This window comes from Homalodisca vitripennis, unplaced genomic scaffold (genome assembly GCF_021130785.1).
Source record: "Homalodisca vitripennis isolate AUS2020 unplaced genomic scaffold, UT_GWSS_2.1 ScUCBcl_890;HRSCAF=3802, whole genome shotgun sequence".
NCBI classification, from domain to species: domain Eukaryota; kingdom Metazoa; phylum Arthropoda; class Insecta; order Hemiptera; family Cicadellidae; genus Homalodisca; species Homalodisca vitripennis.
Window position 1 is genome coordinate 94751 of NW_025777014.1, and position 72089 is coordinate 166839.

Below are 72089 nucleotides of genomic sequence, written 5' to 3' on the forward strand. Positions count from 1 at the left end.
GACAATTTATTAATTTAATTAAGTGTAAAACATTACATAACCAAACCTTAAGAAGTTAGAAACCTTAGTAAAAAGGCAAGTGTAAAATATTTGTATGACCTAGCTGTTGTTAATGGTTGTTATGGGAACCAAATGCATTAGGGGTCGGACGTAAGTCAATTGTTGGAATAATATTTTACGTCCGACACCTGTCTATAAAATTATGTATGCAAGATAATTATTTTCTCAATGCATGTTGTTAAAGCACATAACAAGCTAGTTTAAAAACCAAAGTTTCATGTATTTAAAAAAATTTTGTAACTCAGCAGAAAACTAAACGTAGGGGAAAGGGGGGTACCTTTGAACACTTTTTTGAAAAAATATTTTTTGTATTTTTTTTAAATTAATTATTTTGATAAACAAGCATGGGGACATTGATCTTTAGACTATTATGCAAACAAATTACTTAAATTAATGTTAATAATCTTCAAAATATCTAGGCTAAAAAAAAAAAAATTAAAGTTCACTGCATGTTGTTCAAATGTACCCCACTAAGGGGTAAATTTGAACAAGCCTGGAGTAGGTTTGAACAATGACGGGGTGGATTTGAACATTGGATAATTAGTAAAGAAAAACTAAGGAAATACACAAAAACATTTTTATTCATAGTGTGCACTAATCAAAGGTACATTACAGATTGTGTAAAACAAAATTTAGGTTCAACTTCTACTTTTTTAACATTGAGTATTTTGATCGAATTCTCCTTTTACAACTTGTCGTCGATGAGGAAAGGGTCCATTTCCAATCAAAGGTACTGGCCCGTAAAAAAGATATTTATTTTCTATTCACTTGAACATCATCCATGTTTTGGCCACTCATATGAATCTCCAAGTCCTTCTTTCAAAAACTTAATTTTAGAAAATCCTTCATCCGGGAAATCAACCACCCTTCCTAAAATACCAACTTATATCATAAAATACAGCATAGTATTTTTCAAGCATCGGACATATTTTTACTTGTTTAGACAGGTTAGGCCTATCGAAGTTGTCATCTTCTTCAGAGCTCTCCACCCAGTCTGATTCTCCACTTTCCATATAAATTGGGTCAGGATCGTCACAGTCAGACTCGTATTGAAATAGATTTATGCTTATTTGTTTTTCTTCTTTTGTTATGTCCTGATTTTTTTGTTTTTTTTCTGGTAAATCTAATTTTCTTTTTGCCTTTATGTCACGCTGCTTCCTTAGTTTCTTCTTTTTTCTGTTTTTCTAAAAGCTTTCTTTTGATTTCTTCTTCCAACCGAATTTTTTCTGGAGTGGCCGTAATTATTTTCAATTTTCCTGGTTCTCTTCCTTTTTTTACATTCTACTGAAGATTTTGCCTGCAGCTGGGGATAAGGCCTAACAACCTCTGGACTAGGAGACACTGCTACGGTTTTGTTTAAAATCCCATCATTTAGGCTTTCATTTTCAATTGATGTTGAACCTGTAGGTCTAGCATTAGATGTACCTTGGCTGTAATTTTCATTTTCGCGTCCTAGATTAGAAGATTTCGTAGTGTCAGTGTAGGCGTACTAGAGGTTATCATCGCTTCAGAAAATGGGAAATCTTCATCAGTAAACACAGTTGTAGAATATGGCCATATTCCACACTCCTCAAATCCTTTTAAGATATTCTTCCTTGTAAATGCTAAATTAAAAGCTTTTGATGCCAACCCAGCTAAATCATGAATTGAGAGTTTAGATCCGGGGTTGTTTGTTAGCCCAGTTATTTTGAACTGTGGCTAAGTTTTGTTTAAATGGTCCTAAAATTGAAACATCTAGAGGTTGGACACGATGGCTACAATGAGGAGGTATTGTCACAATACAAATACCATTATCTCTTGCGTGTAATATTGCATCCAGAGTGCAATGGGATTTCGTGGTTGTCGAGAATCAACAAAACTGGTGATTCTTTTGAGCAGTGGGCTGTACTTCACAAAGTGCTCCAGCACTTTGAGGAACAAAGCATTAGTGATCCACCCACTAGTAGGGGAGTTAACAAGTTCCTAAGCTTCCACTGATAGCACCTACCATTAAACTGTCATGTAGTCTAGCTCGGGAAATATGAAAACTGGAGGAATGGTATTGCCTGCCGCATTAACAGTAGCAACCATTGTAATAAGGCTGCCTCTTTCTCCAGACACAACTTGGCCTACTTGTTTAGTGCCTTTTTTAGCTACAACATTTGGGGCTTGCACGACAGTTTTAATCCCAGTTTTTCATCAAGATTGGTAAATGTCACTCGGAGGAAAATTTGTGTTTTTTGTAAACATCATCTAAGTTTTTTTGAAATTCTTCAATGTTTTTCCGATTGAAACCTAATGTTCTAGCTAAGCTTGTGTTTTCAGGTTTTCTCAGTGATAAATCTTTATGTCTTTTCATAAAACCTTTCAACCAATCTAAACCAGCTGTTTTATTATCTTCCCATTTTTTTTGGACATCGGCCCAATTTTTCTGCATACTGAAATGCAAGAGCTCTAATGATTTTGTAACGTGAGACCATAGTTCATCGCAGAACATGTAATAATATATTCTTCTAGCATTTTTTCTTCTTGAGCTGAAAAATACTTGGTTAGAAGTGTACTTGCTATTAAATGTTAAAAGGGGTGCGGGTGCTGAAGGGACTCTGATATCAGTGTGCTCAGATGGTAAATTTGTCTTTAGAAGAGCCTTTGCTTTTTTTATTCGATAGAATAACATGGTATGAACCAAGCCAACGATTCTGCTGCTTGACGTATTGGGACGTTTTTTTTTCCAAAACAAGCTTAACAGCTTCCTCCACATCTCGCTCATTTATCTCTGGGCCCACTTTTTTTCTTGATGTAGTTTCTAACCATTGTAACCTGAAACAATACAAAGTGAGTTATTACCTAAACATAATGTAAGTTAGTAATTTATTGTTTTAGTAGGCCAAGGCCTACAATGTAAGATCAAATTAGGTTTGTTTCAATATTAGGCTGCTGATATCAAATTTTTTTTTAATGAAGAGATTTAAGACGTAAGACAACTTGTGTGTTTTAATGTAAGAAAAGTACTAGATTTAAAAATATAAACATGGAACTAATACAAAAAATAGGCTTCATGCTTATTCTATCTTGATGATAGCCTACCATTATATGTTCTAGGTTTAAAACAATTCTCTTAATATTTATAATTTTCCAGTAAAAAATAAAATAAATAAATTGTTTTAACTTGTACAAAAATGCTAATAAATAACCTAAAAAAATTCGGCTTTCTTATATTTTATCTTTTTTTTACAAAACCAGTAACTTTTATGAATAATTTTAGAATGTTCAAATGTACCCCCCAATGTTTGTTCAAATGTACCCCACATGTCACAGTAGAAGAAACTGATTTTTTTTCTTAGTTAGTTGAACAGATTATCTTATGTTATTATATTCAAAAAATTCCTCAATAAATGTACTTACCTCAGAATATAAGGTTGGTCAATTCTTCAATTCTTTCTTCCGCTGACAGTCTTACAACTCAAAAACTCAAAAGTTTACAAAATGTGGCTAAAACCTAACCTATCTGGCACTGAATACAAAGTTAAAAGAAATGGAGGGAAACAGGTGTACTAGGTCATACAGAATGAGAAGAAGAAGTAGAAAAAAAATCAGGCAGTTAGCTCATCAAATGGCGGGAAATTTAAACTTGTTCAAATGTGCCCCCCAGTTCAAAGGTACCCCCCTCTCCCCTACTTTTTTGGTGTCGGAGTGTAAAATTAAAAGTGAGCCATATTCCAACACATCCAAATTCTTTTTTACTTTTGGATTTTTTTTTTATGTCAGTATACCAAAAGTTAGCTTACTTTATAAGGTTTTGAACTATAAGTGTTTCAATTTTAAAATCTCTATAATAAGTATATTTATTTCATTGTTTGTTTAGGACCGTATTTCTAATTGTTGAAAAAAATTGAAATAAACTTTTGTTTAAAGCTATCATACTTAACAGCCAAACTTCATTTTGAAATGTAGTACCAGTTTCTTATAAAGGTGTATTTGAGCTTTAAAAAAATATATAGTTGTATAGGATTTTATGAAAAAAACTTTTTTTGGTAGAGGTTGACGTTTCTGTGGAAATGCCCAGGAATCAAAAAACACAAATTGCAGATAAAAACACGAATGTCCAAAATCTCCCCACCTCTCCTGTTTGTGTTTAAGCCCAAGGATGAAAATCAACACTTGTCAAAGGTGAGCTCCTAGCGGAATGGGCGGCTCTCAGTCTTCTGTTAGGAAACTTCATAATGGAAGCATTCTGGTAGACGCTGTGAACGCTCTACATGATCACATTTCTCTCCATGATAATCCTTTTGACAAATGAGAAATTGTTAACGTCCTCACGAGGCATCAACACGTTCATGACGTAGTGCTCCACCGGTGGTACATGCAGACTTTTCTAAAGTGCGTAGTGTACCACCGGTGGCACACTCAATAATGCTATTTCTAATTATTCTGTAAAAGAAAGTATTATAGTTAGACCATTCAAATTGTTGTTATGGCATCTAGGAAGGCTCTTCTTACAAAAAACTGTCATTATAGCTAAATCGTCCCATTTTTAAGGTAGAAACAAAATCAATATAATGCAATGAGTTTTATTGAATAATTAAGTTTTTCATAAAAACATATTTGGTGTTATTTTTTAATAGTTTTGTTATAGCTATTCCTTATGCTTATTAAAACACTGAAGACACATCGTTGGGTTATTTGGACAGTCCAGACAAAAAGTTGCCACCCGTTTTGTTTTCACCCTCGCCACTTTTGCACCATGAAGTAAAGGGTCATTCCATGTCAAGTCAACCAGGTCATGACACCCACCTCCTTAGATTTTGATGAAACTTGGCACAATTGATGCATTTGATATCCTATTGGTAAATACAAAATTTTATTTCTCTATCTCTTTTAGTTTTTTCTACAAATTTTTTAATTTTTCTTAATTTAACGCGATTTTAGGCCTCTGATTTCGCGTCTTGCAATGTAACTTGTAGCATAAAAAATTAATATCATGAAAACTATTTGAGATATCACCATGAAACTTTGCATAATATTTAATTAATATTTTTAAAATAAAGAAAAAATACATTCACTAACCTATCTCAACTCCAAAAAATAATAAAAATATTATAATCAGAATTTGTTTTATTTGAAAACCGTTGTCGGGATTTACTAAAATTGCAATATCTCAGGTTTCAGACCTGGCTTTTTTCACATGTTTGACTGATATTCAACATTATTTATGAGTAACAAAATTACAGACCAACTAAAAGAATACACAATTTGAAACATTTGGTTTGAAAGTAAATTAAAGTTTAATTTTAACTTTTCTTGTATTAAGTTGTTATCAGAACAAAAATACTCAATTAAACTTAGTACTCAAGTCACTTTCAATTTAAAAGTATTTACAAAACCTTTATGAAGATAAATTGTAAATTATTTACCGTACTACTGATCATGTTTGTATCAACTATGAAATGTTTAAAATTTTATATATCCACTTATTTTTTGTAATTATTTCTAAAATCAATTAATTATTGATAGAGCAAGGGGTCAGAACTAAGACATGACAAAGATTTATAAAAGAGACATTATAAGCACTAATATTTACACAGCCTGTATGACTCATCTATTTTGTCTCAACAGAATCCTTTCATGTTGGTTCATGCTCCTAGCTCTACAGCTAACCACTGAACACTGCCTCAGTTTAGACCTTGCTTTGAGTGAGTGAAGACCTATAGTGCAAACTTCTTGTGCAGTGATTGTGATTTTTAATTTTAGTAAGTGAAAGTGAAACATAACAGTTACAGTATATAACTATGTGATTTACATTAAATGTTTTTTAATAAAACTATTTAGTTTTGAAGTAAAGATGCACCTTTTAATTTTGGAAATCAACAAGAGTCAATTTTATCTGACTCAGTGATTATGTAAAACTAAGTGAATAGGCTAGTTACAGGTTGTACCTATTTTTCTTCTTGGACTTTAAAATGGGGTAAGCGGAAATCAAAATGACAAATCCTCAAGCTTGTAGCATTGGACTATTTAAACAATCAGACTGTTTTCAGACAACTTATACACCTCCCAAAAAATTACAATCTATCAGAATTAACTGAGGAAGAAAAATAATTAATTCAACTTAGATCTGGAATCAATTTAATTGAATTTAAAAATGTTTGTTCCCATCACAGCTACTACTTTCTCAATGTGTTTGAAAAATATCAAACAGTATGCATAGATCCATTACAAAAACACAAAAAAGCCAATAAAAAAGTCACTAAGAAGTGTAAGTTTTTCAAAACAATTGTGTGAAAAAAATATTTTTATTAATCCTGGACAAAAGATATGCCCTTCATGTCGAAACTTCTGTAAAGAAAAAACTAAAATCACTGAAAATGAATCTGATGACGAACTAATGATTGAATTGGATTCATTTGAATCTAGAAATGTCTCCCTTTCACAAACAAATGCAGCCTTAGATGATTTGGGTTTAACTCCAATTAAACTTCATAATTTGTCATCACATAGTAAGGGATCGTATTACAAAAGAAAAGTTGAAAAAGTAACAAAAGAAGTAAAGAAAAAAATCTCCAAAGCTCTAGATTATGACACTGAAATGTCAGAAGACGAAAAAGAAGATGAAAGAAATGTTATCAAAAAAAGCAGATTTTGATAAGATCGTGGGCCTTTTAAAAGAAAAACTTATGTCTGTTGGGAGATCCCAAAAAGTCCAGATTCTGACTTTGGAACCAGAAAAAAGTTGCTCCAGAATTTCAGGTGACCGAATATATGGTAAAACAAGCAAGACAACTTAAACGAGAGAAAGGTATCCTAGCTATCCATGACCCTAAAAAAGGTAACACACTCTCCGAAAACACAGTTAAACTTGTGACAGACTTTTACCAAAGTGATGAGAATTCAAGAGTTTTACCCGGAGCAAAAGATAAAGTGAGCATTAAAAAAATATTTATATGCAAAAATGACTTATTCTCAGTAATTTGAGAGCTTTACTCTTGTTTTAAATGGGAATGTCCCGACTTGAAAATAGGATTCTCGAAATTTTGCAGTTTAAGACCAATGTGGTGTGTCCTTGCTGGGTCAGCAGGTACCCATACAGTATGTGTATGCAGCATACACCAGAATGTGAAATTGTTACTAGATGCTGTAAATATTGAAGAAAGTTCAAAGATTTGATCAAGATGTTGGTTTGTATTGTTGGAAACAGTGAGTGTATGCTACGCCATTGTGACAACTGTCCGACTGATGATGCCCTGATTGAATACTTAACTGCAAAATTGAGCGAAGGTTATGATTTAGAAGAATAAATAATTATAAGCCAATGGGTTAATACTGACAGGACAGAAATGGTTAAGCAATCAATCAGCGTTGAAGACTTTATTTCTTTACTGAGCAAATCTGTAGAAAACCTAATCCCACATTAATATATTACAAAATTACAGTCTAAAACTTTCAGAAAGAAGATCCGCCTTTGAATACAGCAATTGTAGTAATGGATTTCAGTGAAAATTATTCTGACACCATTCAAAATGACATCCAAAGTTATCACTGGAACGGAGGTGGATGCATAATTCATCCAGTTGGTCTCTACTTGAAAAAGGATGATAAAGTTGTAATTTCCAACCATTGTTTCATAAGTGATGATTTACAACATGACACTTGTTTTGTGAATTACGTACAAAAAGAAATTTCGAAATGGCTGAAAGAAAATCATCCCGAAATAAACTAAGTTCATTATTTCACTGACAGCTGTGCTGGTCAATACAAAAATAAATAGAAATAGTTTCAAAAACCTAACAAACCATCATGAAGACTTTGGAACGAAAGCCGAACATTCATTCTTTGCAACAAGCCACGGGAAATCAATATGTGATGGCATGGGAGGAACTGTTAAGAGAATTTTGAGAAAAGTCAGCCTTCAACTTTCAGATGAAAATCAAATCAAGACAGCAACTGCAGTTTATGACATCTGTAAAGTCAACATTGAAAAAATAAACTTTCACTTTATTGACACAAAAAATGCTGAAGCTTTCAGATTGGAGTTAGTGTCACGATTTTTAACCACCAAGACTATTCCCGGTACTAGAAGTTTCCATTATTTCAAACTATTAAATACAAATGAAATTGAAATAAGGAGGACTACTGATAGTCCTAATCTTACTCCAATGTTTTCTTTTGCTTCTGCTACGGATTGGGTCTGCATTCAACCATCTTTAAACGATTATGTGGCTGCAAACTACGATGGAAAGTGGTACTTTGGACTCGTTAAAAATGTGTTTCATGAAGAAGAAGATGCTGAAATTCTTTTTCTTCGCCCTCCAGGACTTGCTGCCAGCTTTTATCGGTCTTAAGGGGAGTCGGAACGCCCATCTTCCCCATGTTAGCAAAGTTGCATTATTCTCAGAAAGTACTTAGGCTACAGTCATAATTTTTTCAACATTTGTTTATTACCTTATTTTGTGTAATCAGACCCAACTTGGATAATTTTCAAAATGTTTTTCCTAGTGAAAAATTTTTTTTCCAAATCAATTTCAAAAATCACGTAAGCGTTTGGTAAAATTTTTATAGCAGCAAATCTAAGATTGCAAATTGCATGAAATTGGGTCTGATTGTTGGCAATAGCCTATAGATTATGTGGGAAAAATTTCAGTACTGTATCTTGAATACTTCCTGAGAAAAATGTACCTTTATGAGAAAAAGGCTAACTTTCCGGAAATCGCATTTATTGTGAAAACGACAAAATGAGGCTCTAGGCCTACCTTAGGAAAGTCCTGGGCCATACTGGGGTCCATCTGCTTCATCATCCTTTTCATTTTGAACCATTCTTCTTTTTCTTCTTTCTTGTATGGCTTCTTTCGTTATTCCTTCCTCAGCTTTCTCACTTTTCCTCTGTCGCAATTCATCAATTCCGCGCAAATTACTCACTGACCTATCACATAAACTTAGTCCAAGCTTCTGGAAAACATCAAGTTTGCCACTATTTCCATCATTGAACGAAATGACAGCATCATATACACCAAGTTTCAACGTATCCAGCCTTACGAAGACCCGTTTTGGAATTTTGGCCCATACAACATTGTTGAAGCTCTCGTTTGGATTCTGCGTATGTCCGTTTAAACATTTTTTTAACAACTCAGAATTTGTTAGTGCCCTGTAGATGTATTTTATTTCTAACATTATCTCTTAAGGTAGGCTACCTTTGTGGTCATAAACTGTACCTTGAGCCTTAGCCTTCTCATAACCGCACCACGAGTCTGCGCCTTTCGGACACAAACCGTGTTGAGGATTTTCATTAGTGGAGAGTTTATGAAAGTAGGTGGCCCAAATATTTTTCTTCATTTCTTCTACATTCTTTACACCTCTTCTTATTGCAAGGCCATAATATGTTTGTAATTTGTCTATTTGGGCGTCTGTTAGTCTTTTCTTTCCCCCAAGCACCTTACCGTCACCTAATTTTTTCCCTTTTGTCTTTCTCTTCAACTCTCGCAGCCTTGATCCCATCCTCTTCTGTATATGGCCCATACATTCAAGCTTTTCTATTGTGACATCTTCCCCATATGGCTTAGCCTCATTCACTATTTGACATCCCTTACTGTCACCGACCCCGATGTTTTTAGTGTACCGTACATTTTGAGCAACGGAGTTCCTAAAAATTTCAAGCGCACCGGCACCTTCCATGCCTACTGAGCTTCCGTCATAGTTTTTTGAACACTTATGTTCCTTCTTTGTTTTCAAACTACACTCATGGCAGAACTTGACACATTGACAACTTTACCCGTATCAAAACTAGTGACACTTGGGCACACCTGACCCGGTGGGGTAACACTCCTAGTGACGGGTGTGTGTCGACAACTGGGACGGACAAAGTCCGTTCAATGATTGGAACCCCCTCCTTTGCCACGACCCAACTACAGCAACCGCAATATCCCTACATCCATTATTTTCTTGAATTGCTTCTTCAGTCGCCTTCATCATACTGTCTTCTGCAACTGATTTGACAGCTGTCTGTAATGCATTAGTATACTTCTCAAACTTTTGGGGAGGCTTAGGCAAGTCTAACAATATACAAAGTTCATTACCTGCTGTAGGCCCTTTTCCGATGGTTCGCAGTGCACAGACAAACTTCATATTTATATCATAAAGTCGTCCATCAGCTAAGATTTTGGAGTTCAGGAACTTTTCTCCCTTCAGACAGAATGTACATTTCAACATTGATTTCACAACAAGTCCATTGTTCTCTTTATCATTACTACACAACACAAGTTCGATTGAGTCAGTTTGGTTACAAAACTTACATTTTACAAATTTTCTAATTGCTTCGGATAATAATGATATGTCAAAAATCAAAGTGCCAGATCCAGATGAAACAAATTGGTCAAACATGTCAAAAGACAGCCTTTTACTAGAAACGTCTGGCTCAGTATGTGATTTGTTGGTGGCGTCCCATTAGGTGAAACATCTACTGACGTCTTAGGCCTAGGCCTAGTGAATTGGTTTCCTAAATTATGTCTTCTTAGTTTTGTAGCTAACCTTTTGCCTAGACATTGCTAAAACAACTCAAACAACACTAATATAATATAATAAATACGATAATTATAAACTATTAAACGTTACTGAAAAACTAAAACACAATTATAACACTAACACTTCTCTAAAACACTGAAAGCAAAATGTAAACAAGTTGGATTTATTTCACAACAAACATAGGCTAATAGGAAAATCACATGTCAAGTAACATCAGAGGTAACACAGAGTAAGAATCAAGTCATAGAGGTTAAAACTTCTCTGTGTATAGAGAAGTGTGCACTATACAATGTGCTGAAAGAAGTGGTCAGCTTTCTCAACGCGTTTTCCGACCAAAAACAGCTGACATACCTCTAGTTTTTATTTAATTTTGAAACTTAGGAATAAGATACAACTGTGAGAGTTATATTTTTTTAAAGGGAATAAACTAACAAATCAAAATAAAAAATAAAAAAAATTGTATAAATTTTTTTTTTGCGTTCCGATTCCCCTTAAAGAGAAGACTTGCGCATAATACCTTTAGAGCACATTATCAGTACAGTTGATGCACTGCAATCAAATATCACTGGCAGAATGAACTACTTCAAAAAAGAGTGTATCAGAAAAAAAAGAAGAGTGTTGGATGAAGTGCAAAAAATATAACAAGCAGAACTAATAATTGCTATAAAACATATTGATTCTTAGACTTCAGTTTTTATTTTATTTCACATTTATTAAATGTAAGTAAACAGCAAATTTATAATTTCTTAACACATTGACTGCTGAAAAAAAATATTAATACTTTTAGCGGTACTGAAAATTTATTGTAGTGTGATTACTTACCATAGACGTATAGAAGCCTCAATATGAAGTTTTCAGCCTCTCAAGTGATTTTGGCTTGGTGGTTGTGACGTCACAAGTGAGCGGTCGGATCCGGCCGCGCAGCACCCGCGCGGGACATGGCGCGCACGACTTTGGCAGTTTTTTGCATACACTGTTTGAAAACGTGTTTTATTTACACTTTTACTATAACTATCACTAAATATTTTTTATACACTATTTACAAGGCCTTCGGACACATTCTTCTTTATTATGGTGCATGGTATTTTTCGTAGCACCCAACTGGGCACAAGGCTGGTTCGCCAGGGCACTGAGCACAAAAATATATTGACTTGGAATTTTTTTCTTCCTTCCTCGAGGCATAGTCTACAACGGACCCTGATATGACTCCCTTTAGCATCTCTTTTGTTGGTCTTTGATAGCACATGCGTCGGATTTCTCGGGGGGCGGACCGGAACTGCTTGCTGTTTTTCAGGAAGGAGGGCCCCTACTACTTCAAGTCGAAAGTCATACAAACTAAGATTTGAGTCCTCATTGGCAAAATTATGAAGTTTATATGCATTGACCATTACCATCTGGATAAAGTGTATGAACACTTTCTTGTACCACCTCAATGACTTGTGTTCCATTGGGTAATAAGACATGAGTTGGTCATTTCTGTCTACCCCTTTCATATTTGCATTGTACTGCAATATTGGCAAGGGCTTTTCTCTCTGTATTTGCCTTCTGTTGGTCGATACTGCCATTGTATTTTCAAACTCTGTTGAGAGGTATGCAACAACTCTTCGGTCCTTCCATTTTGCTACCATTACCCCTTCCGCATATGCTGCGATTGTCTCTCTTTTCTTCAGTTTTGCATTCTTCACCTCGTGTGGTAAATATTTTCTATCAAGCCGCAATGTACCAGTGCAGTACGTTTTCTGAGACAGAAGTTCTGATGCCAGAGGAAAACTGTTATAGTAGTTATCCATAAAGAGAGCATGGCCATTGTTTAGTTTTCCCCTCATTAGATGAAGTACTACTTTTGTCGCATGTCCATGGCCTGATAGCTCACCATCGGAGCCTGTGTAGATTGTCAATCTTACTGCTAATCCATGGGGCTCACATAGAGAATATACCTTGATCCCGTACTTATGACGTTTTCCTTTGATATACTGTCGGAAAACGAGTCTTCCTCTCCAGAGGATCATGCCTTCGTCAAGGGAAAGCTCTCGGCAAGGATAATACAAGGCATCCATCTTGGAATTAAAATAGTCTATCAGTAGTCTAACTTTATATAGTCTGTCGTCAGTACTCTTGGCATTGTCTGCGAAATGGAGGCACCTTAGAATAAGCAGAAATCGGTCGGGGCTCATCTGCTCTCTTACCACACCAAAATTAAAAAATCGGCTTGTTTTCCAGTAGTCGTTTGTCCTATTTACACGTACAGTGCCCATGTGAAAAAGAATTCCGATAAATATCTTTAGTTCTTGCACAGTGAGATCTTTGCGCCAGTTGTTGATGCGGGATTTGGGCTGCAGATTTGGTCTAAAAAATACTTCTCTGGCATATCTATTTGTTTCTTTCACGATGTTCTCCAAAAGAATTGTATCAAACATAAAAAAAACCAATCGATAGGTTTGTTGTTACCTGGTACAGGAACTTTTAGCCGATTTTTCTCCGTAAAGGGAAACTCACGCAGACCTGCAGTGTTAGGAGACCAAACTGGGTTATAGACTCTGGTTTCGTCCTCAGCGTCTGAGTTATCGCTATTTTCACCTGCACTTGTTTCGTCAGTATCATTTTCAAAGTCACTGTTATCAGAATTATTATCAGTGTCAATATTTCTGGAAGTGGATGCCATTCTAACAAAATACCAACACTCAGTCAGGGCACAAAATACGAGAAAAATAGTTTATACAATATTGCACAACCTGGCCCGGCTCACGCTTCCCCTCCCTACAGCGCACTGAAAGTCCCGCTAAAACTCCATACAGACCTAACCTAATTGAAGTTTGTTCATTCACACTGTATCTATTTTTATTCACTAATAACTGTACAATAATCACAACACACAGTCAAAACATACACTAGGATTACACACACATTGATTGAATTTAAAAATGTCCAACGCGAAAACTGAAACTTGTTTGCAGTACTATAATGGCTACGCACCACGCTGACAAAAATTCACCGTCTCTGAGCAAAAGCTGAGCTCGCACTGGCTACAACGAACAGAGTAGTAGAGGAGGTCGGATCTGGCCGCTCCCCATTGAGTGTGTTAATAATATTATACTTTTTGGAATATTAACTAAACATGTGAAAAGCCATACATCTTTTTTGTTTATCTGTTAGTCTATGTATCTAGGAGTTTATAAATAAAATATGAACACTACCAGGTCTGAGACCTGAGATATTGCAATTTTAGTAAATCCCAACAACGCTTTTCAAATAAAAAAAGTTTTTGATTATAATATTTTTATCATTTTTTTGGAGTTTAGATAGGTTAGTGTATGTATTTTTTCTTTATTTTAAATATATTAATTAAATATTATGCAGTTTCATGGTGATATCTCAAATAGTTTTCAAGATACAAATTAATTTTTTAAGCTACAAGTTACATTGCAAGACGCGAAATCCGAGGCCTAAAATCGTGTTAAATTAAGAAAATTAAAAAATTGTAGAAAAAAAAACTATAAGAGATAGAGAAATAAAATTTGGTATTTATCAATAGGATAGCAAATGCAACAATTGTGCAAAGTTTCATCAAAATCTAAAGAGGTGGGTGTCATGACCTGGTTGACTTGACATGGAATGAATGACCCTTTACTTCATTGTGCAAAAGTGGCGAGGGTGAAAAAGTCAATATTTTGGGGTCAAGTAACCCCGGTTTACGGTAAATAATTTACAATTTATCTTCATAAAGGTGTTGTTAATACTTTTAAATTGAAAGTGACTTGAGTACTAAGTTTAATTGAGTATTTTTATTCTGATAACAACTTAATACAAGAAAAGTTAAAATTAAACTTTAATTTACTTTCAAACCAAATGTTTCAAATTGCGTATTCTTTTAGTTGGTCTGTAATTTTGTTACTCATAAATAATGCTGAAACGTCCTGGGTATGACGTTAAACTGCCTTTCCCATCCTTTCCCGTATCCTTAATCCTATCCGTCCCTACTCACTCCTTTCCGACTGTTCCGCTTCGTCACCCGCTGGGAGTGCCCCAGCCCTAATTAGGGAGTGCCTTCTTGTTAGTGTGCTGGGGCTGATGTGCATTTGCGCTGCCGACGCGTCAGTGAAGATACGGATCTGAAACCAGCCACGTCAGTCCTTGGTCAGGAAGTGTGAAGTGAGCAGAGATGTCGGAGTCTCTGCTGCTACGTGCGAGCCCGAGTCGTGCGCGAATTCCCGTCTCGGTTAAACGAGCTAACACCAGGCCCCGGGGAACTGGGGTAGGGTCTGTTTGTTCAAGGACCCGAGGGCACGCCCGTTCCTGGTGTTTCGGCCCGCACCTCTTCACACAAAGCGCTGGTTAACTTTCTATGGATACCTCCCCAACTCCAAGGCACAGTGTAGTAAACAGAGATTGCGAAAGTAATCTGAAAAGACCATCACCTGACTCCATGCAAGAAGAGGACAGCAAACAAAGAAGAATAGATCAAAATGACGAGGCCTATGCAACAAACACTCCACTGTTCCTAGTCTTCAAGTCGAGAGATGAAAAGAACCCTCTATCCAAAGCTAGTCCCTTCCTTATTAACAAGACAATTGTAGGAGCAGGAGGCCAGCCAAACTCCATTAAGAAACTTCGAGATGGAACTGTTCTGGTGGAAGCGGTTGATAGTAAGCAATCGAAACAACTACTGAAGATGACCTCATTCTTTGATCAATTTCAAGTAGTAGTTCAACCCCATGGTACCCTGAACTCTTCAAAGGGTATCGTTTTCAGTAGGGAGCTGCTAGAATGCAATCTAGATGAGGTAAAAGAACAACTTAAACCTAGTTTCGTAACTGATGTCGTCAGAATAACCCGGATGGAAGGAACGAATCAAATCGCAACTACCGGGCATATCCTAACCTTCAACTTACCCCACCCTCCGGAGACGATTAAGGCAGGATATCTTGTTCTGTCTGTACGTCCGTACTTTCGAAACCCACAGCGATGTTTTCGATGTCAGAAGTTCGGACATTCTAGTAAAGTATGCCAAAACAAAGAACTGTGCGTACAATGCGGTAAGGAAGACCACAACAAAAAGACATGCAACATAGAACCCTTCTGCGTTAACTGCAAAGGAAAACACTCCGCAGCCTCAAGAAATTGCAAGATATACCTAGAAGAAAAGGAGGTAATAAACATTGCCACAGTTAACAAGCTGTCATTCGTGGATGCTCGCAAAGAATATAGAAGACAAACAGCTCAACTGCCGAAGAAAGATGTGTCCTACGCAAAAGCTGCTGCCTCGACAACCCGAGATACTCCTTCCTGTTCTCATTGTTCTTCCTTGGAGGCGATGGTTGAAGCCCTGACACAACAAATGGCAAATGTCATTAGTTTACTCTCGGCTAACTTCAATCCAATCCCCCAAGTACAACAGAAGCTACTTCCAGCGAAGACATCTGACGATCCTCGTCTACAGAGCACTAGAGAAAAATTTATAAAAAACACCAAACGAAAAAACTAATGTATCCGGGAAACTAAAGCCTCAACAGCTAACGCCAGCTGAAAGAAAAGCGCTCAACGACAAACTAAAACAAAGTATTAAAAGTAAGATTGTCAATCGCTCCCAAGGATCACGAAACACTTCCACACATTCCCGTTTTTCATCCCAATCAAGTGTTATGGAGGAGGACGAGATTGTGGATGAACAAACCTTATAAGCCCCACACACTACCGTGATGAGAACACCTGTACGTCATGGCACCAGTGATGTCTAGGAACCAGAAAATAGGTTTAGCTCTTAAGCCCCGTTTACACTAGCATGTAGCGCTTGCGTAAGTAGGACGTGCAAGTTAATGCAAGCTGTACTTGCATGCAAGTCAAGGTTTACACCTACTGCAAGTGGAACTAGCCTCAATTCCAGTCAGTGCAGTGCTACATGTGATGCGGAATGTCGGATGTTATAGAGGACGTTAGGGCTGTAATGAGAGATGCAGTTAGTGTGTTACGTGATGAGCTTTTTGTAGAAGCAAATGAATTACTATTAAATATAAAGAGAAGAAAAAAAAGGTCATGCTGGGAAAGAAGATGGGTTTCAAGAAGGCTGCAACTAGGAGGATCAAAACTATTAGATGAATTGGCGAGAGAAGACCAAGATAGCTTTAGGAACATCCTCCGTCTCTCAAAAAATAAATTTGACGAATTGCTAGACCATGTGAAAGAGTGCATACAGAAAAAGGATACAAAGATGAGGGTAGCCCTACCAGCAAAAATTAAGTTACAAATTACGTTAAGATTTTTGGCTACTGGAGATTCCTTTGCTTCCCTACAGTATTTTTTATCGAGTACCAAAATGCACTATTTCAAAATTCATTCCTGATGTTTGTGCTGCTATATATGAAGCATTGCAGGAATTTGTGCAGGTAAGAGATTTTCCTAGCTATTAATAAAATGGTTTTTGAGGATATGTGTACTTCATTTAAACACAAGTTCAATGATAATAAATTTATTATACAATAGTCAAAGGAAATATTGATTAGCAGTAGATTGGAAATTGGTAAAAAATGTTAGTGTCATAGAGACCAAAAATTAGGTATTGAAAATGTCTTTGAACTTTTTTTAGATGTCGTCGGTTTCTTCCCCTTCGCCTTCATTTAAAATACTGTTTTATAGCCATTGACAAATAAGTTGTTATCCTGCACTATTTGAGCCGACGTGTCCATATTATGATACACGGGAGAGGCTGCACTATCCTCACTTGGGCCAACACGTGAATACTCAATATCGAGACTGTTATTGCAAAAAGTCGTACGTCAAAAGGGGCACTTTTCAAGAGAGCAAAAAAACTTAATATTTTGTTACTTGTTAATATTATAGATCTGGAAATGAGTTAATAGGTTATTATTATGATTTAATAATATATTAAAAGGTGCTTATTGATGTAAGTTAATAATTATGGGTTTTTAACGCACATACGACTTTTTGCAATTAAAATTACAATTATATCTCAACATACGACATTTTTACACAGACATAAGACTTTTTGTACACAAATTAGGGTGTTTTATTAACATACGACTTTTTATGAAACACACTTTATTAAAGATATTATTTTACATTTGAATAAAGACATAACCTAAACTAGTTTTTTAATCAGTTTTCATGACACAAATGGTCATAAAACAAACGGTAATCTTCTTCTAGGAGGTTTTTCAACTCTTGCAGGTCCTTGAATTTTCTAGCTGTGATGGGCACTGGCTTGTTGTACAGTGGTTTGAGCTGAGAGTAAACCTCTGTTATTGATTTGGGACGCCTAGGCAGAAGGGCCCAGTTATCAGAGAACTGTAGTTTATACCATATTTGACCATCGGAATTGTACTTAAGGCATCTGAGGTCTGTTACATAAGGATCGCCTTTTTTATTTCCGGGTCTTATACTTTTGTAGTAACCATCAGCATAGCTAGAAAAGTCTTTGTATGTTAGGGTTTCTACAGAGTAGGGGCCTGGAAATCTTCGAGCTTCCTTGATGTCTCTAACAAAGTCTGCAGGAACAAAGTGTTCATGTTTTTTTAATTTCCTTTCAATTGTGCTATGCACACTATCTACTTCCATCTGGGTGTGGCCCACCTCGAGGTATTTTTGGTACACTGTTACCTTTTTATTTATGGCAACGTACAAAAGAGCGTTCGACACTGTTTCGCATCTGTTTTGGTTGGTGCAACCATCACTCCAAATAACAACATCAGTAATGTCTGGGCAACTTTCTATTTGTTTTGTAAGAAACCTCACAAGCATGGAGGCAAAGATATCACCATTTAACTCACCATTTCCCTCATGCCAGATGTAGCATGTTACATCATGGTTTGCAAGATTGTAAATGGAATAGTTATGTACTTTTAACTTAGTTTTGTAGTAAGATGAAGATGCCTTAATATTTGGGCATGTCAACACTTTTTGTACATCAACGGCCACTACCAATGTATTATTTGACTCTGCTGCTTTCTTCTTATCGATTTCCTTCTCATTCCTAGCTCCTTCTTTTCTACTTTGATGCTGCTGATACTCCTCTTCTGTGATCTTTCTCAACTTAAACTTGATGCACGTTTCACATTGATCATTTTTTGGTATGAAAAATCCTATGTTCATTAGAACAAAAACTTTGTGAAAAAGAGCTCTTGAGGCTGTTTCAAGATTCCTCTCCTCACACCAACGGCTATATTCCCTATGTAGCTGGGATTTGGTTTCCCAATTAGGTTCCAAATACTGTTTTGTTGTCTTGGCCCGACAATAATGGGATTCCATTTTTGGAAGAGAATTCAAAAACTGCCGAACAGTATCTCTCTTTTCAGAATCTTTTTTTGGCTCCTGGTCATTATTATTTGGAAAAATCTCATTAACTTGCTGAATATCATCTGGATTATTTTCTTGTGGCAGTGGTTGGTCCATAGGTCCTTTCAATACCCAAGATCTGACTGATTTTTCACCAAGACAGAATGTGTTTAAAAACATCTTCTTGCAGACTCTAACTTTACCGTCCCCCACTTTTAGGTAGTATTTGAAAGACACATTTTTGCGAGAATTCTCAACATCAGTTGTACTTCGCCGATAGTTAGGGTGTGATTTTTCTACCAGTGATACAATTACAGCTCGCTTTGCTTCCCAACTATCTACGTTCTTCCAGAAATTTGTGAAAAGTTGGTTTCTGTCCAGATCTGTTACGTTGTCACAGCTATAGTTCCTACCATTTTTGCATCTGCATCGATCTTTCACCTCTTTCCCTTTCCTTTCATTATTGAACTTGTATTTTCTGCCATTTTCACTTTCTTGTTTCTTCAACCCTAAATAAGGCTCTCCTCTTTTTCTTTTAGCAGAGTTAACATTCCTTTCCCAGTCCCTTGGATCTGCATTTTCTCCTTTCCTCCGTTTTCCTTTTTTCTTGTATGCCTCCTATAGGCTGTTCCACCTGACCACGGTTCTCTACTATATAATCTTCTTCCTCTTCAACCATTGGAGAAGGACTATTCTCATGAAACACACCAACTTCTTCAACAGTTTGTTGATTGTTATCAGTGTTATCTGACCTGTTAACCAAACTTTGGGGTTTTACGGCAATGATAGGAGGAGAAATGTTTTGTTTTTCACGTACTTTTTTCAATACTTTAATTCTTTTTGAAAAGCAGGATTCTTCATCACTAGAGCTTGAACTAGGCTCATAAACATCTGAATCAGAAGAAAATAAGGGATCATTTATACTATCATCAGTTTGTTGTAAAATTTTCTGAACTTTTTCTCTCCCTATTGATTTTTTATTTCGGCTAGGTCTAGCAGATTCTTGGTTGGTTCCTCTGAGTTTCTCTTTCTTGTACGAAAGAGGTATTTCAACTGCTTGTTCGTCGACTTCCTCTAAATCAATAAGAGGAGAACTGCCAACTTCAACCGGCACTGGTATTCCCTCTTTAGCAGCAGCCACGTCTGGTTCACCTGCAACATTAACAACAATATAATTAGCATTAAAATTCTACCAGCTTGAAAGATTATTTAAACACATTTTTGGATTGAGAAATCGGATTGGCCAAAGTGTTGCTGAAAGAAAGTCCTTAGGCTGTTTAAAAATCTGGTTGTTGTTAATTATACACAAATTGAAGCGATGAAAACAGTTGGCCCAATGTTTTTACTTTTCCTTGGTTTAATACAATGTTTGCCATCAATACATACTTAGTATAATAAAGTAAAGGTTAGTGATTAACTTACCATGCTCTATATTATCAGCCAAGCCAAACCGATGTCTTGTTTCTTTCATAGTCGGAAGGTTCACAGTCGCAACAGTAGGGACAGATATACTTGCAGTGAGAGGCACATCTGTAACATTTTAAGTAATATAAATTTAGCATACAAACTAAGTAGCCTCTAGTCTAGAGTAACAATGTTAAAAATATATCTCAGTTGATGTACTTAAAAAAAGGTTTAATGAATTGCATTTCAAAATCAGGCTTAAAGTCAAAATCAAGGTGCTTTTTTTGAAAGAAGTATGTAGCCTAAACTATATTGGTGGTCTAGAAATTACAGATTGTTTTGTATTTTATCACACCCTAGCATAGGCTATATGTTTAAAGGTAATTTAAAACCTTACAAGATATAAATAGCATAATATTAATCCTAATGAAGATGAAAGATGTGGTTGTAACAATCTATAGGTTACCTTCCTCTAAGTTTTCAGCAACGCTCACTTCATTTGCAGCTGGTAGGGTCACATTTATAACAGACAGTCTTTTTTCTGCTAGTTCGACCATCAATTTTCCCCTTTGCATCATTTTCTGAAACAATGCAAGATTGCATTTAATATAAGTTCCAAAAAGTCGTATGTTTGAAAATGCAAATAGGCTAAATACCAAACACAAGACTTATACCAAACATAAGACATTTTAGTACCGAAATAAATATTAAGATTATGCATGATATAATCATATTAAACCATAACTTGTGTCCTAAAACTCTATTATGAAGTCTATTCATATAGTAGAAATACTTAAAATGTTGAAAATCATTTTTCTAAAGCTTGAGTTGGAGTTACAAACATAACCTAAAAACACGTCAACAGAATTTAACAGTGTAAATAACTCTTTTGTAAGATTTAAAGACTGTAAACACTATGAAGTAATGTGTAGGTTACAAATTAAACCTTTCTGAAACATTTATGAACAGAAATAGAACAGAATAATTGTATATATTTAGTAGAGAAGAAGGAAAACAAAAACAACTTACCTTCTCTTCCAGTCTTCTCAGACATAAGACATTTTGCAGTAGCACAAATCAGTAGAGAATACATACAACTTTTAAACAATAGCTTATATTTCACATTCGACCAGCTGTTGACATAAGAGATTTTGCTGCTTGAAGCGAAACATAATTTGCCACATTTTAAGGCAATAAAAAAAAAACCGAATTTTTGACATACGACTTTTTGAAATAACAGTCTCGATATTGGAATGAGATGAGTAGTTTGGAGATGGAGATAATAAATTTTGGGACGGACTTTGTACGTTATTATGTTGGGCAGGTTGTATGTTTCTTTTCATTCTTAATTCAAACAAATGGGTTTGAATGTGTTGCATGGCAAGTAAAGCGGATGACTCAGGCAATTTTTTCAACTGGGAAGCAACAAATTGGCCGAATAAATCGAACTCATTGATTTCTGTCATCTGTACATTCCGTGGTTCAAATGCCTTATCTGATATCTCTTTTAGTGTTATAATGGAAGATTCAATTTTCTGTACTCTCTCATCTGTTTTTGTTTTAAATGCAGTTCTAATCTTGGGAGGAATAACAGTTTGGTGGTCAGTTGTAATCTTTCTCTTGATACGGGGTGTTTGATGTTCGTCACTCTCAGCATCAATATCTTGGGATTCTTCGTTTCGTTGGTCCTGTGGGGAAAAAAGGTGTAACTTAATGAAAATTGTTTCTGTTAAAAGTAAAACATGTTCTGATATTTTATATGTGTTACGACATGACAATATTTATTTTTTGTAGATGCCAATGACGGAAGCCGGATGGGAAGACATAATGAGCGGTTTTTCAACACGATGGAACTTTCCTAGATGTTGTGGTAGCATCGATGGAAAACATATTCAAATACGTTGTCCAAATGAATCCGGGTCAGATTACTACAATTATAAAGGAAATTTCAGTACTATACTTCTTGGTGTGGTCGATGATGCCTATTGTTTTACGTACGTTGACATAGGGAGCAATGGCCGAGCATCCGATGGCGGAGTGTTGGCAAATAGTAAGTTGCAACAGGCTATAGATAATAACACATTAAACCTGCCTGAAAACGCTTTGTTCGTTGCAGATGATGCATTTCCTTTAAGGGAATATTTACTTAAACCTTACACTAAAAGGGCAGGGCCCTTAACTTTAAAGCAAAAAGTGTTCAACTACAGACTGTCTAGAGCTCGTCGAATTGTAGAGAATGCTTTTGGATTACTGGCATCAAGATTTCGTATATTTGAAAAGCCTATTCCCTTATCACCTGAAAAGGTTGACAGCATTGTTAAAGCAACGATTGCATTGCATAATTGGCTACGTATTACAAGCCCAGGGGTTTATTTTTACAGAGGTTGTGTTGACGTTGAAGATATTGAAACTGGTGAAATAATTGAAGGTGACTGGCACAAAAACGTGAGAGCAGAAGGTTTACTGAAAGTTAGAAATTTTGGACACTTACGTAATCCTACAAAAAGGGCGAAGATGGTGAGGGATGAGTTAGCAGATTGGTTCATGGGAGAAGGTAGTGTACCATGGCAATTTCAGTTCGTCCAAAATCAGGAACATTTAAGTGTTTGACAATCAATTTGGGCTAATTCAGCCAAATTGGCATTTAATGGTACCATCAATACATGTATAATGTAACTGTAACTGTATGTATAATGTGTTTCATTTTGAACATTGATTAAATAAACGTTAATGGAAAAAACCGTTTTACATTATGTTGTTATTTAGGCTTAAGTTACCTTACATTACAAAACTTAATGCCTACCTTATTACCATCTTCATTTGGAATTCCAATTACTTGGCTCTCTCTTGTCTTCACAACTGCTCCTAATATGCGGTCCATTGTTGGAAACCACCTCAGTGTCGGTGTGTATACGTCATCTAAACCACTTCCTGAAGACTTGCTTTTTGTTATTTTTACTAGCTCGTTTGAATATGTATTCCTCAGGCTTCGCATCTTTTCTTTAGCATCTTTAACAGTAAAGTTTGGCATATTCATTCCTTTTACAATCTGTAACCAGCCGTCTTCTTTAAGATTTCTATCTTTATATTCCGCCAATTTATAATCCCATAAACAAGGGTATCCCTCATACAGTTCCAAAAAAGTTTCAATGTTGTTTATGTTCCATTTATCATACTTTTTTACCTTTTTTCCTTCCTTCTTGACAGTCTCCTTTCCTATCACGGGTTTATCACTTTCATTGTTCTCGTTGGTATCAGCCATGACAACTCAGTAACCACTACAACTATAACAAATATACAAATTAACCTTAAACTCAAATGTACAGAGCACACCGGAACACGTCTAAACACTCACTTTACTTGCTTACAAGTCGGAGTGGTCTGCAAGTCACGTGTTTACACAGGCAAGTGGAGCCGGCGTGCAAGTAGAACTGACGCGCAAGTTGTTACTTGCGCCGGTAATATTTGTCAGAACAAATATTACCGGCGCAAGTAAACAATGCATGCAAGTCAGCCCTGCAAGTTTAACTTTTGTGCATGTTAGTGTTTACATTTGCAAGTTTTCTTGCAAGTAGGATGCAAGTAAAACTTGCGCAAGCGCTACATGCTAGTGTAAACGGGGCTTTAGTTGTATGTTGATAACTGAGGAAAAACGCCGGAAGAAACGGAAAATATGGGCTAAGCAGTGGCTTCATGATCGAAAAAGGTTTACACACTTAAATCTGTTAAAAGAACTGGACGAGAGTGATTTTAGAATTTTTTGCGAATGGACGAGCAGTGTTTTACCGATTTACTCTATATGGTTAAGCCTTTCATTGAGAAAAAGAACACCTTATTTAGAAGTTCTGTGAGTGCTGAGGAGAGGCTGATTGTAACTCTCCGATATCTGGCAACTGGGAGGAGTTACGAAGACTTAAAATTCAGTGCTGCTATTTCGCCTCAGCTCCTGTCATCAATCATACCTGAAACCTGTGCTGCAATTTACCACTGTCTGAAGAAGTACATAAAGGTAAATAAACCACACAATATTCAATAACAATTAGTTTATTGGTAGTTTTAAACAACTCATATGAATCTCATATACTGTCCATACACATTGAAACAGTGTGTGTGATTCTACAGTTCTCCAAAACTCGAGTTTTTACCAGAGACTTATAAATGATGAATTGAGATTACCAGCGCCAACAGCTTTACCAGGTACGAATAAGTGCGTCCCATATGTTTTCCTTGGAGACTCTGGGTTTAGTCTTAGCCCTTACATAATGAAGCCTTACCCGTTAAAAAATATTACTCATGGGCAAAGAATTTTCAACTACAGACTATCACGAGCAAGAAGGGTTGTTGAAAACGCGTTTGGCATATTAGCATCACGGTTTCGCGTTTTCCTACAAGCCATTGCAATCAATGTGGAAAATGTAGTAGTTGTTCTTGCATGTTGCGCCTTACACAACTACTTGTCTCAGATAAATGCAATGTACATAACCCCTTCATCTGTTGACACTGAAGATGTTAATACAATGCAGTTACGACCTGGGGATTGGCGTGAGTTGCGGTCCTTGGCACCAATGCAGCAATCGAGTGTAAGAACTGTTTCTAAACAAGGAAAGAACATTCGAAAATGTTTTCTTGACTACTACAACGACAAAGGAGCCCTTACGTTTCAAGAGAATATGTTAAGAGCGCAATAACGTGATTTTGCTAATTGCTTACCACAGCATCCATTTGTGACTCGTCTTCTTCCAGAGTATCCAATCCTTCTCTGATCATCTCCTTCTCTTCCAAGAATGACATGAGTTCATAGAACCAGAGACGTGGTGTATATATCTGGCTGCTGCCAGCTCCAGTTGTTTCACTGGCTCTTACCTGCAATGAATGTTTAATTTCAATTATTTTGTTATTGTTAGCTTACTATTAGGGGAAATGTATGTTCCCCTTTGTAATCATTATATCCTTATTAAAATACTAATCGTGTGCAAAATAATTTATTTGCAATCCCCATCAGGTATTGTACATAATAAACTGATTTTAAAATACTACTTGGAAGTAATAAAACTGAGGCGGATTTCGTATATGAGAAAGATCGGCCAAACAGTTTCAAAATGGCAGGTATTTTAAAATTAATTTTTCTTTTCCAGACGATAACAGCCACGAGGTTAGTTTTAGACTTATTAGTTTTAGTTCCAGAAATGAAAAGAAGTTTATAAATACTGAGAAATACTCGAATAAAATACCGTTAGGACTGTTTTCGAGTGTATTTTTTACTGACTATCTACATTATAGTAACTTAGAACATGCTTCTATTATGTCTGTACTCATCTCATTACTAACAATAAGATCCCCGTACGAAGGACGGGTACTCAGCTAGTATTAAATAAATAAATAAAAATTATATAAAATCAAGAAGTTAATAAATTATTGGATAATTTATACAAACATCAATGTTGTGAAGCTTACCTTCCTCAATTCCCGTCTGAAACTGCACTTGAGATTTTCTATCTTCTTCTTGAGCAAGTCAATTGTTGCATTCGGTTGGAATTTTTTGTATATCTCCAACAGCGAACCATGTGCTGCCCTCCGTAGATCCCAATTCGCATAGGCATCGCACTTAGTGTCCCACAAACATCGGTTCTCTTTTAGTGACTCAATAAGCTCCACTAAAACCTCTTTCAGTTTCATTGTTCGGTTGGGATTGCTGTGAAGACATCACGATGTTGCGCTAGAACAGCAACACTCACTGCAACAGATGGATGAAGACTGTCGCGACGGTCGGCCGTCCGACAGACAGCGCTACACACTCACAGACCGGACAAAAAATAGTGGTGGGGGAACCTCAGACCGTCGGTGGTCGGAGGGTTCAACCATCAGACACGCAGACAGTCTGGTCCGAGAAAATCGGTCCGCAGACAGCCCCACACACGATACGACAAGTGCCTGACACCTGAAGGTCTGGTCCGGTAGTGTGTGGGGCTTTTTAGAAACAGAATTCAAGACAGTCACAGGTAAATTTAAAAATCCACAATTCTCAAAAACCAGAAATTAAATAACTTTTTTTAAATAACTAATAAATGTTTTCAATACTCCAATGGAACATAAACGGATTAAAATCACGTGTTGAAGAATTAAAACATCTTCAGGAGTCAAAGCCAAGTGTTGTCTGCATCCAGGAAACTAAAATTCACTGGGCAAATCATTTTTCCTTGAAGGGTTTCGATATTTATCGTTACGATAACCTCCACAACCTTAATGCCTGTGGGGGTACAGCTATTTTCGTGGATGCAACAGTTGGCGCAAAAGAAGTGAACTTAAACACTTCCCTGCAAGCGTCATGTATCTCCATTTCAGTTCCTTTTAAAATAAATATATGTTCTGTATATTTTCCACCTCCACCATTCGTTCTCGACAGACAAGAGCTGTCAGACCTGATTAATTAGTTGCCCCGTCCATATTTCTCATGATTGGTGATTTCAACGCTCATCAACCATTTCTGGGGATCTAATACCTGTTCCTCAAGAGGCAACTTGGTTGTCAGAATCTGCGACGAAGCCAACTTGGTTGTATTAAATAACGGCTCCCCTACATATTTATGCCCTCGAACTGGATCTTGTTCTGTCATCGATTTATCGACTTGCAGCCCGGGTCTTGCACATAGAATAGACAGGCAGCTAATCACGGATTTACATGGAAGCGACCATGTTCCAATCCTGATTAGCTTTCCGGATACGGTGATACAAAGAAACAGGAGACCGTAATGGATTATTACAAAAGCCGATTGGAATAAATTTAACGAAACCATAATAACCCCAGAAATAAATATTCCATTGGATATTGAAACCGCAATCACTAACATAAATAATTCTATATTGCATGCAGCTCAGGACAGTATACCTATATCTTCTAGATTTACACCGAAGCGGAACTTTGTTTCTTGGTGGACAGAAGAATGTAGTAAAGCTCTTCGAGACAGAAGAAAAGCTCTAAGAAAATTTAAAATCAGGCCAATTCAAGAAAACCTAGAGTTATACCGACAAAAGAGAGCTAAAGCCCGCCAGATTTTTAGGATTTCGCAGAGACAGTCGTGGCAAGCGTTCACCAATTCCATAACAAGGACTACGGCTTCTTCAGTAGTATGGAGGAAGCTTCGCTCGGTTTGTGGAAAACCCCTCTCCCAACCTATCTTAGAACTTAAGGTTGGGAATAATATCATTTCCAATCCTCAAGAGGTCGCAAACCAATTGTCTCATACCATATCTGAAGTATCAAAGACTACATCATACTGTCCTGAGTTTTCAAAGATTTAAATATACCATTGAAACGGTACAAATAAATTATAATTTAAATACAAATAGCCCCCTCAACGTGTTATTTTCTTTAGAAGAGCTGAACTCCGCGATTACTTGTTCTAAAAACTCCTCCCCAGGACCAGACGATATCCATTGTGCCATGCTGAAAAATCTTCCAATCTCTTGCAAAAAAGCTCTTTTTAACTCTGTACAATCGGATTTTTCAGGAGCGTTCCTTTCCCTCGGCATGGCGTAGATCTCATATTATTCCCCTTTTAAAACCTGGAAAGAATAGGAAAGATCCCACCAGTTATCGGCCGGTGTCGCTCACCAGTTGTCTATGCAAAATTCTGGAACGCATGGTGAACCGTAGGCTGGTATGGTTTTTTGGAACAAAACCGCCTTCTCGCAAACCAGCAGTGCGGGTTTCGCCGAGGACGGTCAACGACGGATCTGTTGGTCTCATTGGAGACTACTATCTTAGATTCCTTTCTTGAGCGAAAACAGGTATTGGCAGTCTTCTTTGATCTTCGAAAAGCCTACGACACCGCGTGGCGAAGGGGAATTGTAAACACCTTGATGTCATGGGGAGTCGGTGGAAACATCTTATGCTTCATAAATAACTTTATGAGCGACAGAACTTTTCAGGTAAGGTTGGGCACAACTTTGTCCAACCCAATAATGCTGGAGAATGGGGTGCCTCAGGGTAGTGTGCTCAGCTGTACACTTTTTGCCATTTCTATAAATAGCATCGTGAGCTCGATCTTTTTGTTGACGACTTTGCTGTGTACGTCGCCGCAAGGAAACATGCTACTGTGGAACGAATCTTACAGATTGCGATACGTCGGCTTGAAGACTGGAGTCGACAAACAGGATTTTCCTTTTCATCTGATAAGACCCAGTGCATATTGTTTTCTAGGCAGAGGAATGCTACCGAGTCTTTCCTTACAATTAACGGTACCCGTATATCAGTAACTCGTACCATAACGTTTTTGGGCATTACTTTGGACAGCAGACTTACCTGGGTTCCTCATTTGAAAGAATTGAAAGCTAAATGTCTACGGCGACTGGACTTGCTCAGAGTGCTTACAGGGACAAGGTGGGGCGCGGACAGAACATGTATGCTTCGCTTTTATAAAGCTTTTGTTCGTTCGTGCCTCGATTACGGGTGTCAGGTGTACTCCTCGGCACGTCCCAACACTATTAAAGTGCTGGACACAATCCATCACTCTGCTATCAGACTGACTACCGGTGCATTCCGCTCCAGTCCGGTGATAAGTTTGCTGGCTGAGTGCGGAGAGCCGCCGTTGTCGCATAGACGCGATCTGTTGTTAGCCAACTTTTGGTATACTCTGAAATCTAGACCTTTCAGCCCAGCTTACGACTTAGTATTTGAAAATGCGTTAACGCATAGGTACAAGTTGAAACCTAACGCTTCAGCCCCTTTCGGTATAAGAGTAGGAAACATAATAGTACGTCTCGGCATCGACGTTTTCGAGGTGCGACAAAGCCACGATTGCGACGTACCCCCGTGGTCTTTGAATACACCACCTATTATAAACTCGCCAGTACACAATAAGAAACAAGATACATCCGCAAACATAATAAACCAATTATTTCGAGAAGAGCTAAACAAGTTGACACCATGTGACGTAGTATATACGGATTGATCTAAAAACTGGGCCTGGCACTAGTTGCGCCTTTGTGACTGCCAGATCTGAGTTCAAATTTTGCCTCCCCCCTGCGTCCTCTGTCTATACTGCCGAGCTGACGGCCATTGAGAAGGCACTCAACATCGTGTGCCCTAGGACAGGGAGGCTGGTGGTATGTACCGACTCACTGAGCAGCATAGAAGCACTAAAGGACTTGTATCCGAAACACGTTCTTCTGTGCAATATAAAAAACTCCCTACATGAGTTAATAAGAAGAAATGTTCAAGTGATTTTTATGTGGTACCAAGTCATGTTGGAATACCTGGCAATGAAATGGCCGACAGAGCTGCAAGGGAAGCGATAGAATTGGCGCCTTACACCCAACAACTAATATTGCCAGATGTGAAACCACACATCAAAGGACTCTTAAGAAATGAGTGGCAAAGGTCGTGGACAGAAATCAACGATAACAAACTACGGGACATAAAGGGGTCAGTTCTACCTTGGACGTCCTCAAACCGTACCAACCGCAGGGAGGAGGTAGTGTTATGCCGTCTTCGGATCGGACACACCCTTCTATCCCACGGCTTTCTTATGAACCGCGGGGATCCTCCTTTGTGCCCCGTGTATAATGTTAATCTAACTGTGAACCATGTCCTGATCGAGTGTAATCACTATTCTCGACAGAGGCGCGATTATCGTCTCCCTTCTACTCTCGCCGAATTGCTAGGGGACAATAATGAAGTTCTAGTTAAGCTCTTCGGATTCCTGGAGAGTACCTCATTGCTGGCCAGGGTTTGAAGGGCTGTGAAGTACCTGAAAAAAAGAGCTTCCATTAGAGTAACCGGACTGGGTGGGCCCTTTTACAGCTCACTCAGATCTATTGTTAACTAGTTTTAAGTGTTATAATATCATAGATGTTTATATGTGTATATATGCTATGTTCTTAATAGTTTTAAGAAACTGTTCCCTATTATTTATCGTACGCCCAGTTAAGGGGGCCATTTACCCAAAAATAAAAATATGTTAATACTTGGTTTTTATACATGATTGGACTTTTAAAAGTTAGTCTATAACTAATTTATACAAGAAAAGTCATATAACCCCCCCACACCACCCCCCACCCCTAAGGGGGGTTGCGGAATAAAAAACACTATAATTTTAGTTTGCAGGATAACTGTTCTTCTAGTAGAGATATTTTAAAAATTATTTTTTTTAATGAAAGCTTAATATGATCCCTATAAACTGTAGTATCAGTAATAGGATTAAATCATAGTAACATATTTTAAAATAAATAGTTTTATTTTCGATTTTATTTTTCTGTAACAAAAAGTAAATATATCATAAATGACACATATATTAACAAAATTTATTTCACATACTACAGTTTGTGCATATTGTATCTAAGAACAATTGTGCAAAGTTTGAACTCTGTAAGTTAAAAAATAAAAAAGTTATGCTGTAAACTATTTGATAAAACAGGTAAAATATTATATCCGGAAAACAGCAAAAACATAGTATGTAGCTTTTTGTCTATAAATACTGTAAACAATAACAAGAAACAGGTAATTTTATACCTTTTGATGCTTTGTACTCCTAAAACAGTCCAGCTCCATAAGTTACACCTTCTTTTTCCTTTAGGGTTTCTTCATTTTTCAATTTTCTCACCTTTAGCTGTCGGCGGTGTTTTATGTACTTTGCACTCAGTCTCTTCTTCGCCTGCAATACTCTTCTTTTGTCTCTTGCCCTTATTATTTTCATTGAAAGTCTTCCTGGAGACACACCAGCAGCTCCCATCAAGGTACTTTGTATTGTGTTTCCATAATTGTATTCAGATACAGCTTCAGCAACTGCACAGTCCACGATTCGCTTCGAAACGTTCCTTGTCTTAGGACACTTTTTCCAAATACAACTATGGAGACTCTCATTCGCATTTTGAGTTCGTCCCTTCTGGCATCTTTCTAACAGTTCTCTTGATATGAGTCTTTGGTATACAGGAAATATGTGTTTCAGTACCAATGGTGATATTGCAGTACCCAGATTTCTTGCATGGGGCCCTGGAGTTTCGCCTTTTGCGAGAGCACGATTGTAGAAACACCAGCTATTGTCACCTTGAGGACATTTAGTGTGCCTGTTTTCACTGTCAGAAGACACACAGTGGTGTAAAGTTGCTAATATGTCTTGCCTCATGTTTTCAACACTATCTTGATTCCGAAGAATTGAGTTCTGGTAATATTTTGTCAACTTTACTATTGTCGATTGTTTTAGGCTACCGAACCGCCTTCCACCTGTGATACCTTGTGCTTTACATGTTTTTACAACATTTCGTAAGCCAGTCCCAAGTCGCTTGGCAATATGGTTGACACATTCTTCTTTTACGATGGGTACATCTTCACCGTACACTTTCAGATTTTGTAGGTGGGAAAAAACTGCGGCATCCCCATCAGAAACGATAGTGCGATATCTCAGTTTATAGTCTAATGATCGTTTCCATAATATTTCTGCGGCCTTGGTTTCCATCGCAGGGGAAGAGCCACTGTAATTTTTGTAACAATCTTCTTTATGGCCCTCATACCAAATATCGAATTCAGGTGACTCTGCGCCGAGTTCAGTGGCTGTATTCACACACACTTGGCAATACTTCGATAGGACACAGTAGTCGATGACGAGACCAGTTTGAAGTTCTATTACAACACCAACACCATAGTTGGATGTGTGGCCTCTTTTGTGCCATGAACCGTCGAAGCTGACACCAATGTCAACAACTGTGTCATCCGTGATTGTGGCATCCATATCCTTATACGATTCACGCACTCGAGCCCTAGCTTTTTTCAGATTATCCCCGCCCATAAATACAGATGACTTTGAAACTTCCGCAGAATGAGATGAATATGTTTTGCTGCTCATACTGTCTAGGTTCATAACCAAGCTAAACTTTTCTAAGGACCCATAACCTTCACCAATAGTCATGAATGATTTCACGATCCTGCGGTTTACGTCGAATGACTTCGAACCATCAATTTTTTTGGAAGTGTAACTAAATATTTCTAGATCAGGGCAGTTCTCACACTCAACATTCAATTTGCACGCAAAGCCATTACGTTCTGTTTCAGTAATACTCAAGCTGTTTGGATGCAAACATATAGGGCACACTAGGTTTCGTACTAACTCTTTCACGCAAACCATATCGACTAATTTATACTCAGACCCAGTAAAAATTTCCTCATTATCAACCACCACATTTAGGCGTTGATCAAGATCGCTTATTCTTGGTGATATTGTCTTCAAACCAATAGAGGGACACTGATTTGCATTTATATTTAGTTCACTAGATAACACTATAGGCCTAGTGTCGTTTTGGCTTCCACTTAGAGGCCTAGGCTCATTTACATTTGCAGTACTTGTACTAGGCATAACCTCAAAGTGATCCATAATTGCATGTCTAACATGTACTTTAGCAGAACTGTTAGGATTGTCACTAGTATTAGATACAGAATCATTTGAATCAGCCTGCAGGGACTCAATAAGTTTGACATTTTGCCACCGTTTGTTTATTGCCAAAGATGCTTTGAGTCTTTTACTTACTTTAGTTCTAAGATGTTGCTTTTTAGTCGACTGCTTCATATTTATTGAACAACACTGTTTATTTGTATATAAGTACACTAAAAGTAATATAGAATAACTAATAGAACACAGTAGGCTACTATATTACACGGATCTAAAGATGTTGATATCAAATTAGATACTTTTCTGCTTTACAAACGTAAACATAAACAAAATTATAGTCTGCTGTTTCTTGACAGGGCTGCCAACAGATAACAAAATAAATTACCACATATAAAGCAATAATTCACCTCAAATGCCTTGTCTGTGTTTATAATACATAAGTAACAGTGGGAAACCAAAACCTCGGAAATTTGGCGTTTTGTACGCTCTGTACCTAATGAAGTAAATAATAAAAATTTTATATTTCTAATGTGTTTATGAAAAAATAAATGATTGTACAGTATTCTAGGGTAACCAAGCAACAAATTAAAGCAAAAAAATAAAAATTGATTATTTTTAAATTTTTTGGGTAAATGGCCCCCTTACCCAAAACCAAAAGTTTTTTAATTATAATTTTTTTTTAATTTGATTATTTTATTATAACGTGGTTAGTTTTGTAAAAAAAATGTCAATGAAAAAACTTTCTTTCCCCCCACCCATTGCCTTAGGGGGGGGGAGAGCAGTTTTTTTTGTTTTCACGGGAAACACTCTAGTTTTATTAGTATTATAGATAATTAAGTATTTCTTTTTTTTAATTGTAGGGTAAGCAAATACCTACACACTGTAGCATGGGTTTTAATAAATTCAGTTATTTATTACCATAAAAAATTTTTTTCCTCAAAAAGTCAGGTTTTAAAAAAAAAATTTTTCAAAAAGATTTTTTTTGTGGGGTTATTTGTAGTATTTTTGTAATTTCCATGCTACAGTGTGTAGATAAAGTATCTAGGAGAGTACATAAAAAATTTCAAGTTGATATATTAACAAATAAAAAAGTTACAGTGTTTCCTGCGACGCAAAACACAGAAATTTAAAACTTTCGGAAAAGTCCAAAAAACAAAAGCTTGACACAATTCTTACATTTTATTTAGTTTAAACACTTACTTATAAGGATATAAGTTCCTAGAAGTTCCCTGCTCCATAAGTAGGCCCTTCTTCTTCTTGTCTTCTAGTCTCTGCTTCTTCAGCTTCAAATTCCTTCGATATCTCTTGTAATGCAGATTGTTCTTGCGCACAGTGCTAGTAACTCTCTTTTTGTCTCTGATATTTATTATTCTACCACTGAACCTTCCAGGAGAGACTCCAGCAGCACTCATGCTCAATGAAAATACAGAGTTTCCAAAATTAAACTGTGAAACAGCCTCAGCTACTGCGCCCTCAAGAGTCTTTTTCGAAACGTTTCTTGTTTTAGGACACTTTTTCCATATGGTACCATGCAAACTCTCATTTGCATTTTGGGTCCTTCCTTTTACACATCTTTCCAACAAATCCTTTGCCACTAACCTTTGGTAAACAGGAAAGATGTGTCTGAGAACCTGTGGCGTGATGGCAGTACCCAAGTTGTCCTTATGCGGACCAGGTGTAACGTTTGTAGCTTGCGCCCTTTTGTAAAAACACCAGCTCTTTTCTCCATCAGGACATTTTGAGTGGCGAGGCGCTTCATCTGTGGATGTACAATGATGTAAAGTGGCAAGTATGTCACTTTTCATTTTAGAAATGTCATCTTTATTCCTAAGGATGCTATTCTTGTAATATTTTGTCAGTTTTATAATTGTTGTTTCCTTGAGCATTCCGTAGCCTTTGCCACCAAGGGTTATACCTTTAGCACGACATGTCTTAATAATATTGCGAAGCCCAGTCCCAAGGCGTTTGGCAACGTGGTTAACACATTCTTCTTTTGTTAGGACTAACTCATTTCCATAAATATGAAGGCTCTGGAGGTGACCAAATACAGAAGAATCACCGTCCGACAAAATAGTGACATAACGAAAGTTATAGGTCAAAGATCTCTGCCAAAGGATTTCCGCAGCTTTTGTTTCCATTGCTGGGGATGACCCATCATAGTTTTTGTAGCACAAGTCTTTATGTCCACTAAACCAAATATTATATTCTGGAGAATCTTCACCTAACTCTGTCTTAGTAATTTCACACACCTGACAATACTTTGACAGTACGCAATAGTCTACGACTAGGCCAGTTTGTAGCTCTATCACACATCCAATGCCATAATTGGATGTATGGCCTCTCTTGTGCCACGATCCATCGTAGCTTACACCGAGATCAATGACAGAATCGTCAGTTACAGTACAATCCATTTCTTTGTATACTTCACGCACTCTTTTTCGAGCCATTTCAAGATTACTTTGACTGACATCAATGGCAGTATTTGCTACAACTGAAGCATGCTTGTGAAATGTTTTGCTACTCAAAATAGGCATGTTCATAATCATACAAAACTGCTCTACAGCAGCATAACCTTTTCCTAATGCTGTAAAACTTTTCACAACTCTACGGTTTACATCAAAGTTGTTAGATTCATCAATTGTATCAGAAGTAAAAGAAGAAGCTTTTAATTCTTCGCAAGTACTACATGAAATCGTAAGTTTTATTGCAAACCCACGTTGGTCTGATGTCTTCAAAACTAAATTTTGTTGAAAGCATAGAGGGCAAGCTAGGCTAGTAACAAGAGGCTTCAAACACCTAATGTCAACCACTGCGTACTCCGGTGTGTTATGCGTACTGCCGTGAAGGCTTGTGTTATCCTCGCAGCTAACTTCCGAGTTACGCCTAGTAAAAGCTGTGTTTATATCATTTACTCTAATAGTAGGTAGGCCTAATGATTTTGTAGACCTAATTAAATCACTCTTATTCTCAGATGTTTTAGAAGTACTGGGAACAGGGTTAGAATCATCACAGGATGTGGTAGGCCTATAAGTTTTTTCCACTTGCCCCCATCTTTTACTGGCTGCTAAAGCAGCTTTTAGTTTTTTGTTACTCTTAGTTTTTTGTTACTCTTAGTTCTAGCACTTTTCTGAATAGTAGAATGTTTTATCGGTGCCATTTTCACTAACAATACAAAAAATTCATAAGCTCACCACCAAAATTCTTCAAAACAAATCTGTCTACCTTCAAAACAAATCAAAGAAGACAGCACCGTCCTTCAAACACTTCCACTAACATATAAAACTAATATCAATTCACTATTTATAGTTTGTGCTTTTCTACTGAAAATAAAAGCAAACTTAAAAAATTAACACACTGTGTTTACTGACCACAACAAAACAAGGCTAGAGAAGTAAACAAAACACAAACAGCTGGCTTTCTGCTTGCCAGTACAAAAAATCAGATTGTTTCTGGCTGGTATTGCCAACCTAACAAATCAAAAACTCTGAGAAACAACCACTGTTATATTGTATAATTATATAATAATTATATAATAATTGTATAATAATAATAATTTTGTTGGATAGTTGTATTTGGGTGTAGCATAATGAAGGTTTCTGCATGCAGGCGAAAAAATGGGAGTCAGGCAGTGGTATGCATGTACAAAACCACACAAAAAACCATGATTTAGTCAATAAAAACTTATTTAAATGTCAAAACATGTCTTCCAAAATGTTTAAGAAATAAAAACAGAAAAAAAAATTTTTTTGAAAAAAAATCATTTTTATGGGTAAATGGCCCCCTTAAGTTATATAATCATAACTATAGGCGTAGTGATCCACCGGTGGTACACTTGTTTTTTCACAGTCTGCCGGCAGAAGGCTAAGCACCAGCTGTTTGTTTACTTCCGTTGCAAGCACGTAGCATTGTTTGAGGTTATGTTTATTGTATTCTGCTACTCGCAAGGTCTGCTCTTTGTTTTTATGTGATATTTAGTGTTATCCGTTATGTAGTGGTGTTGTGGTTCAGATATATTTTTTGTGATAAGCTGTGCTTATAACTGTTTTAGTATGGAGACATCGGACATTGTAAATGCTTTGAATGAATCCCTAACTGATTTTTCAGTCTCCGGTAGTGAATATGTCCCCTCGTCATCTGATAAAGAAGACGATTCCGAAACATCTTCTATTACCTCTTCTGAGGTAGAAACACCTAATGAGGTAGGACTGGACTCGCTTGTTATACCTACTCCCGATAATAATAACTATCATGTCAATGATGACAACGAATGGGGGGATTGTAAATACACTGTAAGGCAATTTCCTTTCACCGATTCTGAGGGAATCCAGTATGACTTTGACCTTTCAAGTCCTATAAGTGTATATGAACAGTTTCTGACAGAGGAAGTACTAAACCTAATTGTAACTGAGACTAACAGGTATGCTTATAGTCATCTCCATAGCAACCCATTGAAGAAAAGGTCTTTTATGAGGCAATGGCTAGATACAAATGCAGAAGAAATAAAAAAAACTCTTTGGAATATTTATAGTGATGGGAATGAATCCCTTACCTCAACTTAGACTGTATTGGTCAAATGATGATATGTTCAAGAATGATTTCATTAAAAAATCCATGAAACGTGACAGATTTGAGATGTAACTTAAATGTCTGCACTTCCATAACAATGAGGTAACAGACATTGATGAACCTAGGATGGCTAAAGTCAAAGAATTTGTGAACATGATGAACGGCATTTTTTAGAGTCTTCACTCCAGGTGAAACTGTCGTCATTGACGAAACCATGATCCCTTCGAGGGGGCGGTTTATTTTTAGACAATACCTTCCAGATAAAGCGAACAAGTATGGGGTAAAATTATATAAGCTTTGTTCAACTAGTGGTTGCACTGTAAAATTGAAAATCTTTGCAGGAAAAGAAGACATTACTGGAGGTGTGGGCCACAAACAAAAAAATAATGTTGCACTTGATGAGCAATTTTTTGGACAAAGGACGATTGTTGTATGCCGACAATTTTTACAAACAGTGTGGCCATAGCTGAAGCTTTGCTGGACAAAAAAAAACCTACATATGTGGGACTTTGCGGAAAGACCTCAAGGACAACCCAAAAACTTTTATAAAAAAAAATCATTAAAAAAAGGACAAGTATATTGTCAGGAGAATCATAAGGGTGTGAAAGTGCTCAAATGGGTCGACAAATGGCCTGTGCATATGATCACTACCCGTGCTGAAGATACAGACACTCTTGTAACCTTCTAGAAAAACAAAAAGAAAAAATGAGGCTCTTATGAAACCTACTTCAGTGTTAGCCTATAATTCTGCCAAAAAGGGGGTTGACATCTCTGATCAGCTTAGCTCCTATTACAGTCCGCTCAGAAAAACCTCCAAGTGGTACAAAAAAGTTGCTACAGAAATTCTCCTTGGGACCAGTGTAGTAAATGCTTTTGTCCTATTCAACCATGCTAGGGACAAAAAATACCAGTGGGACATGTTGAGATTCAGAACAGAATTGGCAAAAAGTCTGATCGGAATTGCAACAAATGAATCTACTCCAGGATCAACTCCTACATGTACTACACCCACAGCATCGCTGTTAACAGGTAACTTTATAATACAATTAATTGCGTTTCATTTTAGAACCTACATCATCCCAAAGTTATTTTAACTTTTTTCTAAATTCGTGTTTTTTTCTATTATTGAGCCTTATAACCATAAAAAATTAAATATTCTAAAGGTAAGAATATATAAATTTTCAGGCAGAAAAAAAACCAAAGAAAACCCACAATCTGGAGAAGAGAGAAGGACCATTGCGTATTTCAAGAAAGCTATGTTTGCCATGCTATGACAGTTTGACTTTAGGGTCATTCCATGTCAAATCACCCAGTAAATAATTAATTTGACACCCACTTCTTTAGATTTTGATGAAACTTGGCACAATTGATGCATTTGCTATCCTATTGGTAAATACCAAATTTTATTTCTCTATCTCTTATAGTTTTTTTCTACAAATTTTTTAATTTTCTTAATTTAACGCGATTTTAGGCCTCTGATTTCGCGTCTTGCAATGTAACTTGTAGCTTAAAAAATTAATATCATGAAATCTATTTGAGATATCACCATGAAACTTTGCATAATATTTAATTAATATATTTAAAATAAAGAAAAAATACAATCACTAACCTATCTCAACTCCAAAAAATAATAAAAATATTATAATCAGAATTTTTTTTTATTTGAAAACCGTAGTCGGGATTTACTAAAATTGCAATATCTCAGGTCTCAGACCTGGTAGAGTGTTCATATTTTTTTTTACATACTCCTAGATACATAGGCTAACAGATAAACAAAAAAGATGTATGGCTTTTTCACATGTTTGACTGATATTGAACATTTTTTTTTATTTATTTTTTTTAGGGCAAAAAACACTTGGGTTATCATTGCCCGATAACAAGATATGACACCTACTCATAGTTTGGTAGTGTCAAAACAAGTAAATAGCACTAAAAACAAAAGAGATATTAATAATAATTAAGGGGGTTCGGTAGGCCCTATCCTTACAATGCTATATTCCTATATTTTATGTACCTTCTTCTCAGGAACAACTGGTTCGATTACAGTAAAATTTTTATGTGTTATTTTTTAGGTCCTTATCATGAAATAGAGCGCAAAACATTTTGGTTTTTAAGAAAATTTCATTAAAAAAGAATTTTTTTAAAAATACATGTTTTTTTTAAATTTTATGTTATTTATTTTTTTGCGTAATTATTAAAGATTTTTTTTTACAATGTTACGCGCTTAAAATGTGTATATTGGTGGCATGTACAAGTGGTTTTTTTTTCATAATGATCCATCTAATACTTCCTGAGATAAAGGTACATAAGTAAGAAAAAAATTAAATTCCGGGAAATCAATGTTAAAGTTAAAATATACATTTGGTCTTACTTGGTAATATGTAACTGAAGTTAATGGCATCCTGCTCCATAACTGGGATCATCAGGATCCTCCAAATCTTCCCATTCATCTTCCAACTTCCTTTTAGCACTTTCACAGGATTGTCTGCTTCTTTTTGCAACTTCCGAGATCATGCGCTGAGCCTTTTTTAGCCGGGATATATTTTTATTTTTCATAGCATCACAAAAATTCTGCCCAACAATCAATCCCAGTTTCTTAAATACCATACACCTTGCTATGTTTCCTTTATTAAAAGTATTGATGGCATCATATACACCTAAGTGAAGTGTGTGAATGCTTACAAACACGGTTTTCGGTAGGCGAGTCCAAATTATTTGGTTCACAGACTCATTGAGATTCTGTCATTTACCATGTAAGCACTTTTTTAGAAGGTCAGGAGCACTAAGATCTTTGAAAATAGGTTTTAGCCTCTCCATTGTGGCAAGTGGTAGGTGAAAATGTTTTTCATGATCATATTTTTCATTTTGGACCAATGATTTTTGATATTTACACCAACTATCACTTCCTTTCGGGCAAAGTCCATGTTGAGGATTAGAGTTACTTGATAGTAAATGGTAGTATTCTGCCCATATAGCTTGCTTCATGTCATTCAAATTACCTATATTTCTGCGTATGGCTAATCCGTAGTATTTCTGAATTGATAATATAGCAGCATCTGTTAGTCGGTTGCGACCGCCTAAGGTTTTTCCATCAATTTGTTTTGCCTTACCTTCTTTTAGTTTTAATGTCCTTAGGCGTGTGCCCATACGCTTTTGGACATGTCCAATGCACTCTAATTTTGTAACTGGACAGTCATTACCATAAGGAATGCTTTCTAATACACTAGCAAACCCTTTAGAGTCGCCGTCTCCAAGATATTCAATATAGCGAACATCATAAGTTGGAACGGACCGTTGAAATATTTTACAGGCTCCTACCACTTCCATACCCCCACTTATTCCTTGGTAAAATTAGCACTGCAATTATCATCATGATGGCCAGTAAACTTGCCTCTACAACGACAGTACTTAGACAGTATGACGGCATCTACAACTTTACCAGTATCAACACTTGTAGCAGTTACAGTACAACGCCATTTTGAGATGTATGTCCACGCTTTTGCCAAGTGCCGTCGATGGCAACACACAAATCCCTATTTCCATCATTTATTTTCACTGCTTCTTCTACAGCCTCTTTCATAAATGAAAAACATATATCCTCAGCTGTAGACCCTAGAACTCTAATGTATTCACTAAACTTTGTAGGAGGTTTAGGCAAGTTTAGCACGCCGCAAAGAGTTTCACAAGCGACCTGGCCCCTTCCAATAGTACGCATACCGTACACTAACCTAACATTTAGGTCATACATTTTATTGTGTGATGGGTTATCAGGTAAAGTACAGCAATTTTCATATGAAGCTAATGTCTTTGTACTACAACCTGAACATGTAAAATCACCTGAAAAGAAAAGTCCAACACGCATACCGACTTTGAAATCAATTGCTTCATGGCAATGTTTACAAACTGCTATATTAGAAATTATTTTCAACAAACTATTCGGTACTTTGGGATTATACCGACCACACCCGCATGAAGAACACAACAATATAAATTGATAGAAACAAACGTGATAGAACGAAAAAACAACTCTTTAATTACAAAATTACAAACTTAAAACGATTATCAATTTATTAATGGCCTTCCTGTGACGCCCGGAATGCAGCAATATCACGGAGGAGTGAGCGTAGTGGATTTCCGCCTTCAGCCGCAACTGCCGACCGCCACATGTATTCAGCTAGGTATGAGTCAAGATGGTGTCGTGCTGTTCCTCGTTGTTTTTTATTGCGCCATTTAGCTGAACCCCACATTCGCTCAACCTGTTGAGTATTAGCACCAGTTTCTGGGTCGACAAAATTGTAGCGATGGTTAACAGTGAAATGTTCAAAACCTGCTGCTTCTAATTCTGCCGTTTTGTAACCTCTCCAACAGTCCGAAACAATTGTACTTCCTGGTTCAACGTGGAGTTGAATTTGTTCCATCAAGGTTTTAGCTCCACGATTCGGAACTTGAACCAAAAATCTGCCTCCGGTTTCCCGGCATAAACCCCCAAATATCCACTGTTGCGGCAAGACACGTCCCACATTATTTTTCCGTTTGGTAAACAAACTTTCGTCTATTTCGACAATACGGCTAACTCCTCCAATCCTACCACTGTTTTTTCGTTCCACAGAGAACGCACACACCTCACGTAGATAGTTATTCCAATCAACAATTGTTTTACCGGTAATCTCCAACTCTCGTTCACACCACGCCACAGATGTCAGTTCGTAAACCCAGCAGTAGAGGAAACGAACCTCAGTAACAAATGGTATTCTACTGTTAGAAAACCATGTGTCAACGCGCAAACCAACTTTTTTAAGGCAAGGTCGAGTCGTACATTTCCAAAACGGAGCCTTATCAAACGAATAAATTGTCATGTCATGTCCATTCAGGCATATTTTAGATTTAGGCAACAAGTAATGATCTTGTAAAAAACGAATGGCCCCCTCTTCGCTCCCTGGTAAAATCCCAAATTCTCATAGTGTCACCCATCACTAATCTATTAGACTCATAGTAAAAGACGGAAGTGCAACAAAGCGAAGTACTCGACAGACACTGCGGTACGAAAGTACAACAATGCGGCGCACCAGCTGATTCTATTACAATTCAATTTATATTTCTGATCAGCCCTTCTAGAATTTGATATTTTACTGATAGGTACTATCTCGAGGGATGTTTTTCTGTCGTTGACATCAGCGCGGGGCAGCACCGAAGGTGCTGCCGAAGCCCGCGCTGATGGCCGGAGGCACTCGCATTTTGGGTGGCAGAGTGTGATAAGAATAGAGTGTGATAAGAATAAAAACAAGTTTTGTGGTTGGAGAAATGTAGAGGTAAAACACCGAAGTACACACAAAGCGAGGACGGCGAGACTGCAATCACGTTATCTACTAGACCGCTCGACTTTGACCTCCCGCTCGACTTTGACCTCTGTCTGAGGATGGGGAGGGGTTTGCGATAAGACAATTCCGGTTTTATATTGACGAAATATTGTTTTACGCTAATCTAGTAATCAATAGAAGCAAAACGTTAAATAACGATTCATTTCTGGGTGTGGTCGGTATAATCCCAAAGTACCAACTATTCAAATCAACTATTTCATAGGCTAGACGAGGCTCACCATCAACAATAGATTGGTAGTTATTGGAAATATTTCCTAGTTTTGCTTTTGAAGCACTAACTGGTTCATCTAGACTAGTCATATCTTCCAAAACATCAGCATTAGGACTATGCCTAATTTCAGTTTCTACTGTCTTCTTACAAAATACTCGTTTTCCTTTTCTTGAAAACACTAGTACTCCTAGGCATTTTGAATAATATATTCTTCTAAAACACTAGACACAACACTTTAGAAAAATAATTGTAATGTGTATTTACTTTTGAGTTTTCACAATAAAGAATAAACTCATGAATGTAAACAAACAATGTTTTCTTACTTCTCTTGTCTGCTGTTTATTGGCACAATACTTCAGGTTAGCCAACCATTGAAAGAAAAACAACTGTTTCTGGATGCTAGTTATTATAACAAATAAATAATAGTATTGTCGTTACCATAGATACAATTCTGGTAAAAATTGCAGCTGTGCAGACAATATTTTGTATATATTTTTTTAAATACTTCCCATTGTCAGAATTAAATAATGTTTATGTCAAAATGTTCAGAAAACAACACAGAAAAATAAATTGAAATAAAAAAATGTATAATTTTTTAATTTTTAACCTACCGAACCCCCTTGCGCGTAGTGAGCCACCGGTGGTACATTTGTAAATATGCAGAAAAAAACATATGATAAGTTAAATTTTACCAAGAATGTTGGGCGGACTATATTTAAAAGTCAATTTTACAACTATTTCAGAAACAAATACGTTTTTTATAATACGTTTTGGGTAAAAATTGGCGTCATTTGGCGAGGACCACGATATTAGGTACGTCATGAACGTGTTAAACTTCTGCAAATGTATTGTGTTCTGGCAAGATACGCAATTTTTCACGTTAGAGGAACTGAAAGAATAACTGAAATTGTCTTTTGACTGATGTGGTGAGAGCAATGAAAGTTGTAAATAACATACTGACATCCACACATTGGTTTTGATTTTAACTTTCGCCGTCTCTCATCCACTAACCACATTCAGAGCAGAATATGTATCCCTACAAGTTTGTATTTACTACGTTGTTGGAAGCGTATTCAAGCGTCTTCACGCTCGCGCGTACACGAGAGGCAAGGAGCAACTACAAGCTGAGCAGCGACGAGCGTAGGCCTCGTCCACTGGAAGCGAATATGCGCTGTCAGTGTACGTGAGTTGGCGTTTACAGACAGACGTGTGTTTGTTATGTTATGTTAGTTATCTAGTTTTGTAACCTTATTAGTAATGGATGTAGAGGAGTTATACAAGTTATAAATAATATTATTTATAAGATGTATGATTTTTTCAGTATGTAAAACCAACTGAATAAATGTAATTCAACAAATAGGTCTAATAGGCAACTTAATATTTAAAGCTTCATATGTATATTCGGAACTATTTTGAGGAAAGTTTATGTCAATAGCCTATTTTATTATTCATCACTTTCACTCAGTACTAGTACTCTTCACTTGCAGAATCACTCAGTTGATCATCTGCACTCTTCTCATTTTGCTTTTTAGATTTCTTAGTACAACTATTACTAGTCTTCTTTTCAGTTGCTTTCTTTTTTCCATTGGATGCATCAAACAGTTTTCTCTTTCTATTGGCTTTCTTCTCTGCTTCCTTCTTCTTTTCTTCCAGGATATTTTCTAATTCGGTTTTATATGGCGATGCAGTTAGAATAGCCGTTTTGCCTTTTCTTCTTTTGTTTACCTTGGGGCCTATTTCTATCCATTTGGGGCAGTGGCATTATGTCTCTTGGAGAAACAGGTTGTATACTTTTTGAACAGCAGGGCTGTTGAATGTCTTGATAATTTCTTGCCACATCTTGATTAACATGAGGCGCCTGCATATCTTCACATGGAATATGCAATTGTGAAGTAGTGTTAGAACAGGAGAGCAGTTGTTCGCCTTCATTGTCTCTTGCTAGGTTTATTTCAGGCACAGGCAGTTGATTATTTTCAACGGCCCCAATGGCTGGACGGTTGTCCACTGCAACAGTAGGAGGTTCCTCTCTTTCTTTTGTATCAGAAGGAGCAAATAAATGATCAGGAAATACATTCCGGTTGAGCGGATAAATTCCGGGTTTTTAAAGCCATTCACAGCTGTTTCCATTGTTGCTGCTCGTATATAGGCTGCTCCATAGAATTTGGCAATCTGGTGAATGGTAACAGTCCGTCCAGGATTCATTGCTAGCCACTGCCGAACTTCTTGTTGGTAATATGTGCTCAACGGTGACATAAAGGTCACGTCCAGTGGTTGCATTCGATGCGAACAGTGAGGTGGTAAACATAACAAAGTAACCTTTTTGTCTCTAACAAGATTTATTAGATCTAAACTCTTTTTATGAGTGGCATGACCGTCTAAAATCAATAAGACTGGTTTATTAGGACTTGGTTTCGAAAATTCTACAAACTTTTTAAACCAGTACACAAAGATTTCAGCTTGCATCCATCCACTTGGGTGATACTGAGCTAAACTTCCGGGTGGTGCTTCATCCATGAGCAATGGGTTTTCCCTCTTTCTTGGAAATATAAACATGGTTGGCATAAAGTTATGAAACCCTACATCGCCGCTCGCACACCCACAGCAAACCATCAGGGAAGCGCGCCCCCATGGTGGCGAACGGGAAGCCGGATCAAAACTAAACTAGGTAAAATAAAGAACACCGTGGTCAGTATACTCAGGTTCATTTACTATGACATAACATAGGCCTATCCAGCGAGAGAAAAACAAAATTTTTTCAACAAATTTCACACCAAAATGAACCTTCCTGTCATTATAAATATATAGGCTATAAAATAAAAATAAAAAAAAATAATAAAAAAAAGGTGCCTGCAGTAGTATATACCTCAAACAATCCTTGTCAGGTGCACCTGCATACAAAACATTAGAAAAGCCATAATTTGAAACAAGAAATGCCAATTCCACCCGGTATCCTTCGGCTAAGAGCGGGCTCCTAATGAAATCCAAGAAATAACTAAATAATATCTAAAACTAACTTAAAATTAAATAACAAAATATAAACTATATAAATGGCAACAATAACAATAACAAATAAATAAAGAATATGAGCAGGGTATCACAGATGTTGACTAGAAGATATTGTCCATCATGGTGCCCGTCCTTCAGCAGAGCGCAAAAGCGAAGGTTCTCTGGGACCACGCATGATGGAGAGATGACAGGAGAAAATCAACTCATCTCTTGGACCTCATCAGTGAGGGGCCGTAAACTTAGCCGCACATGTCAGAAGGAAAACAGCTCAGTAAAACTAACAAAACAACTTAAATAAACAAAATTTTCAATCTGGAGCTACTCCTAACTTGTACACCACGGTTCGGACTCTTGACGCCACCCTCCCGGAAAGGCCAAACGCCTTCAAATGGACAGTGGCCTCTGCAGCCAATAAACCACACACACATACACTATATAAAACACACATGAGCCGGGGAGATATAGGTATTGAACCGGCTCAGACTCCCCCCCCCAAAAGGAGGAACTCCCCTCTGTTAATTTCTTCAAAATGAAGAACCAAACGAAATGCCTCTCCCCCCAATGGTTGAAGAATTATAAACCGGAAACCCTGAAGTCTGCAGAAGGGAAAACCAAGAAAATCCAGTTGGAGGCAAGAAATCCCTCCAAGAGTTGCGTGGGTACAAAAGAAAGAAAACAGGAACCTTGATCAGGAAGAAGGAGCAGAGGTAGATCAGGCCTCTGGACCTAAAACCCTCCCGCACCGACTAAAGAGAAATCACGGATGACTCCGGCAAGGCTTCAGATGGGATATGTGCGCCTTTCTGAAAATCTTCCCGGTCTGAGGATCTCCCAGTCGGGCAGTCACCGGAGTCAGAAACTTCAAGATGCGGTGGGGACCAGTCCACCTGTAGCAAAGTTTAGCAGCTCTTTTATCCACAGCCGAACTGACTGGGTAAGCCTTGCAGTAAACTAGATCCCCCACCTGGAAGGGATTGGCAATACGACCTCGGTTGTACTTCCTCCTTACTAACTCCCTAGCCCGAATGAGATTCCGCCTGGCTGCCTCCCAAGTGGCTTTCACATTGGGAGTACCAGGAGGTGGCAGAAGATCGCTAATTTTCCAAAGGTTCGCCAAAGGGTTGTTTGGCGGAAAGCCAAATAATAACTCGAAAGGTACCGACTTGTGACTTTCATGCTGGGCCGTATTAAAGGCAAATTGGATCCAAGGTAGTTGTTGATCCCAGGTGGTCTGATTTTCCGCATGAAAGGCAATGAGAGCAGATCGAAGATTGCGATTAAACCGTTCGGCGTGAGAAGGCTGAGGATAGAAAGGGGAAGTAGTCACATGGCGGATTCCGTGCCCAAAGCACATTCTTTTAAAGATATTGGAGACAAACTGTGAACCATTATCGGAAACTAAGGTGGCGGGAATTCCAAAGTGTTGAAAAAAAGGTTACGAAGTGCTTGCACCGTGAGCTGCGCGGTAGCACTCCGCAATGGGAACAACCAAACAAACTTGGAGAAGGCATCCACACAAACAAGTAGGAACTTATTTCCGGACTTGCTACGCGGGAGAGTCCCAACATAGTCAATGAAAACCTTCTCCAAAGGTTTTTCCGCCACCTCAGATGACAAAAGACCCAACTTGGTATTTTGAGCGGGTTTGCTTAGCGAGCACAGTTCACAAGAACGTACTCGAGCTGCAATATCCCGGTCCATACCTTTCCAGATGAACTGATCCCTAATCTTCGCGATGGTCTTATGAATTCCTAGATGTCCGCCCACAGGAGAAGAATGAAAATACTGAAAGACCATCGGTACAAGAAAGCTTGGCAGCACTAACTTAGGTTTTCTCCGCTGCTTGTCACGGCAGCATAGAGCACCTCGGTACAGAAAATAAGGAGGGTGGGCACCTCCGTTTTTAAGCTCATTGATGATAGCAGTCAGCTCGGGATCCTTAAGTTGGTGTGGAACAATGTCCGAAAATGCCAGAGGAAAGTCTAGGAGCACGCCACAACATGGCGGCTCTGATAAATTCTGGTGGTCGTTGGGTAAGTGATACATGCGTGACAGAGTGTCCGCTATGATATTTTGGGTGCCTCGCACGTGCTGCACTGTGAACTTAAGGGCAGAAATTTGGACTACCCAGCGACCAATCTTCCCGAGCTGACGGGGGTGGGCAAGGAGCCAAGAAAGTGCCTGGTTGTCGGTTTTCCAACAAAAATTCTTTATGTTCTAGGTAACGCCTGAACTTGTTAATTCCAAACACGACAGCCAAACATTCCAGCTCATAAACAGAACAACTCTTCTTCTCACAAGGGGTTAACGTGCGTGAAGCATAAGCTATGGGCTGCCGGATACCATCTACTTCTTGCGATAAAACAGCAGCAAACGGCTAAGGAGGAAGCATCAGTTTGCAAGACGAACTTACGACTGAAATCAGGCATAGCCAAGACTGGAGGCTGCATCACTGCTTCTTTCAGCTGCTCAAAAGCAGTCTGTTGCGCTTCACCCCACTCAAACTTGGCACCCTTTTTCCTAAGAGAGTTCAGAGGGGCCGCCACCTCAGCAACATTGGGGATGAAACGACGATAAAAATTTATCATTCCCACAAAACGGGCAATCCCCTTGGCATCCTTAGGAGGAGGAAACTCCCTGATTGCCTGGGTTCTCTCTGGATCAATACCAACACCTCGAGAAGAGACAAGATGACCCAGAAACGATATTTCAGGCTGAGCAAAACTCACCTTTTCAGGATTGACGGTAAGGCCAGACTCTCGCAGCCTAGTTAGAACTTCCTCTAGATGAGCCAAGTGCTCCTCATAACTCTCACTGTACACAAGCAGGTCATCCAGATAGTTGAACACGAACTTAAATTTGACATCATGAAAGATAGAATCCAGGAGTCTGGTGAGTGTTTGGGCCCCCACAGCCAAGCCCATTGGCACTCGGGTGAACTGGTACAAATTCCAAGGCACACAAAAGGCAGTGAGAGGTCGAGACTCGTGTTTTAGAGGAATCTGATGGTATGCCTGATTAAGATCAAAAATGGAGAAATACTTGGCCTTACCAAACCAGTCGAAAGCAGAATGCAAATCGGGGAGAGGCACGGAGTCAATTTCTATCTGAGCATTGAGCTTTCGATAATCCAGGACCAATCTGAACTTCCCATTAGGTTTCGGCACTAGAAACGCTGGACTGGAAAAATTTGAGCAAGACGGCTCGATTACCCCACTCTTAAGTAAATCATCAATCATATTTCTCAGAATTTCCATCTTGGAAGATGGAAACGTACTATGGATGGGAACGTACAGGACGGGTGTCTGTAAGACGAATCTCGTATTCCAAGAGATTGGTCGTGCCCAGTTTGTCAGTTAGGACTTCAGGAAAACTGGAACAAATCTGCCTTATGTCCTCAGCCTCTTTCGGCGTAAGATGTCCTAGTTGGTCAGGAGGAGTCAAGCTCTTATCTTCCATCTCTAAGGCAGCAGTCCCACGAGACTCGACATCTGAAAAGGGAACGAGCACCCGCCTGGCGAAAGCAAAGAAAACATGACTGGAGGCCAAATCCAAAATCATGCCAGTTTTTCCGATAAAATCTGCTCCCAAGATGAAAGGAAAAGTCAGGTCCTTAGCCACCAAAAAGCTCCAATCCCAAGAGAAATAATTAATTTTGATGTGAATCTGGGCACTACAGATAATAGGTAAAGGTGTGCGTGAAGCAGTCCAGCAGATAAGTGAACTAGGCTCAATCTGCCGTATTAGCCCAGAGGATTTTAGATCTTCAAAAAAACGACAAAGAAATCAGGCTGCGTGCTGACCCAGAATCAACCAGGGCCTTCTGCACCACATTCCCCACAAGCACATCCAGTTGTGGGCAGGTTGAGCGGGCAGCCCTTACTCCCTGCGCAGCCAGAGCAGCAACCTCCCCTCTCGGCCAACGATGATAACTGTCCCCAAGTCTATTTCTTTCTGTTTTCTTTCTGTTCTGTATTAAACCAGCTACCTTTTTACCATCAAAATTAGGTACATATTTGCCCTCAAAATTACCTTTACGGCACGAGTTGGGCTTACTCGTCCGCAAGCTTACTAGTTTTTTTTATTAAGTGGACAAAACGGTCTAATATGTCCCACTTGCTTGCAGCCATAACAGGTAGGAGGCTGCCTACGGGAAGGAGCAGCCGCTGGCTCAAACTGCACCGGAGCATGGACCGGCCCCGGAGGCAAGTGAGGAAGATGCCTCAACATGGTCTCCCTTTGATCATCCGCATCCTGAACCCCTCTAGAGATGATGGAGAGGCGGTCCAAATCCGCAAAAGATGCGGGACGGCTACAAAAAATCAAACGGGAGCGTTCTTCAGGTTTAATGCCCTCCAAAATAAGGCTCACTAACTCCGTTTCGCTCAAGCTCAAGCGCAACACCCGGGCTACATCCCGTATCTCCCCGACAAAATGGCTCAACGTCTCGTCTGGTGCCTGAGGACGGTAAACGCGTTCCACCCGCAAACGCTCCCTAACCCGAGCAGGTACAAAGAACTCCAAGATCTCGGCGTGGAACTGGTCAAAAGTGGCACCTCTCTTAAGGCAGTCTAGAAGGCGATCAAAAAGCGGCCTTAAGGAAAACTGCGCTAAAATCTGCATAAGCATGGCATCTGTCATACCAAGAAATTCTCTTAGCTTAAAAACTTCCAGAAGGAAATGGATAAGTAAGTTAGTGTCAAGCCCATCAACTCTGGGGAAGTGTTGTAAAACACTCCCCAAAGGATGGGGCAGTTTGCCAAAGCTAGAAAAGGAAGGCACAACTATAGATGATGCCTCACCAGCCGCTTCAGGAGGGCCACTACCCATCGGAGACATAGTAACTCTGGGAGGCTCGAAAGAAAGAGCCGGTGGATGGTTAGCAAAAGTAATAGTAGTGGGAACCTCCGTTGGAGTGACAGCGGTAAATAGTACCCCCTTCTCTTTCACCGAGCGCACCTCACTCAAACCATCTAAGGCTTGTTTTAATTTGTTACTGGCCGAAAAAGCCCAACTTTTAATATCAGAGTCCAAACTAGGAGCTGACATAAGTAAAACTATTCTGTCACGCCAATGTAAAAGCTGAGATGCCAATCTAGCCTTTGCTGACCCGGACATAGGAAGTGACTCAAAATTAATATCGTCTTCTAATTCTTCCATTCGGGTTTTACAAAACTCAAATTCTGTATTAATTTGGAACTCTGCATTCCAGCTGCGGTCCAACGCTATACAAGCCCGTAATTGAGCTCTTAATGCCCTCACATCTCCCTCGGGCTTCTGTCCTCTCGCCAGGACCTCAAAAACCAACTCGGGCTTGCGTAGATGTTCAGGCACCAGGGAAAACGCCATACCAAACAATTAAGACAAAATAAATACAACAATAAAACAACAAAGCGTACGCAACAATTACTTAGTAACCTAAGTGGACTCAACTCACAAAGGGCTTACACTGACGAGGTCCAAAGTGAAGAACTTAATACCTGCTACCTAATAGAAGGATACCCTGCAAATATACACTAACCTACACCAACAAACAAAACAACAACTGAGAGACAGCTGAGAGAGCAGCTAACCACGCTCTGCTACCATTGAAACCCTACATCGCCGCTCGCACACCCACAGCAAACCATCAGGGAAGCGCGCCCCCATGGTGGCGAACGGGAAGCCGGATCAAAACTAAACTAGGTAAAATAAAGAACACCGTGGTCAGTATACTCAGGTTCATTTACTATGACATAACATAGGCCTATCCAGCGAGAGAAAAACAAAATTTTTCAACAAATTTCACACCAAAATGAACCTTCCTGTCAATATAAATATATAGGCTATAAAATAAAAATAAAAAAAAAAATAACAAACAATCCTTGTCAGGTGCACCTGCATACAAAAAATTAGAAAAGCCATAATTTGAAACAAGAAATGCCAATTCCACCCGGTATCCTTCGGCTAAGGGCGGGCTCCTAATGAAATCCAAGAAATAACTAAATAATATCTAAAACTAACTTAAAATTAAATAACAAAATATAAACTATATAAATGGCAACAATAACAATAACAAATAAATAAAGAATATGAGCAGGGTATCACAGATGTTGACTAGAAGATATTGTCCATCATGGTGCCCGTCCTTCAGCAGAGCGCAAAAGCGAAGGTTCTCTGGGACCACGCATGATGGAGAGATGACAGGAGAAAATCAACTCATCTCTTGGACCTCATCAGTGAGGGGCCGTAAACTTAGCCGCACATGTCAGAAGGAAAACAGCTCAGTAAAACTAACAAAACAACTTAAATAAACAAAATTTTCAATCTGGAGCTACTTCTAACTTGTACACCACGGTTCGGACTCTTGACGCCACCCTCCCGGAAAGGCCAAACGCCTTCAAATGGACAGTGGCCTCTGCAGCCAATAAACCACACACACATACACTATATAAAACACACATGAGCCGGGGAGATATAGGTATTGAACCGGCTCAGTTACCAGCTGCGTTCATGCATGTCTCGGCAGTGACTAAATCTCCACGTTCTGCTGAAGTCAAAGCTCCAACTTGCTTCTTTCCACGCATAGCTAGTATTTTAGATGGCTTGTTAAGAACAGTTGTTATTCCCGTCTCATCTACATTATAAATGTCAGTAGGATCAAATTTATATTTTTGGTATACATTTTCAAGCAAATAAAAAAATTTATTTACTGCCTGTTTATTAAAGCCCATGGCTCTTGCAAGGGAAGTATTTTCAGGATTCCGCAAAACAATATTTTTGTGCCTGCTTAGGAACCCATACAGCCAGTCTTTTCCAGCCATCTTAAATACTGTACTGAATTTATGCTGCAGATTGTTGCGAACTGCAAGCTCATATGCCAATTTACGAACATCTGTTAATGTTAAGCCAAAAAGTCTTCTTTCTAGCAATAAAATACGGTCCAATAATTCTTTTTCTTGCTCTTTAGAAAAAACTGTTGTCATTGGTCCCAATCTACCTTTACTACTTGCTTCTGCAGGATTTAATTGATTTTGTCTAGCTTTTTTTATACTGTCTTCTAAAGTACTTTGTGGAACATTGTGGGATTTTGCAGCTTTGATATAACCCATATTACCTGACAGAACTTCTTGAATGGCTGCTTCCATACTCTCCTGACTCCATGACTGACGATTAGATTTTCTCTGATACGTCCTCGGCATACTCTACTCTGCAACAAAAAAGACAAGTTAGTTTGAAAATACAAGTTACATTAATTGAGTTTTACATTAATTCACATTTTGAATAATATACTTGAAAAATGTGAAATTATTTATAAAATAACTGGGGAAAGCGATTAATAGTTCTGTATTGTATTATAGACACAATGTTATTTTTTATTACATCAGTATTTTAATGTTAGACTATCATACATTCGCACTATGAGAACGTATCAAATTGTTATATATGGCAATGAACCGTGGGGCAAGACCGGGTACTACCCGGTCTTATATTGGATAAAAGCCAATTAAAAAGGCTATCGGCATATGTAATGGACAATACAGATAACTACACAGAGAATTAGTTGTATACCATACATTCTTTTTTTTAGTTGGAGTTCCAGGCCAAAATAGGTTTTTTTAAAGGGTGAAGGAACACTCTCTCCGTTTGTTGTAGGTGACAGGACTTTGGCTAATTTGTCTTAGGTTGTAGGTGTAGATTTATGTCTGTGTGAAACAACAGCACTACTAGGTCCAGGCTGCGTAAGTAGGTTGTCGAGATCAGATCCACAGTTTGGTTGTTGAACTGCATCACTGGTTGATGTTGCACTTGGAGTGGTTTTTACAGGAGTGGCAATTTCACTTTCGTTAAATGTAACATCCATTACATTTTTATCACAAATGACACGGGGGCCATTTTCCATGCAACATATAAATCTTGTAAAGTTGCACTTACTTTCCATATTGGAGTAAAAGCGTTATATGTCGCTTTAAACTCCTCCAATAAGACACGATCGATAAATTTTTCGAAAAATGCAAGGCAGTCCTCATTCCTATGTGAAGGGATATCACTTGACAAGTTTTCAGTATTACTCGAGTCCAAAGTAATTTCTTTAATGGCAGTTTGTGATAAAGTGGCATTTAACACGTCCACTTTTGAGTAGTCAACTGCATTGGCATCAAAAGGACTCAGTCCACACCTTTTACAACCATTAGCCAATGTTTCTGGTTTCATCACTTTGTCTAATACTTGTTTTAAGACAGATGCAAAAGAAAATTTGGTCAAGCGCTCTGTACCTGTTGTTAAACGCCACTTGTGCACTGTTGCTGCCCATTCATTTTTCACAGGCCCAAATACAGCCACATCGAGAGGTTGTATCACATGAGTACAATTGGGAGGGAGTGAAATTAGAATAATGTTATTCTCTACAGAAACTACTCAAGTGGTATGTTAAATGAGAAGTGTGTCCACAAAAAAAACCAATGATAGGGAACTCAGACTTTTGTTCTTGCAACCACTTAAAGAAAACATTGAAAAAATATTCAAAAAATACCTCCCCAGTTATCCGGCCATTATCAGACTTTGATACAGCCCAAACATCAGGCACATTCAATCGTTCTGCATGTGGTAATCTCTGTCCAGGAAATATTACAAGAATAGGTGCAACATTACCATTTGCATTTACGTTACACAGAACTGTTAAGTTCTCCTTGTCACTTCCTTCGTGTACCTCGTACACATTCTTTTGCCCTTTTATACTAAGTACCTTCCCGCTTTTTGGACACAAGAAAAAAGAAGTTTTACCAGATACCTTGTATGATAAGAGTTGATTGTGGGATTCCAAAGCGCTTGCTGGCAGAATTGATGCTTTCACCCTTTTTAGCAGCATCCAATGCAAGTAGGAGGTCTTCGTGTTTGTAGGCAAACTTTGGTTTCTTTTTTGGCGGCATCTGGGAAAAATAAAATTTGTTTAAGTTCTTGTTATTAGGCCTAGTAACATTGTTAACTACAATTAATTAAAACGTAACTTCTACATAAAATATTTAATTTTTAAAAGGTTCACATACCAATTATCAAACATTGGAAATCGTGTAATCTAGTGTTTGATAGTTGTAATCAAACACTGGGTTCGAACACAATTTTAGAATCCAGTGATTGATTCAGTTCTCTATTTTTTGAGGTTAAGGTTAGATAACTGTTTTACACAGAATTGAAGAGAATTTAATGTAAATTCTTTCTGTATACATCTTATTGAATTTAATTAATTAGCAATTTAAAAAATATATATTTAAAAATACTTACCTCTTATGTTCCTTTCACATTAGACGATTTCGCTCGTGCGGGAAAAAATCGCCCAATTTTTAATCGTGAAACTGCTACTTTCACATTGAACGGTGTAAATCGTACATTTTTATCAGTTCATCAGAAAATTTGATCCGATCTGGATGAGAAAAAACTAATGGATCGTGAACAAGTTATTGCGTTTATGTATAGTGTATCGGTGTCGGAAAAGACAAAGGCGCAATCGCCTTTACTGGATTCACCCAATTAATCAGAGACGAGAGGAAGTCGGGATGTTTCACACATTATTTGAAAATCTTAGAAACGATGACCAAAAGTTTTTCCAACTACTATCGTATGTCAGTTCGCTCCTTTGATGAGTTACATGGGAAACTGAAGAGTGTTCTTCATCGACAAAACACGCAGTTCAGAAACTGTATACAACCTGTTGAAATGCTGGTAATATGTTTAAGGTAAGCATTTAAATACAGCTTTGTTTTTATACCGTTGTTTGAATAAAAATGCCATTGAAGTTATTACTACATTTAAGTTTTGTGTTTTAAGTGACAAATTGCTTCATCATAATCTTATATTATTATGTTTCTATATAGTAAGTTAATATTGCAGTAGTAGGTAATATAATGAAACCTTTTGAATAACCAAATATACTTTATTTAATTTTAATTACTCAAAATATATAAGAAATCGAGGAATCTCGTGAAGCCGAAATAGACGGACTATGCTCAGTTTCAGTTTGTGAAGAGTCGCTGTAACAAAATCCCTGTAGGTACTGAGATGCGGATGCTGTATCCGGTTTGGATTGTGGATCTGATTGGTTAGGCGTTGATTGCTGCGTTGTCCTTGATTGATTTTGCTATTCACGTACATATTGAGAAAAGTGAAGCTGTGGTACGCTATTTTGAAAGTTGCCCGAAAAACTAGGATTTGCATATTGTTGAGGTTTAAATGGAGGTTGTTGAACATGGACAAAGGCTTGCGGTTGGTTAACGGGAGATGGCTGAAGCATGTACTGAGGTTGTGGTTGATAAGATGGCACGGAAGAGGGGTTGTTTGATTGAAGATGAGGAGTTTCCTTTAGTTTGTTTATGTTTTCTATTACGTTTAACACTCCCTCTTGAAATTTGAGGAATCCACTGTTGGAATAGTTTTTCAAATGAGGCATTAAACTGTGAAGGAAGGACATTTTACTGCAGGGCGTTTTAGGTTCCAGAGCTTTGAGCATTTTCACCTCAACCTCATCTAGTTTCTTTCGTTTCCTTGTTCCTACGGGCTTGGATGGCAGTTATACGTTGGTAGAAACTTCAGGTTCACCAGTGGTGCCTTCAGGCTCCTCATCTTCTTGTGTTCCTGGTACAATTTCTGGGTTCAAGCTGTCTTCCGTTTCTTTTTCGGTGTAGATCTTATTCAAAAATTGAAGTTGGTCTGAAAACACATATTTCTTACGTTTTTTAGCCCCAGATCCACTTTTTTTAGCAAATTTGTCATCTTTTACGATTTTGCGAAACAATCTCGGAGGTTAGTCCACCTTTTCACCACTTCTTTGCCTGTAAAAAAAATAAAAAATAAATACAATCAATTCAGTAAGATAATTATTAATGACAATGTTCAACTTTATTTCAGATATTTGGCGAGCGGCTGTACGTTTACGGATTTGCACTACAGCTACAGAGTTGGAATTTCAACAGCAAAAAACATAGTTGAAGAAGTATGTGCTGCGATTTGGTCAGAAATGCGAGAAGAGTGTATACCGACACCAACTTGTGATATGTGGCAGTCAATTGCTTCCAACTTTGAAAGTATCGCAAACTTCCCTCACTGCCTTGGAGCTGTGGACGGCAAGCATATAAGACTGACTTGTCCGTTTGACTCAGGATTAATGTACGTATTTTAATTACAAAGATTACTTCTCTATTGTCCTTATGGCTGTAGCAGACACAAAGTACAGATTTCTTTTCGTTGATATACGAACTATGGTAAAGAGTGTGACTCGTCAATATTTAAGAGGTCCAAATTGTGGAAATCAATAGAAAGTGGTTCTCCACCATTACCTGAGGAAAAACTTCTTCTAGGAACAGAGTCCTAAAATACCATACTTCTTTGTTGGAGACGAAGCATTTGGCTTACACAGACATCTACTGATACCCTTTGGAGGGAAACGCTTAACAGTTGAAAAAAGGGTCTTTAATTATAGATTGTGCAGAGCACGAAGATATGTGGAATGTGCGTTTGGTATCCTGAGCAATAAATGGCGTGTGTTCCATCGCCCTATCAACGTTCAGCCACATTTTGCAGTGCTCATCGTCAATGCGTGCATCGTATTGCACAATTATGTACGTGACAGAGACGGATATCTTGTTGAGGACACAACGACGATGACAGGCCTGGAAGATGTATCAGGGGAAAGCACTACACGAGGAGGCTTGGAAGCAAACAATATCAGAAGTGTTCTTACCTCATATTTTTTGACAGAAGTCGGAAGTGTATCCTGGCAAATGTCTAAAGTATAATTGAACCAGCCGTTTGAAGAAGTGAACAAATCCAAAAATGTGTTTTTAGGAAAATAAAAAACCTCCTATTTTTTAAATTTTCAATGTTTTATTTTTTTTTATAATTACTACATATTAGTCTTTAGTTTTGGTACTGAGTATGCTTGATTTTGTTACTTATTAACTGATTAATTAAAATTATAAAACAAAGGATTTGTTCCCTTCTTCAAACTTATCAGTTTATTTTTGGAATTATGAATGAAAACTTCTAGTTTGATAGTACAAAAGTTTATGTTAACAAATAAAACTTGAAATAATACAGTTGTGCAATGTATTTAAAGCATAAAATCCACAATCCTCTGTTAAAATTTAGTTGAACTATTTAGAAAACTATTGTTCCCCTTCACTTTGATCATCCTGTGCCGTTTCAGTGGTTAGCCTTGCGATCACCACTTCATAAAAATGCTTGAATTCATCTGGGATGTACGTAACAATAATTTTCGATACATCTTGAACTTTCTTGTGGTTGATTGGTATTTTCTCTCTGTATGCTTTTTCTGTTGGAATCTGCGGCATTGCGTTTGGCTTTTGTAGGTAGAAAGTATGTTTCATAAAGCCATCGATAAACTCAGATGTGGTAACATAACCAGTTGGCAATGTGTACTCTAGTTGCCTGTATGTGGATATAAAAAATGATGACTTTTCTCGAGACTTAGTTGATTTCTTGTACAGCTTTGGCCACCAGTTCTTAATGTCTAATATATTATCTGCAAAAATCTGAGTAACGTTGAATCCTGATTTCTTAGATGTCTTTATTAAGGGGAGTCGGATGGCCCTATGCTGCCAATGTTAATTTGCTCAAGTTTGTGTACCTTTTTCTCAAAAACTATATAAGATATCAACATGATTTTTTTGTATTTACTTTTATTAAGGTTTTGACCCGGGGTTTTTAAGTTATTCAAAAAATTAGTATGGTTAGGATTTTAAAAAAATACATTCAAAAAGTACAGATTTTTTGTAAAAAAGCTGTAATAAAAATTTGTTTCATGAGAATTTTGATAAAAGCCCGGGTCAAAGTGTGCTCCTTAATTTTCCCATTGGGGAGCGATGCACTTTTTTTAGCGCAATGCTATTTATATGGGAAATTCAGCATGTACAGAGGGTGGCCAAATTATTAGACTAGAACCAGTTTTCGGGGAAAATTATTTTATTAAATCGTTTTATAAATGTATGTGTACATAAAATTGTATAACTAATATTTTGTATGCATACCCTTGTTCATTATCAACATTTTAAGTCTTTTCTGCATGCTGTGTACCAATGTTTTACAGTTCTGTTTGATTTCTTCATCGTGGTGCTACACTTTAATTAAGAGTTCAATCAGCTCTTGACGTGCGGTTAAATTCTACTTTAGCATTCTCTTCTTGAAAATTGACCACAAATTTTCAATTGGATTCATGTCAGGACTGTTACCTGGCCAAGAAAACACATAGATATCTGATTCACTGAGAAATATTATACTGCCTTGGCCTTATGTAATGGAGCACCATCATGAATAAAGATGAACTCCCCATTTGGAAACCATTCTTGAGCCTGTGGAATTAGCCTTCTTTGTAGCACATTCAAATATTGATTTTGCCTCAATGTATTTTCAACTATGTATAGCCTTCTTGGGCCATAGAAAGACATCACACTCCACAACATAACCGAAGATGGATGCTTCAAATATTGTTGGATACAAATTTCATAAAATTCATTCGTAGCATTTCTCCGTACATACTGATAGCTTCCATTGCTGATTTGAGTTATTGATTCATCTGAGAAGCATACAAACTATTGTACAAAAAGTTCCATTAGGCTGAGGAAGGTTAGGCTAAATTTTGGTTGAATATTAGATTAAGGAAAATTGATGGACGGTTATGTACCTTTGGAACAAGCATTAATAATGTATACAAACTATAAATTGAGTAAAATTATTAGATATGTGTGACTTAAATTTTTCCACTCCTCTGTTGTCCAATGGTATAAGACTTTAGCCCACTCTAGTCGCATCTTTCCCATGGTAGACGCGATCTTTTGCTTTTTCCTTGGTCTGCGAGCGTTGAGTTCTTCTCTGTTTAACACTCTACTCGCATTTCTAGGGGAAATATTGGCTATATACTCATTTATCTGGTCAGTCAGTAGTTTTTTTAGTATGTTTCCTGTTTGTTTTAACAATATTCTTTAGTTTCCTGATCAATCTATCATTAATTTTGGGCCTGCGGCCACATTTGCCAACTCGATGGGACTGATAACTTAAGTTTTGATCACAGGTAAACTAGATCCTACTTACTGATTTTTGAAAAAATACCCAACCTTTTCGCTATTTCAGTTTGTGAATAGCACGTTTCTTCCAAAAGAATCTTTACTGAAGCTGTTCCGTAGAATATAAATCACAATTAATTTTCCATGACCGTTAAAATGTGCCCACACACTTGAAGTATTTTCACAATATGTCACAATAACACGGAATATTTGATGGTTTTACACCCTTAAACACACCTTACACTGTTACCAGCTCATATTACAAGGAAAAAAGCGTGTTCAAAACCACTACAGACAAGAATATCCAATATTGAGATTATGCTCAGTTAAAATTGCCTAAAAAGCATCAGCTGATTTAAGTGATACCAACTGGCTAATATTTAAACTTCAATACCTAAAGTAGAAATATAAATTTCTATATAAATATAAAGTTTTGAATGCAAATATATGATAAAATAACAATATATTCCAGTATTATAAGACATATTTATGAGATAACTAAAAATGTAGTAAATTTGAGTGTTTAGTCTAATAATTTGGCCACCCTCTGTAGTTAGGTACCATTATCTTAAAAACTATTCAACATATTGTCCTGAGATTTTTACCATCTATTATATAGTATATAACACACAAACTGTACTAGTTTTAGAAGAATGTAGTAATAAATAAAATAATCGTATCACTTTAAAAAAACTGTAAAAATAAAAAATAATTTTTTAAGTAATTTTATTTTTATTATTCTTTTAATTTTAAGTATATTAAAACAATTCTAATACATATTGTTCATACTAATGTAATCAACAACCAGAAACAAAATCATGGATTTTGGATCAGTATTTCAGGAGAAAATGGTACCAACGTGTTTTAAAAACAAGGTTTCGGAAATCAGTGATTAAAGATAAATGTTACCTTAAAACTCTCCTGGTGAGTAGTTTTCATCATGCTTATCTTCTGCTTGCCTCTTAAGCAGTCTTCTTTTTACCCTGCTTTCTTTGGTTTGCTCCTCTGCTTCTTTTTCTGCTTTTATAATTCTAATTTTATCAATGGTTTATAAGCCTTCAATCATGAATTTGCCAGGTTTTAGTTGTAGCCTTTGAAGTACGTTAGTTTTAGCCACTGCACCTTCATTAAAACATAAGGCAGCATCTGTCACACCAAGCCCACAAACTCAGTTTTAGGAATTCTTTTCCAAATGCATGCATTAAAGCTTTCATTTGGGTTTTGAGTTTGTCCGTGAAGGCACCGATCCAAAAGTTCTGCCTGAGTCAAATCTTTATATATGGGTTTTATTGCTAAAAGAACAGGCTCAGGCAAAGAATTTTTATGTCTGTATGTGTGTAGAGTATTGCTTAGAACACATTTATTGTAATCACACCAAGTATTAGGGTCTTTAGGGCAAAGGGTATGCTGTGGGTTTTCATCGGTAGATAAGCGGTGGAAGTAGGTGGCCCATATAGCTTTTTTCATGTCTGCTGTACTACCTAAATTATTCCTAATAGCTAATCCATAGTACCTCTGAAGCTTATCTATATGTCCATCAGTTAATCTTCCCTTACCACCAAGGGCCTTTCCATCGCTAAGCTTATTTCCTTTCATTTTTATGCGTAGCTTCCGTAGCCTACAACCTAACCGCTTTTGTACATGGCCTACACATTCAAGTTTGGACATTTTTACCTCAGGGCCATAAGGTTCACGCCCGTAGGGGGACGTCTTACTCTGACGTTTAAAGGTTGGCGACCTTTCGTACCCCGAGCTAGTGCCAGACACATCTCCAATCCTGGCACTTTTCCCTGTCCCATCCATAAATCCTACCTATTCCTAATTCCTCCCTTTTCCTGACTGGATCGTGCTATTGTTTGCGGGGAGTGCTTGAACTGCTACACTCTGAGAAGGTGTAGCAGAAGAGAGCTGATGTGAGCTTGCTCTGCCGAAGCAAACGGTAGTATGAATCCTGGTGCCAGCCACTTCGGTCCCTGGTCAGGAAGTGATTATTGGACAGAAATGTCGGAGATTTCTGTTGCCACGTGCGAGCCCGAGTCGTGCGTGAATTCCCGACTCGGTTAAACGAGATAACATCAGGCCCCGGGGAACTGGGGTAGGGTGCCCTGCCAAGCTTTGGCTGACAGGTTCCCGAGGGTATACCCGTTCCCGATGTCTCGGCCTGCACCTTTAATCACGATGCGCTGGTTCAAAATATTGAATGGCTACATTAAACCCTTCTCAAGCAAATGATAGAGTTGTAGAAAGAGATTCTATGGATCTGGAAAAGAAGCGTGCTCTCTCTTCAGAATCTGAAGAGGAAACAAACAAACAGAGAAAAACTGCAGACAAGAAAATTAATATTCAAAATCTTCCCACCCCACTTTTTCTAGTATTCAAACACAAAGACGATACTCAGAACTTGGCAAAGGTGAGCCCCTTCCTTGTTAACAAGGCTCTAGTCGGAGTGGGCGGCTCGCCGTCTTCTGTTAGGAAGCTCCGTAATGGAAGCATCTTGGTAGAGGCTGCGAACGCTCCACAGGCTCAGAAATTTCTCTCCATGAGATCCTTTTACGACAAAGTAGAAGTCGTTGTCCATCCTCATGAGACATTAAACTTCTGCAAAGGAATTGTATTCTGTCGCGATATGTTATGTTGCTCAATTGAAGAGTTGAAAGAAGAACTGAAAGATTGTCTTGTGACTGATGTGGTGAGAATAATGAAGGTTGAACACGGTGTACCGACACCTACACCAGGTCACATTTTGACTTTTGCCCTTCCTCACCCACCAGCCACAATTAGAGCAGGATATCTTTCTCTACAAGTTCGCCCATACTTTAGAAATCCTCAGAGGTGTTATAGATGTCAACGTTTTGGCATTCGAGCAAAACTTGCAATAACCCTGAAACATGTAGTCTTTGTGGAAAAAGTGGTCACAGTGACAAGGACTGTGCCGGTGGCGAAGAACAGTGCGTCAACTGCAAGGGCAAGCATCCTTCAAGCTCTCGCAGCTGTAAAGTATACATAGAAGAAAAGGAAGTGCTAAAAATAGTCACTAGCGAGAAATTATCTTTCGGCGATGCTCGTAAAGAATATAGGAAACGACTTGGGCAAACCCCGAAGAAGGACGTATCCTATTCTCAAGCTGCCTCTGTCCCTGTGCAACCGAAACCGTGTTCTTCCTGCTCAGCTCTGGAAGGCATGGTTAGAGAACTAACCCAACAGGTTGCTGCTTTGGTACAACAACTTAGTGCCAAGTCCTTCCCATATAGTGGAGGCACTGATATACCAGACCTTGCACCTTCTGTGTCTGTAAGACCGGCTATACCTAGTCAACCCAAGGGACGGAACACTTTAAACAAGCAACAGTCTACTGAAGGCCAGGTTGCTGCTCAATTTTTAAAAACCCCTAATGCTGGAAGTTCCAGCGTGACGGGAAAGAAAGATATATCTCCGGAAGTACGCCAAAAACTCGTTTCTGGGATAAATCAAAAAATTGCCTCTAAAGTGGTCGAACGGTCAAAGGGTGCCAACAGAACCCCTCCCTCATACCAGTCCTCCAAATCCAGCCTAACGGAGGAGGATTTGTTTGATGACGACCTTAGGCCACATTCAGAAATTGAAAAAAAAAAACTACTGTAAATTTTAAACAAAATCAAGGAAAAACAAAAAACAAAATTACTTTTAAAACCTAATTTTATATGAATATTATACAATGGAATATTAACGGACTGCGAAGCCATCTGGAAGACCTGAATCTACTAGCATCACAAATAAAACCAAATATCATATGTATTCAGGAGACCAAGCTTCGCCGTGCATGCCAATTTTCCATCAGGGGATGGGATATCTTCCGCCATGACAACCATAATGACGGACATGCATGTGGAGGAGTTATGGTTCTCGCGAATCCTTCTCTGAATACAGTGGAGGTACCTTTGAACACACCTCTACAAGTAATATGCATAAAGATTGACATACCGTTTAAATTACATATCTGTTGTGTTTATGTCCCCCCCGCCACCAGAATGTCTTCCAAGAGAAGATCTAGCGGACCTTATTAATCAATTGCCTCGTCCTTTCGTACTTGTGGGGGATTTCAACGCCCACCATCGTTTTTGGGGCTCTACTACTTGCTCTCCAAGGGGCAACATGGTTTCCAAGGTCCTTGACGATCTGAATCTTGTTTTATTAAACGATGGCTCGCCAACTTATCTTTGCCCGAGAACAGGTTCCTGGTCAGTATTAGACCTAACCGTGTGCACACTACAAATTGCTTACCGCTTCGACTGGTCAGTTTCCTCTGACCTTTACGGTAGCGACCATGCACCGGTCATAATTAAAGTTCTCGATAATCCAGGTAATGTGCCCCAAAGACCTGCGTTTAGTCCAAGAGATATTTACAAATGAATTTTTATAGCACGCACTAAACATGGACTTAGCACTGTATCTACATCCCAAATACGTGTTCAGTCCTGTCTTGTGTCGCAGGCAGCCATGCGTCTAGTTGGCTAGAGGCAGTCAACCAGTAAAGTAAGGTTAGTTAGTAAGTGGTGATGAAATGGAAAAGCCTTCTTCAGGTAAAAATTTTTTAAAAAAAGACCAAGACACGGTAAATTAACTGATGTCAATAAAAAGTTGTTAGCTACTACTCATGAAACAGGTCCAGATTGTAACTGTCACTGTTTGGTTGTTTTTTATGTCATTAATGCTACTGAAAGAAGTACTATAACAAAAAACTTTCAACTCATTAGGAAACTGGAATGACCAGTCAGCACACTTAAGTTCATTAATTGCAGTCACATTAGTTGTTCGCAGAAGACCAAGAAGCAATGACCCAAAAAGTCGTGACTGTAATTTTCGCTATTTAGTAAGAGTAAAACGAAATGATACAATGCAGGAAATTCCTGTTTGTAAAAAGGCCTTCATATCGTTACATGGAACAGGTCGACGTAGGCTGGAAACTGTAAGCTCCAAAAGACCGCAGAGGTCATCATTTAAATAAACATCCCTGTCATCTATCCGATAAAAAAAAGAATGCAGTGTATGATCACATCAACTCCTTTAGAGGCACATAAAAGCCATTATGGACTAAACAAAACTGACAAAATATACCTAACTGAGGAATTGTCAATTAAAAAGTGCTACAACCTTTACAAAATCAAATACCTTCTTGTATCTTATGAGAGTTACAGACAAATATTTAACTCAAAATTTAATCTATCATTCGGATACCCACGAACTGACACATGTTCAATATGCGATAAGTTTAATGCAGAGCTAAAAATATTAAATCTCAAACTTGTTGAAACCATTGGAAAAGATCAAAAAGATGCAATTCAGAAGCAAATTACACCTTTAAGTAACGAAAATCATTTACATAAGTTAAAAGCTGTCACTTTCTTTACAAGAAAAGAAAAGCAAGGAAACAAAGTACTTGCTAACAAGGAATCCATATGAATGGACTATCAGAAAAACCTACCTGTACCAAACATTACTTCAAACGATGTGTATTATAAACGGCAATTGTCATTTTACAATTTTAATATACACCAACTGTCAAACGGGGATCCTATTTTTTACACCTATGATGAAATGATCGGCAAAAAAGGTACAAATGAAGTAATAAGCTTTTTGGACAACTATGTGAATGAAGTTCTCAAGAAAAATATAAGAGACAGAAATCTTTTGTGACTCTTGCTCCGGTCAAAATAAAAATTACCCCTTGTTTTTGTGTTTTGTATTACTTAGTTCATAACACTAAACGATTTGCCACAATTTTGATAACTTTTCCAATCAGGGGACATTCTTATTTAGAATGTGACAAAAACATATCTCTAGTTAACAAAAAAAGTACAATTGAGAAACGAGAGGAGTGAAACCACGTATTTATGACAGCGAGATCAAACCCATCTCCATTCAAGATAATTCCAGTACAGCAGCATATGATACGTGATTGGACTACTTTTTTGAAAGAGCAATACAAAGAAAAATGTCCCTTTGCCACACGACCCATCCGAGAAGTAAAAATGTTGAAAGATGAAACAGAACTGTTCTACAGGCCTACTTACAATGAACCTCGGTTTTCATCAGATATCAGACGTCCACGTTCTAACATCAAACTACCTCATCTACAACCTGGAGAATTCTTGTATCCCGACCAAGCATACCAAGGTAAGTTGTTCTGCTAATGCGGTTTCATTGGGACCATCAAAGTGAAATGCAAGTTAGGTAATGCGTATTTTTATTTTCAGCTTTGCTGCCGATATCAAAAGAGAAGTTTGATGATCTTCAAGTGCTTAAGCATTCTGTGGACAAAAGGCCAGACAATTTTTTTCAACACTTCCTTATATTGACAAAAAAAGGAAATGCACGAGATGCAGAAAAAGAAAAACGATTATACAAGATTTAATCACAGAGACTGCTTACATCTAGTTTATTTAGTAAACACAAACACAATCTCACACACAAATATTTGAAGAGTCCACGGGTAAAACGGGATTTGTCCATTTTTTTCATTTTTGAGGTTATGGTGGATCCTTTACATCTGATCTTTTAAGTGTATTAATCAACACGGGTAGAACGGGCTTTTTCCCTTAGCTACAAGAAGAAAAAACTGCTGTTCACGGGAAGGACGGGATTTGTCCAAAAACAGGGGAAGAATGTGCTTTGTCCACTTCTATTAACCAGCTGTTTCTTGGCCCAGCTGATTTAGTTTGGCAGTTATTCTGTTAGCTGTGGTTATGCTCTGTCTGCTGTGATTGTTGGTAGTCTTTATTAGTGATTGTAATTAATTTAGCAATAAATAAAAATGGAAGTTGGTGATGCAGAGGATTTTATTGAAGAATCATTAAATCCCAGAAAGAGGCAGTCTTATGGTACGTTACGTGATGCTACTAAGACACTTAGGGCTCAATCGTTTGAGCTTGGTGAAAATTGCTTTTGTAAGAGGTTTAGATGTTTTGAGGTTATCCCAGTAAATGAGCAAAAGCGTATATTGGATAATTTCAATGAAATAGGAGCTACTTCTCGTGAACCTTGGAATGCCCAGTCATCTTATTTGGCTGGATTGATTTCTGTCTTGCCTGTAAATAGGCGTAGGTCTCGGGAAGCTGATCAAGCGGCTGCTCGTACTCATGATTGCACTATTGGCTACCGGGAAAGAATTTCAAGGAATGAAGGAAATCGTGACGTTCAGGTCTGTAAAAAATCCTTCATGGCCGTACATGGCATCACAAAAAGAAGGCTTACCAATATTCAAGATTCATTGAAAAAACTTGGCGTTTCACCTAGAGACAAGAGAGGGTCTCATAAAGACCAGGCTCACAAGCTTTCCCCCGAACAAATAAATTGTGTATGTAACCATATAAAATCCCTTACGGGCAAGATAAGCCATTACAGCAATACAAAGTCAAAGAAACTGTACCTTCCCGAAGATCTAACCATTAGAAAAATGCATTTAATATATAAAGAATACTGCGCTGCAAACAACATTAGGAATCATGTGTCATATGAGTCTTATAGGAACATTTTCAATAAAAAATTCAATGTTTCTTTCGGGTATCCTCGCTCCGACACTTGTTCTACTTGTGATGTTCACACAGTGAAGTGCAATGAACTGACAGTAAAAATTAATACCCTACCAAATGGGGAAGAAAAGGCCAGAGCTGAAGGCGATAAAAAAAATGCTAACTTTGAAAAAACTACATTTGAAAAAGGCAGATACATTTTACATTAGGAAGAAGATATGCCTTGAAAAGGGGAAAAATAATAAACAAATTGCAGCTGTCTGTATGGACTTTCAGAGAAACTTGGATCTTCCGAATATTTCGACCAACGATGCGTATTATCGAAGAAAACTTGGATTTTACATGTTTAACATACATGAATTATCTACCAGCAATTCTGTATTTTATTGCTACACGGAGACTATTGGAAATAAGGGGTCAAATGAAGTGGTTTCGTTCTTAGACAACTTCATAAATTTAGTACTGGACAAAGAGGTCAAAGAACTGTTTATATTCTGCGACTCGTGCGGAGGGCAGAACAAGAACTACAACTTGTTCAAATACCTTTTCTTTGAAGTCCACGTAGCAAAACGACTTGAAAAAAAAAATCAAGTAACATTTCCTATTAGAGGTCACAGTTATATGGAGTCAGACCGCAACATGGCAGTAATAAAAACAAAATCAAGGGCAGAAGTACCACAAGATTGGATTGATGTTGTTGAGACTTCTAGACAAAATCCAGGGCCAATCAATACTTTGGATGTTGATCAAAGCATAATTCGAGACTGGACTGCGTTTGTTGAAGGCCATTTTGTAAAACAGTGTCCATTTCCCATTAGGCCTATTAAAGAGCTTCTTCTCACAGCCAATGAGCCAAACAAAATTCTACACCGTGAAACCTATAAGTTACAATCTGGACCTGTTTCATGAGTAGTAGCTAACAACTTTTTATTGACATCAGTTAATTTACCGTGTCTTGGTCTTTTTTAAAAATTTTTACCTGAAGAAGGCTTTTCCATTTCATCACCACTTACTAACTAACCTTACTTTACTGGTTGACTGCCTCTAGCCAACTAGACGCATGGCTGCCTGCGACACAAGACAGGACTGAACACGTATTTGGGATGTAGATACAGTGCTAAGTCCATGTTTAGTGCGTGCTATAAAAATTCATTTGTAAATATCTCTTGGACTAAACGCATATTTAGCCAGTCAGTAGTACAGGTTTGTAGTGCTCAACTTTGTCTACTAGAATGCGCAATAAACACGATTTCGCAAATTTGTGACTGAACACGTTTTTAGCCTGTGGTCTTCACATATCATCAGTATGTACACTATTTACAAAGTTTTTCTTCTTATATTATTTTATTTACAAACATGTTTATCGAAGCAGGGGCCATGGCATCCTTCTTTGCACTTGCTGCATCAGAGTCTTGACCTTTTCTTTGAGGTTTTGTATGTCTGTCCTTTTTCTGTGCATACCCGGCAAGTTTTCATCGATGTTCCTGGTATTTTTTCAAGGCTTTTGGGCCCAGCATTATGACAACCACCACCTGGCAAATTGTCAGCATTTTTATGAATGAACCATTCCTGAGCTATGTTTTCAATGATGCTGACAATAAACTTATATCTCGAAGCAGGTTTCAAATTATTATTTATACAGTTCTCTTTATACATAACATAACCATTTAATACCATTCTACAGAAAATATTGAAAGCCACCTTCTTCCAATATTTCACTGTGCGCCTTTCGTCCAAGTAAGTATACAGCATCATATCAAAGTGGTCAATTTCCCCCATGTAGGTGTTGTAGTTTGCAATGATCTTAGGTTTTTTTTTAATAGTTTGTCTACCACGCCTTCTGTTTGTTACATCCACATTTCCTACGTCACCTTTAGATGATAATAATATAACGAGAAACTTTTGGTTCTTTTTTTGACGGTAAGCCATTGCAATGTTCTCATTTTTGTAATATACTGTTTCTCCTACACCTATTTTATTTTTCAATTCTTGTGGCAATCCTTGTCGATTTCGCCTAGTTGTTCCTGTGAAAAAGGTTTTCCGACTGTACAGCATTTTCATGAGAGCTATACTTGAAAAGAAATTGTCTACAAAAACATGGTATTCTTTTTCGAGATAATTGCCCATAGTTAATAATTTGATAACTACTGAATAGCCCAATCCATACTGCTTAGTTTCATTCCTGTCTTCATTTGATTTTGCTCCTTTATAGCAAAAGAAACTCGTACAATATTTAGACACTGAGTCGCATAACACCCACAATTTGATGCCCCAGCGGTGGTGGTGTTTATTGGGCATATACTGCATCAATGTGGTCTGATTCTTCGTCCCAATCAAACTCTCATCCACAGATAATTGTTTCGTGGGCTATGTAGTGGTGTTTGAACATTCTGTTACAGTGATCGACTATATACAACACAATTACGACGGCTGCCGGGCGAGTAGTTGAGACTATTGCCGCAAGGCTGCAGCACTATACAGGACAACTTCAAGTGAGTCGCCAAATGCCAAAACAGGCTAAATCCAAAATTTAAAAAAGTTGAGATATTGATGACATTGAGTTCTGTATTACCTAGGCTACAGATTTGTCACTTCAAAATGTTCCAAAACCAGTTAAAAACTGTTTAAAATTAATATTTAAAAGTGAAGGTTGTTCCAAAATCAGTTATATCCTATAGCCATTCGGTTCCAAAAACAGTCATATCTGCACAGATGACAATGTTCCAAAACCAGCTATATCAAACTACAATAACTTACAATGTTTCATGTTTCTGTGTCAAAATAAGTTAAATCCCAAAAGACTTTTCCTATAGGGAACTGCTGATCATTTTCCTTCTGAATTAATTGTTTATTTTGTTGGCTAATTTTAAATTTCAAAGGCTAAAATAGTGTTATAAGAAGCAATAGCACTCAATTATTTAACATTATTTTAAAAGCTCCTGATTTGTTGTGTGTCATAAACATGGAGGCTGAACATACAGGAGGTATTTTAGAAGGTAGTGAAGGCGTTGGTATTGATATTATAAATGCTGAAGTTGTAATTGTTCAACAAGAAAATGTCAATATAATGGACATAAAAGTGGAAACTCCACAAAATGTGGAACAAGTAGAGTTGGTAGAAGAGATGCCTGGCCCTTTGGCAAAGAAAAGGAAGAAAAACGAAAGAGCATGGAAGAAAACTGTTGCAAAAGTTGCTAGGTAAGTTAACAACATTTGGTAAAGAAAACTAAACTAGCCTAATCTTAACACTCATTTGAACTAAAATAACCTAACCTCAACTAAGCTAACCTAACCTCAACTAAACTAACCTATAACCGCAACTAAACTACTTAATCTCAACCAGCCTAAAGTAATTCAGCTTAGGCCCTAACTTAACTACAACAGTTTTTGACAACGTTTGCGATCTATAATTTGTTTTTATTACAGGTTAGTATTTTTTTAAAGGTATAGGAGAACTAATAATCCCTATTTTGTTTTAGACACCGCCCGAAGGGATTTCCACAGATGCCTAGTTGTAAACATTCGGCCAAAAGTAAGTACCGCTGCGCAGAACTTTCCCTGCAGGATGTTAGAAAGATACATCAGCAATACTATAAAGACGCTGACCTTCAATCAAAGAAGAATTTTATTCTTCAGCACGTCATTGTTTCCTCAGCAAAAAGGACTCGTCTTCCAGAAGGTATCAAATCAAAAAGAAATGTAAGTACTGACTTTTTCTTACCTAAAATGAGGAACAACAAAACTGAGAATGTTAAAGTATGTCGGGCAGCACTACTTACAATTTTGCAAGAGAGTAAAAACCGAGTGCAATTGATTTGCAAAAAGTACCTGGAAACAGGCGTCGTACCTTTGGAGACTCGTGGAGGAGCACGCCAAGTTGATAAATATAATATAAAGAAAGACAGCATCAAATCTTTTATTAAAACATTTATTCCAGTACAAAAACACTATTGCAGAGCGAAAAACAAGCATAGGCAATACCTTCCAAGTGAGCTTAACATTACAAAAATGTGGAAAATGTATATTGAGCAGCATCCAACTGAAGAATTAAAGTGTGAGTATGACTTTTTCAGGCTGGTTTTTTCTGAGAACTTTAACATTGGTTTTGACGCTCCGTACACTGATAAGTGTTCAACCTGCACAAGGCTTGAGTGTGAACTAGCCACAGAAAAAGATGCAGGCAAGCGTGAAACACTAAAGCTAAACCTAAAAGCCCACAAAGTCCGTGCAGACAAATTCTACAAACTTTTGCAAGAAAATAATGATAAAGAGCTTATTCTGAGCTATGATTGTCAGAAAAATCTTGTCCTTCCTAAAATACCGGAACAAGCCGCATACTATAAGCGCCAGCTATATCTATATAATTTTGTGATTTGTGAGGGACATTCTAAAGTCCTCTTGAATTCAGAAAACACCTTTTCTTACCTCTGGACTGAAAACCAGTATGCAAAAGGGTCCAGTCAAATTGCATCTGCTGTTTACCACAGGTTAACAAGCGCTAACATGGAAAATGTCACCACAGTCATACTTTTCTCTGACGGCTGTGGTGGCCAAAACAAGAACACAACTGTTGTCGGTATGATTGCTCATTGGCTCCTGAAAGATGCACCTAAACATGTTTACTAAAGTTGTACTACTCTTTCCGGTAGTCGGCCATTCTTTCATTCCCCCTGATAGAGTGTTTGGAGTACTTGAAAGGAAATTTCAAGATCTGAGTGTAATCAACAATCCCAATGAGTACACTGAAAT

General features: G+C 37.7%; 5 protein-coding genes across 6 annotated transcripts; 2 read left to right on the forward strand and 3 right to left on the reverse strand.

The window, feature by feature from the left end:
- The first annotated feature begins 14893 nt into the window (after nucleotides 1-14893).
- On the forward strand, nucleotides 14894-16033 carry LOC124371062. Its single transcript, XM_046829374.1, has one exon. The coding sequence runs from the start codon at nucleotides 14894-14896 to the stop codon at nucleotides 16031-16033; it is 1140 nt and encodes a 379-aa protein (XP_046685330.1).
- A 3338-nt stretch (nucleotides 16034-19371) lies between these two features.
- On the reverse strand, nucleotides 19372-21484 carry LOC124371060. 2 transcript variants are annotated; one of them, XM_046829371.1, is made up of 4 exons: nucleotides 21271-21484; nucleotides 20708-20822; nucleotides 20260-20367; nucleotides 19372-19989 (listed from the first exon to the last, which is right to left on the reverse strand). In XM_046829371.1, exons 2-4 carry the CDS (start codon nucleotides 20817-20819, stop codon nucleotides 19382-19384), a joined length of 828 nt encoding a protein of 275 aa, XP_046685327.1. In that variant the 5' UTR covers nucleotides 20820-20822; nucleotides 21271-21484; the 3' UTR covers nucleotides 19372-19381. The 2 variants fall into 2 exon arrangements, with proteins under 2 accessions (XP_046685327.1, XP_046685326.1); XM_046829370.1 differs by having other exon boundaries at nucleotides 20708-21484.
- Nucleotides 21485-21706: 222 nt separating this feature from the next.
- Nucleotides 21707-23565, reverse strand: LOC124371061. Its single transcript, XM_046829372.1, has one exon. It carries the CDS (start codon nucleotides 23501-23503, stop codon nucleotides 23015-23017), a length of 489 nt encoding a protein of 162 aa, XP_046685328.1. The 5' UTR covers nucleotides 23504-23565; the 3' UTR covers nucleotides 21707-23014.
- Nucleotides 23566-24939: 1374 nt separating this feature from the next.
- Nucleotides 24940-25917, reverse strand: LOC124371063. The gene is made up of 2 exons (XM_046829375.1): nucleotides 25696-25917; nucleotides 24940-25104 (listed from the first exon to the last, which is right to left on the reverse strand). The coding sequence occupies exons 1-2, from the start codon at nucleotides 25915-25917 to the stop codon at nucleotides 24940-24942; spliced, it is 387 nt and encodes a 128-aa protein (XP_046685331.1).
- Nucleotides 25918-69841: 43924 nt separating this feature from the next.
- On the forward strand, nucleotides 69842-71966 carry LOC124371064. The gene is made up of 2 exons (XM_046829376.1): nucleotides 69842-70538; nucleotides 70820-71966. The coding sequence occupies exons 1-2, from the start codon at nucleotides 70303-70305 to the stop codon at nucleotides 71964-71966; spliced, it is 1383 nt and encodes a 460-aa protein (XP_046685332.1). The 5' UTR covers nucleotides 69842-70302.
- Nucleotides 71967-72089: the final 123 nt, after the last annotated feature.

What these genes read in the sequence shown, in the direction of transcription:
- LOC124371062 (XM_046829374.1), top strand. Translation starts at nt 14,894, where the DNA reads ATGGATACCTCCCCAACTCCAAGGCACAGTGTAGTAAACAGAGATTGC.
- LOC124371063 (XM_046829375.1), bottom strand. Translation starts at nt 25,917, where the DNA reads ATGAAACTGAAAGAGGTTTTAGTGGAGCTTATTGAGTCACTAAAAGAG. An exon ending in TCAGACGGGAATTGAGGAAG is followed by an intron (nt 25,105 to 25,695) that starts GTAAGCTTCACA and finishes CATTCATTGCAG; the next exon opens with GTAAGAGCCAGTGAAACAAC.
- LOC124371061 (XM_046829372.1), bottom strand. Translation starts at nt 23,503, where the DNA reads ATGGCTGATACCAACGAGAACAATGAAAGTGATAAACCCGTGATAGGA.
- LOC124371064 (XM_046829376.1), top strand. Translation starts at nt 70,303, where the DNA reads ATGGAGGCTGAACATACAGGAGGTATTTTAGAAGGTAGTGAAGGCGTT. An exon ending in ACTGTTGCAAAAGTTGCTAG is followed by an intron (nt 70,539 to 70,819) that starts GTAAGTTAACAA and finishes ATTTTGTTTTAG; the next exon opens with ACACCGCCCGAAGGGATTTC.
- LOC124371060 (XM_046829371.1), bottom strand. Translation starts at nt 20,819, where the DNA reads ATGATGCAAAGGGGAAAATTGATGGTCGAACTAGCAGAAAAAAGACTG. An exon ending in TGCTGAAAACTTAGAGGAAG is followed by an intron (nt 20,368 to 20,707) that starts GTAACCTATAGA and finishes AAAATGTTACAG; the next exon opens with ATGTGCCTCTCACTGCAAGT. An exon ending in GGCTGATAATATAGAGCATG is followed by an intron (nt 19,990 to 20,259) that starts GTAAGTTAATCA and finishes TTAATGTTGCAG; the next exon opens with GTGAACCAGACGTGGCTGCT.